A 68,812-nucleotide genomic window follows, 5' to 3' on the forward strand; every position below is an offset into this window, starting at 1 on the left:
TGTGAGGCAGTGTGAGTGGGACAGTGTGAGTGGGGCAGTGTGAGTGGGGCAGTGTGAGTGGGGCAGTGTGAGTAGGGCAGTGTGAGTGGGGCAGTGTGAGTGGGACAGTGTGAGTGGGGCAGTGTGAGTGGGGCAGTGTGAGGTGGGGCAGTGTGAGTGGGGCAGTGTGAGTGGGGCAGTGTGAGTGGGGCAGTGTGAGGTGGGGCAGTGTGAGTGGGGCAGTGTGAGTGGGGCAGTGTGGAGTGGGGCAGTGTGAGTGGGGCAGTGTGAGTGGGGCAGTGTGAGTGGGGCAGTGTGAGGTGGGGCAGTGTGAGTGGGGCAGTGTGAGTGGGGCAGTGTGAGTGGGGCAGTGTGAGTGGGGCAGTGTGAGTGGGGCAGTGTGAGTGGGGCAGTGTGAGTGGGGCAGTGTGAGGTGGAGGGGCAGTGTGAGTAGGGCAGTGTGAGTGGGGCAGTGTGAGTGGGACAGTGTGAGTGGGGCAGTGTGAGTGGGGCAGTGTGAGTGGGGCAGTGTGAGTGGGGCAGTGTGAGGCAGTGTTAGTGGGGCAGTGTGAGTAGGGCAGTGTGAGTGGGGCAGTGTGAGTGGGACAGTGTGAGTAGGGCAGTGTGAGTGGGGCAGTGTGAGTAGGGCAGTGTGAGTGGGGCAGTGTGAGTAGGGCAGTGTGAGTGGGGCAGTGTGAGTGGGGCAGTGTGAGTGGGGCAGTGTGAGTGGGACAGTGTGAGTGGGGCAGTGTGAGTAGGGCAGTGTGAGTGGGGCAGTGTGAGTGGGGCAGTGTGAGTGGGGCAGTGTGGGCAGTGTGGTGGGGCAGCGTGAGTGGGGCAGCGTGAGTGGGGCAGTGTGAGTGGGGCAGTGTGAGTGGGACAGTGTGAGTGGGACAGTGTGAGTGGGACAGTGTGAGTGGGGCAGTGTGAGTGGGGCAGTGTGAGTATGGCAGTGTGAGTATGGCAGTGTGAGTGGGGCAGTGTGAGTGGGGCAGTGTGAGAGCAGTGTCTGTGGGGCAGTGTGAGGGTGTGAGTGGGGCAGTGTGAGTGGGACAGTGTGAGTAGGGCAATGTGAGTGAGGCAGTGTGAGTGGGGCAGTGTGACTGGGGCAGTGTGAGTAGGGCAGTGTGAGTGGGGCAGTGTGAGGGCAGTGTGGGGCAGTGTGAGTGGGGCAGTGTGAGTGGGGCAGTGTGAGTGGGGCAGTGTGAGTGGGGCAGTGTGAGTGGGGCAGTGTGAGAAGGGCAGTGTGAGTGGGGCAGTGTGAGTGGGACAGTGTGAGGTAGTGTGAGCGGGGCAGTGTGAGTGGGGCAGTGTGAGTAGGGCAGTGTGAGGTGGGGCAGTGTGAGTGGGGCAGTGTGAGTGGGGCAGTGTGAGTGGGGCAGTGTGAGTGGGGCAGTGTGAGGCGGTGGGGGTGGGGCAGTGTGAGTAGGGCAGTGTGAGTGGGGCAGTGTGAGTGGGACAGTGTGAGTGGGGCAGTGTGAGTAGGGCAGTGTGAGTGGGGCAGTGTGAGTAGGGCAGTGTGAGTGGGACAGTGTGAGTGGGGCAGTGTGAGTAGGGCAGTGTGAGTGGGGCAGTGTGAGTAGGGCAGTGTGAGTGGGACAGTGTGAGTGGGACAGTGTGAGTGGGGCAGTGTGAGTGGGGCACTGTGAGTAGGGCAGTGTGAGTGGGGCAGTGTGAGTGGGGCAGTGTGAGTGGGGCAGTGTGAGTGGGACAGTGTGAGTGGGGCAGTGTGGCAGTGTGGGGCAGTGTGAGTGGGGCAGTGTGAGTGGGGCAGTGTGAGTAGGGCAGTGTGAGTGGGGCAGTGTGAGGCAGTGTGAGTGGGACAGTGTGAGTGGGACAGTGTGAGTGGGGCAGTGTGAGTGGGGCAGTGTGAGTGGGACAGTGTGAGTGGGGCAGTGTGAGTGGGACAGTGTGAGTGGGACAGTGTGAGTGGGGCAGTGTGAGGCAGTGTTAGTGGGGCAGTGTGAGTGGGGCAGTGTGAGTGGGGCAGTGTGAGTGGGGCAGTGTGAGTGGGGCAGTGTGAGTGGGGCAGTGTGAGTGGGGCAGTGTGAGTGGGGCAGTGTGAGGCAGTGTGAGTGGGGCAGTGTGAGTAGGGCAGTGTGAGTGGGGCAGTGTGAGTGGGACAGTGTGAGTGGGGCAGTGTGAGTAGGGCAGTGTGAGTGGGGCAGTGTGAGTAGGGCAGTGTGAGTGGGACAGTGTGAGTGGGGCAGTGTGAGTGGGGCAGTGTGAGTGGGGCAGTGTGAGTGGGACAGTGTGAGTGGGGCAGTGTGAGGCAGTGTGAGTGGGGCAGTGTGAGTGGGGCAGTGTGAGTGGGGCAGTGTGAGTGGGGCAGTGTGAGTGGGGCAGTGTGAGTGGGGCAGTGTGAGTGGGGCAGTGTGAGTGGGGCAGTGTGAGTGGGGCAGTGTGAGTGGGGCAGTGTGAGTGGGGCAGTGTGAGTGGGGCAGTGTGAGTGGGGCAGTGTGAGTGGGGCAGTGTGACTGGGGCAGTGTGAGTAGGGCAGTGTGAGTGGGGCAGTGTGGTGGGGCAGTGTGAGGGGCAGTGTGAGTGGGGCAGTGTGAGTGGGGCAGTGTGGGTGGGGCAGTGTGAGTGGGGCAGTGTGAGTGGGGCAGTGTGAGTGGGACAGTGTGAGTGGGGCAGTGTGAGTGGGACAGTGTGAGTAGGGCAGTGTGAGTAGGGCAGTGTGAGTGGGACAGTGTGAGTGGGACAGTGTGAGTGGGGCAGTGTGAGTGGGACAGTGTGAGTGGGACAGTGTGAGTGGGGCAGTGTGAGTATGGCAGTGTGAGTGGGGCAGTGTGAGTGGGGCAGTGTGAGACAGTGTCTGTGGGGCAGTGTGAGTAGGGCAGTGTGAGTGGGGCAGTGTGAGTGGGACAGTGTGAGTGGGGCAGTGTGAGTGGGGCAGTGTGAGTGGGGCAGTGTGAGTAGGGCAGTGTGACTGGGGCAGTGTGAGTAGGGCAGTGTGAGTGGGGCAGTGTGAGTAGGGCAGTGTGAGTAGGGCAGTGTGAGTGGGGCAGTGTGAGGTGGGGCAGTGTGAGTGGGGCAGTGTGAGGTGGGGCAGTGTGAGTGGGGCAGTGTGAGTGGGGCAGTGTGAGTGGGGCAGTGTGAGTGGGGCAGTGTGAGTGGGGCAGTGTGAGTGGGGCAGTGTGAGGTGGGGCAGTGTGAGTGGGGCAGTGTGAGTGGGGCAGTGTGAGTGGGGCAGTGTGAGTGGGGCAGTGTGGAGTGGGGCAGTGTGAGTCGGGCAGTGTGAGTGAGGCAGTGTGAGTAGGGCAGTGTGACTGGGGCAGTGTGAGTGGGGCAGTGTGAGTGGGGCAGTGTGAGTGGGGCAGTGTGAGTAGGCCAGTGTGAGTGGGGCAGTGTGAGTGGGGCAGTGTGAGTGGGGCAGTGTGAGTGGGGCAGTGTGAGTATGGCAGTGTGAGTGGGGCAGTGTGAGTGGGGCAGTGTGAGTGGGGCAGTGTGAGTGGGGCAGTGTGAGTGGGACAGTGTGTGAGTGGGGCAGTGTGAGTGGGGCAGTGTGAGTGGGGCAGTGTGGGCAGTGTGGTGGGGCAGTGTGAGTGGGGCAGTGTGAGGTGGGGCAGTGTGAGTGGGGCAGTGTGGAGTGGGGCAGTGTGAGTGGGGCAGTGTGAGTGGGGCAGTGTGAGTGGGACAGTGTGAGGGAGTGTGAGTGGGGCAGTGTGAGTGGGGCAGTGTGAGTGGGGCAGTGTGAGTAGGGCAGTGTGAGTGGGGCAGTGTGAGGCAGTGTGAGTGGGACAGTGTGAGTGGGACAGTGTGAGTGGGGCAGTGTGAGTGGGACAGTGTGAGTGGGGCAGTGTGAGTGGGGCAGTGTGAGTGGGGCAGTGTGAGTAGGGCAGTGTGAGTAGGGCAGTGTGAGTGGGACAGTGTGAGTGGGGCAGTGTGAGTAGGGCAGTGTGAGTGGGGCAGTGTGAGTAGGGCAGTGTGAGTGGGACAGTGTGAGTGGGGCAGTGTGAGTGGGGCAGTGTGAGTAGGGCAGTGTGAGTGGGACAGTGTGAGTGGGGCAGTGTGAGGTGGGGCAGTGTGAGGTGGGGCAGTGTGAGTGGGGCAGTGTGAGTGGGGCAGTGTGAGTGTGGCAGTGTGAGTGGGGCAGTGTGAGTGAGGCAGTGTGAATGGGGCAGTGTGAGTAGGGCAGTGTGAGTGGGGCAGTGTGAGTGGGGCAGTGTGAGTGGGACAGTGTGAGTGGGGCAGTGTTAGTAGGGCAGTGTGAGTGGGGCAGTGTGAGTGGGGCAGTGTGAGTGGGACAGTGTGAGTATGGCTGTGTGAGTGGGGCAGTGTGAGTATGGCAGTGTGAGTGGGGCAGTGTGAGGCAGTGTGAGTGGGACAGTGTGAGGCAGTGTGAGTGGGGCAGTGTGAGTGGGGCAGTGTGAGTATGGCAGTGTGAGTGGGGCAGTGTGAGTGGGGCAGTGTGAGTGAGGCAGTGTGAGTGGGACAGTGTGAGGCAGTGTGAGTGAGGCAGTGTGAGTGGGGCAGTGTGAGTATGGCAGTGTGAGTGGGGCAGTGTGAGTATGGCAGTGTGAGTGGGGCAGTGTGAGTAGGGCAGTGTGAGTGGGGCAGTGTGAGTGGGACAGTGTGAGTGGGGCAGTGTGAGTGGGGCAGTGTGAGTGGGGCAGTGTGAGTGGGGCAGTGTGAGTGGGGCAGTGTGAGTGGGGCAGTGTGAGTGGGGCAGTGTGAGTGGGACAGTGTGAGTGGGCAGTGTGAGTGGGGCAGTGTGAGTGGGGCAGTGTGAGTGGGGCAGTGTGAGTGGGGCAGTGTGGGTGGGGCAGTGTGAGTGGGGCAGTGTGAGTGGGGCAGTGTGAGTGGGGCAGTGTGAGGTGGGGCAGTGTGAGTGGGGCAGTGTGAGTGGGGCAGTGTGAGTGGGACAGTGTGAGTGGGGCAGTGTGAGTGGGGCAGTGTGAGTGGGGCAGTGTGAGTGGGGCAGTATGAGTGGGGCAGTGTGAGTGGGGCAGTGTGAGTGGGGCAGTGTGAGTGGGGCAGTGTGAGTAGGGCAGTGTGAGTGGTGCAGTGTGAGACAGTGTGAGTGGGACAGTGTGAGTGGGGCAGTGTGAGTATGGCAGTGTGAGGGGGGCAGTGTGAGTGGGGCAGTGTGAGTGGGGCAGTGTGAGTGGGCAGTGTGAGTGGGGCAGTGTGAGTGGGGCAGTGTGAGTGGGGCAGTATGAGTGGGGCAGTGTGAGTGGGGCAGTGTGAGTAGGGCAGTGTGAGTGGGGCAGTCTCAGGAGGTCAGAGGGAGGGTATGACCTTGTCTCTTCACTGGTTTGCTCAGCAGATAGCCTTCAACACTTACTAGTGTGGGAGTAGAGCAGTACCTGGAGAGGGCTGTATCAATGGGACAAACACAGAATAAAGAACACGCTTTATCATATACACTACACGTCAACAGTTTTAGAACACCTACCCATTCAAGGGTTTTTCTTTATTTTTACTATTTTCTACATTGTAGAATAATAGTGAAGACATCAAAACTATGAAATAACACATATGGAATCATGTAGTAACCAAAAAAGTGTTAAACAAATCAAAATATATTTTATATTTCAGATTGTTCAAATAGCCACCCTTTGCCTTGATGACAGCTTTGCACACTCTTGGCATTCTCTCAACCAGCTTCACCTGGAATGCTTTTCCAACAGTCTTGAAGGAGTTCCCATATATGCTGATATCTTGTTGGCTGCTTTTCCTTCACTCTGCGGTCCAACTCATCCCAAACCATCTCAATTTGGTTGAGGTTGGGTGATTGTGGAGGCCAGGTCATCTGATGCAGCACTCCATCACTCTCCTTCTTGGTCAAATAGCACTTACATAGCCTGTAGGTGTGTATGGTCATTGTCCTGTTGAAAAACAATTGATAGTCCCACTAAGCGCAAACCAGATGGGATGGGGTATCTCTGCAGAATGCTGTGTTAGCCATGCTGGTTAATTGTGCCTTGAAATCTAAATAAATCACAGACAGTGTCACCAGCAAAGCACCCCCACACCATAACACCTCCTCCTCCATGCTTCATGGTGGGAAATACACATGCAGAGATCATCTGTTCACCCACAATGCGTCTCACAAAGACACAGCGGTTGGAACCAAAAATCTCACATTTTGACTCCAGACCAAAGGACAAATATCCATGCTAATGTCCATTGCTCATGTTTATTGGCCCAAGCAAGTCTTTTCTTATTATTGGTGTCCTTTAGTAGGGGTTTATTTGCAGTAATTCAACCATGAAGGCCTGATTCACTGAACAGTTGATGTTGAGATGTGTCTGTTACTTGAACTCTGTGAAGTATTTATTGGGCTGCAACTTCTGAGGCTGGTAACTCTAATGAACTTATCCTCTGCAGCAGAGATAACTCTGGGTCTTCCATTCCTGTGGCGGTCCTCACGAGAGCCAGTTTCATCATAGTGCTTGATGGTTTTTGTGACTGCACTTGAAAAAACGTTCAAAGTTCTTGACATTTTCCGGATTGACTGACCTCCATGTCTTAAAGTAATGATGGACTGTCATTTCTCTTTGCTTATTTGAGCTGTTCTTGCCATAATATTGACTTGGTCTTTTACCAAATAGGACTAGCTTCTGTATACCACCCCTACGTTGTCACAACACAACTGATTGACTCAAACACATTAGGGAAAGAAATTCCACAAATTAACTTTTAAAAAGGCACACCTGTTAATTGAAATGCATTCCAGGTGACTACCTCATGAAGCTGGTTGAGAGAATGCCAAGAGTGTGCAAAGCTGTCATCAAGGCAAAGGGTGGCTAATTGAAGACTAAAACTTTTGACCAGTAGTGTATATGTTATATATATATATTTATTTATTTTTTCAAATGTTGAAGCACCTCTGCGAGTATCAGAAGCCAGGTTAAAATGTTCAGGTTACGTAGAATTTGAGATGTCCGAAGAACTAGGCTATATGAATGGGTGAATGTTGAATATTTTTCTAGCGATTTATTGACTAAACCATACATCTAATTTTCACGTTTGGTTAATTCTACCATATGCTTTTTTAATTCATGCATAAAAAAACTGAAGAAAAATGTATAGACTTAATGCCAATCTACTTCTATGTGCTGAATATAGTGAGTACGAGACCAGACAGGCAGATGTTATGGTGCTTTCTCTTCAATTCTATATTATTCTTCCCATGACATTTTGTTGAATCTAAAAAGCTAAACACAAACAAACAAACACAGCAACAGTTCAGTAAGTGGGATCAATCCATGCATTGCAATAATTCAGTAGTATTAGCTTCTGCTAAATGACGTAAATGTAAATGTAATTAATAACTTGGCAGAGGTTTTCTTCTGTTAATAATACAGAGGTGCTAGAAGTACTGTTTATTTGTATCGATGGAAAGCTGATTAAATACATTGTTTTAATTTCACAAACTTGGTTAAACATTCAATTTGTCAAATACATTCAAACCATTTAGTTTTGACATTACACAAGAAAGCAGCAACAAAATAATGTTTTGGTAACGCTTTATCTGTTGTCATGAGGCTCTGAGAGGAAGGACCCCTGTGTTTTGCTCCCCTTGTGTGAGATTTTACACATGAATGGAACTAGAGGTGAGCTGGCCTGACCGCAGGTCACAAAGCAAGACAATTCCAAGCATTGCTTTTATGGTGGGGAACACTCCTGTGGCCCCACGGTGGGAGGAGTTTCAGCAACTGCCATTTTAAAATAGACTTGGTGGCATTGCTACTTCAGGGATTCCATTATTAGCCTTCACACTGAGATGATATGGACTGAAACATTAACTCTATTGTTGAACACAAATGCAAACAATTAGTTAACCAAATGTTTAAATCAGCTAGGGGGAATTCTGAATAATGGGACACTTCTTGTATTTCCGTCTTCCGTAACCTCTTTTGACACCTATCCAACATATTAGACCAACACATGACATATTTCTGAAATCCTTAAGATGTTTCCTCATCACACACAAAAAAAAACGAATGTTGATATGATATTGACAAAAGTCATTAAACACCCATTTGTGTACACTGAGCAAAGGAGAGCAAAGGTGTCCCGTGTGGCTCAGTTGGTAGAGCATGGTGTTTGCAATGCCAGGGATGTGGGTTTGATTCCCACGGGGGACCATTCTGGAGAAAGAAATGTATGCATTCACTACTGTAAGTCAGTCTGGATAAGAGTGTCTGCTAAATGACTAAAATATAAAATGCAGTAGTAATAACAGTACTACAAGAACAAACAAACAGGATTTAGTACTACAAGAACCAGAGCCTTTAGACTGAAGGGAGGGCACAGAGCCACCAGAAGGGAGGACCAAGCTGCCAAAGATAAACTGCAGTAGGTAGTGTTATGTGGTGGTCTGGAATCACTTGCAGCTCAATGCAGTCATTAATATCACCCTGTAGCACTCACTTCTGTCATCATGAAGTGCTTTGAGAGACTAGTTAATAATATATACTCTTTGGGCTAGATGTGCTGCTAGTGACCCACCTTGACAACATCTGATGAAATTGCAGAGTGCAAAATACAAAAATTGTAATATTAAACATTCATGAAAATACAAGTGTCTTACATTGTTTAAAAGCTAAACTTCTTGTTAATCCAGCCGCTTTGTCAGATTTCAAAAAGGCTTTACGGCAAAAGCATACCATGCGATTATCTGAGGATAGCGCCCCGCATACAAAAACGTTAAAAACATTTTCCAAACCAGCAGAGGTGTCACAAAAGTCAGAAATAGCGATAAAATAAATCACTTACCTTTGAAGATCTTTCTCTGTTTGCAATCCCAAGGGTCCCAGCTACATAACAAATGGTCGTTTTGTTCGATAAAGTCCTTCTTTATATCCCACAAAAGTCAGTTTAGTTGGCACGCTTGATTCAGTAATCCACCTGTTCCCCTCGTTCAAAATGCATACAAAGGAATCCCAAAAGTTACCAATAAACTTCGTCCAAACAAGTTAAACAATGTTTCTAATCAATCCTCAGGTACCCTAATATGTAAATAAACGATCAAATTTAAGACGGAGAATAGTGTGTTCAATACCGGAGATAAATAAGGAAGTGCGCGCCCTCATCCACGCGCGCCACAAGACTACAGTCAAAATAAGAGCCACCTAGAAAAACAAAAAGGTCTAAGTCATTTTTCAAAAAACAAGCCTGATACACTTTCTAAACACTGTTGACATATAGTGGAAGCAATAGGAACTGCAATCTGGGAGGATTCCCTTTGATTTTCCCATAGACAGCCATTTCAATGGGTGGTCACCTCAACAACAACAAAAAATTCCGGATGGATTCTCCTCGGGTTTTTGCCAGCCATATCAGTTCTGTTATACTCACAAACATTATTTTAACAGTTTTAGAAACTTCAGAGTGTTTTCTATCCAATACTATCCAATCCAATAATTATATGCAGGCAGTTTACTTTGGGCACCTCAGTCATCCGAACTTCCGAATACTGCCACCTATCCCTAAGAAGTTGGGTCATATCACCTCTACCTTAGCTGACACCTTAGACCCACTTCAATTTGCATACAGCCCCAATAGATCCACAGGCGAAGCAATCGCCATCGCACTGCACACTGTCCGATCCCATCTGGACAAGAGGAATACCTATGTCAGAATACTGTTCACTGACTATATCTCAGCCTTCAACACCATTGTACCCTCCAAGCTCGTCATTAAGCTCGGGGCCCTGGGTCTGAACCCCACACTGTGCAACTTAGTCATTGACTTCCTGACGGGCTACCCCCAGCTGGTGAAGGTAGGAAACAACACCTCCACTTCGCTGATCCTCAACACAGGGTCCTCACAAGGGTGCATTTTTTAAATGTTTTTTATTTCACATTTATTTAACCACGTAGGCTAGTTGAGAACAAGTTCTCATTTACAACTGCGACTTGGCCAAGATAAGCAAAGCAGCGCAACACAAACAACAACACAGAGTTACACATGGAATAAACAAGCTTACAGTCAATAACACAATAGAGAAAAAATAAAGTCTATATACAGTGTGTGCAAGTGGCATGAGGAGGTAAGGCAATAAATAGGCCATAGTAGCAAATAATTACAATTTAGCAAAATTAACACTGGAGTGATACATGTGCAGATGATGATGTGCAAGTAGAAATACTGGTGTGCAAAAGAGCAGGAAGTAAATAAAAACAATATGGGGATGAGGTAGGTAGATTGGATGGGCTATTTACAGATGGGCTATGTACAGCTGCAGCGATCGGTTAGCTGCTCGGATAGCTGATGTTTAAAGTTAGTGAGGGAAATATAAGTCTCCAGCTTCTGCAATTTTTGCAATTCATTTCAGTCATTGGCAGCAGAGAACTGGAAGGAAAGGCGGCTAAAGGAGGTGTTGCCTTTGGGGATGACCAGTGAGATATACCTGCTGGAGCACATGCTACGGGAGGGTGTTGTTATCGTGACCAGTGAGCTGAGATAAGGCGGAGCTTTACCTAGAAAAGACTTATAGATGACATGGAGCCAATGGGTTTGGCGACAAATATGTAGCGAGGGCCAGCCGATTAGAGCATACAGGTGGCAGTGGTGGGTGGTATATGGGGCTTTGGTGACAAAACGGATGGCACTGTGATAGACTGCATTCAGTTTGCTGAGTAGAGTGTTGGAGGCTATTTTGTAAATGACATTGCTGAAGTCGAGGATCGGTAGGATAGTCAGTTTTACTAGGGTGTGTTTGGCGGCGTGAGTGAAGGATGCTTTGTTGTGGAATAGAAAGCCGATTCTAGATTTATTTTTGGATTGGAGATGTTTAATATGAGTCTGGAAGGAGAGTTTACAGTCTAGCCAGACACCAAGGTATTTGTAGTTGTCCAAATATTCTAAGTCAGAACCGTCCAGAGTAGTGATGCTAGTCGGGCGGGCGGGTGCGGGCAGCGAACAGTTGAAAAGCATGCATTTAGTTTTATTAGTGTTTAAGAGCAGTTGGAGGCCAGGGAAGGAGTGTTGTATGGCATTGAATCTCGTTTGGAGGTGTGTTAACACAGTGTCCAAAGAAGGGCCAGATGTATACAGAATGGTGTCGTCTGCGTAGAGGTGGATCAGCGAGTCACGCGCAGCAAGAGCGACATCGTTGATATATACAGAGAAAAGAGTCGGCCCGAGAATTAGAGACTCCATAGAGACTGCCAGAGGTCCGGACAACAGGCCCTCCGATTTGAGACACTGAATTCTGTCTGAGAAGTAGTTGGTGAACCGGGCGAGGCAGTCATTTGAGAAACCAAGGCTGTTGAGTCTGCCGATAAGAATACGGTGATTGACAGAGTTGAAAGCCTTGGCCAGGTCAATGAAGATGGCTGCACAGTACAATCTTTTATTGATGGCGGTTATGATATCGTTTAGTACCTTGAGCGTGGCTGAGGTGCACCTGTGACCAGCTCGGAAACCAGATTGCACAGCAGAGAAGGTACGATGGGATTCAAAATGGTCAGTGATCTGTTTATTAACTTGGCTTTCGAAGACTTTAGAAAGGCAGGGCAGGATGGATATAGGTCTATAACAGTTCGGGTCTAGAGTGTCACCCCCTTTGAAGAGGGGGATGACCGCAGCAGCTTTCCAATTTTTCGGGATCTCGGACGATACGAAAGAGAGGTTGAACAGACTGGTAATAGGGGTTGCAACAATGGCAGCGGATAATTTTAGAAAGAGAGGGTCCAGATTGTCTAGCCCAGCTGATTTGTACGGGTCCAGGTTTTGCAGCTCTTTCAGAACATCTGCTATCTGGATTTGGGTGAAGGAGAAGCTGGGGAGGCTCTGGCAAGTAGCTGCGTGGGGTGCGGAGCTGTTTGCCGGGGTTGGGGTAGCCAGGAGGAAAGCATGGCCAGCCGTAGAGAAATGCTTAATGAAATTCTCGATTATCGTGGATTTATCGGTGGTGACAGTGTTACCTAGCCTCAGTGCAGTGGGCAGCTGGGAGGAGGTGCTCTTGTGCTCTTGTTCTCCATGGACTTTACAGTGTCCCAAAACTTTTTGGAGTTAGAGCTACAGGATGCAAATTTCTGTTTGAAAAAGCTAGCCTTTACTTTCCTGACTGACTGCGTGTATTGGTTCCTGACTTCCCTGAACAGTTGCATATCGCGGGGACTATTCGATGCCATTGCAGTCCGCCACAGGATGTTTTTGTGCTGGTTGAGGGTAGTCAGGTCTGGAGTGAACCAAGGGCCAAGGACATTTTTTGAAAGGGGCATGCTTATTTAAGATGGTGAGGAAATTACTTTTAAAGAACAACCAGGCATCCTCGACTGACGGGATGAGGTCAATATCCTTCCAGGATACCCGGGCCAGGTCGTGTTTTAGGGAGCGTTTGACAGTGATGAGGGGTGGTCGTTTGACCGCGGACCCATAGCGGATGCAGGCAATGAGGCAGTGATCGCTGAGATCCTGATTGAAAACAGCAGAGGTGTATTTGTTCAGCTCATGCTCATGCTCAGCCCCTCCTGTACTCCCTGTTCACCCATGACTGCATGGCCACGCACACCTCCAACTCAATCATCAAGTTTGCAGACAACACAGCAGTAGTAGGCCTGATTAACAACAATGACAAGACAGCCTACAGGAAGGAGGTTAGTGCCCTGGCGGAGTGGTGCCAGGAATTAACCTCTCCCTCAACGTCAACAAAACGAAGGAGCTGATCATGGACTTCAGGAAACAGCAGAGGGAGCACGCCCCTATCCACATTGACGGGACCGCAGTGGAGAAGTTGGAAAGCTTCAGTACCTCTGCGTACACATCGGCGTACACATCACTGACAATCGGAAATGGTCCACCCACACAAACAGTGTGGTGTAGAAGGAGCAACAGCGCCTCTTCAACCTCAGGAGGCTGAAGAAATTTGGCTTGGCCACTAAGACCCTCAGTAACTTTTACAGATGCACAATTGAGAGTATCCTGTCTGGCTGTATTTTAATTTAATTTTAATTTTAATTTCATTTCACTTTTATTTAACTAGGCAAGTCAGTTAAGAACAAATTCTTATTTACAATGACGGCCTACCAAATGGCAAAAGGCCTCCTGCGGGGACGGGGGCTGAAATAAAAAATTATCAATACAATCAATAAAATACAAATATAGAACAAAACACACATCACGACAAGAGAGACACCACAACACTACATAAAGAGAGACCTAAGACAATAACATGGCATGGCAGCAACACATGACAACACAGCATGGTAGAAACACAACATGACAACAACATGGTCTCAACACAACATGGTAGCAGCTCCACCTTTTACAGCAACTGCACCGCCTGCAACCGCAGGGCTCTCCAGAGGGTGGTACGGTCTGCCCAAAGCATCAACGTGGGCACACTGCCTGCCCTCCAGGACACCTACAGCATCCGATGTCACAAGACGGCCAAAAAGATCATCAAGGACAACAACCACCCAAGCCACTGCCTGTTCACACTGCTATCATCCAGAAGGCGAGGTCAGTACAGATGCATCAGAGAGAGACTGAAAAACAACTTCTATCTCAAGGCCATCAGACTGTTAAATAGCCTTCACTAGCCAGCTACCACCCGGCTACTCAACTGCTGCCCTATATACATAGACATGTATACATGCCACTTTAATAATGGAACACTAGTCACTTTAATAATGTTTACATATTGCTTTACTCATCCCATATGTATATACTGTATTATATTCTACTGTATTTTAGTCAATGCCACTCCAACATTGTTTGTCCTAAAATTTATATTTTTCGTCATTTCAATATTTTACTTTTAGATGTGTGTATTGTTGTGAATTGTTAGATACTACTGCACTGTTGGAGCTAGGAACACAAGCATTTCGCTACACCCACAATAACATCTGTTAAATATGTTCTATGTGACCAATACATTTTTATTTGATTTGATTTGTAAGTGCTTCCCTTCACTAGTCAGTGTAATGTGTGCAACAGCATGAAGCCAGCCATCTCTGTTTTTGTTGGAAACATTATCCATCATCCATGTCAGTAATTGATATACTGGAGTACTTTCAACTACACTGGCACCTTTGTAAATTTCTGTAAGGATGAAGCAACATGTCACACAGACTACAATCTGCATGTTCACCCATATTGATCATATTTAAGACACTATAGCTTACTAAGTTATTCATATTGTTGTTCTCTCCTAATCAATGGCTGGAACGAATTGCAAAAAATCACTGAAGCTGGAGGAGATATCTCCCTCCCCTTATATCTCCCTCTCTAACTTTAAGCATCAGCTGTCAGAACAGCTTACCAATCATTGTACCTGTACACAGCCCATCTGTAGATAGCCCACCCAACTAACTCATCCCCGTATTGTTATTTATTTATTTTGCTCTTTTGCACCCCTGTATCTCTTCTTGCATATCATCATCTGCACATCTATCACTCCAGTGTTAATGCTAAATTGTAATTATTTGGCCTCTATGCCCTATTTATTGCCTTTCCTCCCTAATCTTACTACATTTGCACACACTGTATATAGACTTTTTTCTATTGTGCTATTGACTGTACGTTTGTTTATCCCATGTGTACAATGTGTTGTTGCTTTATCTTGGCCAGGTCGCAGTTATAAATGAGAACTTGTTCTTAACTGGCCTACCTGGTTAAATAAAGGTGAAATAAAAAAAAATGAATGTAAAAAATAATCATTGCATTTGCATGACACACTATAACTGAACAGTCCACGTAGTTTCAGTGAATGTGCTAAGGATATAATGGGAGTTATTATAGTTGAGACTTGGGGTTTAGTACAGGCATATTTGAATTTTAAACAGCCTAGTGACAGTGGGTTAACTGCCTTGTTCTGCGCTGACAGATTTTTACCTTGTCAGCTCGGGGATTCGATCTTGCAACACTTTCGGTTACTCGTCCAACGCTCTGACCACTAGGCTACCTGCCGCCCATATAGGCTAATCACAGTGGGAAATAAAGTTTATAAATATGGAGTGCCAAAATGCCTGTAGTTAAATTGACTTTCAAATATAACTAGTCCTAATGATTGTTAATTATTATTTCCCCCCGAACACAGATTAAGCCTATGAACTAAAAAATCTGTTCAATGGAGACTACATTAATGTTTTAGGTAAACCTTTATTTGAGAGCCTCCAGGTATAATGCATTATGATGATGTTATAAAGCATTGCAAGACTTTTATCATGTTAGCCTATCGTCTAATAACGGTCCTTACTAAATAACAGCGTTTTGAGTCTGTTGCAAATGTCCTTCATAGGCATAACATACAGTATAAACCTCATTTTTTAATTTTATTTTATTTCACCTTTATTTAACCAGGTAGGCAAGTTGAGAACAAGTTCTCATTTACAATTGCGACCTGGCCAAGATAAAGCAAAGCAGTTCGACAACATACAAAAACACAGAGTTACACATGGAGTAAAACAACATACAATCAATGATACAGTAGACAAAAATAAGACTATATACAATGTGAGCAAATGATGTGAGATAAGGGAGGTAAAGGCAAAAAGGCCATGGTGGCTAAGTAAATAAAGTATAGCAAGTAAAACACTGGAATGGTAGATTTGTAATTTGAAGAAAGTTCAAAGTTAAAATATAAATAATATGATGCAAAGGAGCAAAATAATAAATAAAATAAATAAATACAGTAGGGGAAGAGGTAGTAGTTTGGGCTACATTATAGATGGGCTATGTACAGGTGCAGTGATCTGTGAGCTGCTCTGACAGCTGGTGCTTAAAGCTAGTGAGGGAGATAAGTGTTTCCAGTTTCAGAGATTTTTGTAGTTCGTTCCAGTCATTGGCAGCAGAGAACTGGAAGGAGAGACGACCGATAAATGATCTTGTTTATAACAAGTAATAAAGCATTATACTTGCAGTGTTACCAAAGTGTTATCATGATTTCCCTCCATATTTAGTTTTGCAACTTAAAAAAAAAAAGTAATGTAAATCTCACGTATTTAGAATACATTAAACTAATTATCCCTATTATAATGAATTCTAATTGCATAACCTATCTAACCTAAAAACAGAAAATAGTTCAGACTGATGCTGAAGAACTTTGGTATTTTATTATTTTATCTCACTAGCCTGCAATCTATTCATCATAAGAGACATAGGCTAGGTCTATTTTTTGATATATTCGTAGCCAATCTAAGATACACGATGGTCCAAGAGAAGAGGAGTCGTGTCCAACATGTCCATTGTTGTAACTCGTGTGTCTGATTGGCGGAGGGTCAAGATCGGAAGTGGTTGATTTATGCTAATGAAGGAGTCGGGGTTGTAGATATTTACGTTGGACGGCGGGAGCCGCCCTTCATTCACCACATGGTTAAAACCACGGTATGTTCGCGCCACTTTCGCAATTTTACTACGATTCAGAAACTCATGCCGAATCAAAATAGCAGCAAATGCGGATGCGATGTTTGTTAGCTACTGTGCAATTGACAAGTTTGTGGTTTACTTTCGTAGATATGCCTGGAGCAGTGACAGTAAAGGGTAAGTCTGCACAAGTGAGTGAAGATGGTGGATTTCAGAGGCGACTGTCTTAGTTCGCGCATGGTATTGACAAGAAACCTGTTGTTAGCCTTTTCCTGGGATGCAACTTTCCAAGTTAAACCGTGCTTATTCGCGCAGTTTGTTGCCACAGATTTACCTAAATGATACCGGGAATTATATTCTTTTAAAACGACTTTTTAAAAGCGATGTAAGAGGCGCATGGCCACTCTCCTCCATAGTTATTAGAATGAGAGATGTTTGAAAAGCGTGGGCTGTTGCCTCCTGATGCAGTGTGGCTAGCTGAAGTGAGCGTTACTTCTGGTAATGCTGGATTTCGTCCATTTTTAATGATATTTGCCTAGACGGGAAATAAAGTGAAATGATTTGGTATACTCTGTCTTCAGTGGTGTGCGTTTTTTTTGTTGAAGTGTCTCCAGAACAATGCAGTAACACATGGGGAAGTAGCAGGCCGCACGCCTCCGCTGGATTTCAACGCTACGCTAGCTAACGATAACTACAGAGTACTTATCTACATATATTACTTGGCCAGTTATTTCAACTAGTTATCAGCGGGTGGCTAGTGAAAGAAAATTGTGTTAACGCCGGCCAAAATGTTTCACGCGTGTGTGTAAAGTGTCCAGAACATGCAGTCGATGACATATCAACAGTGTTGAATAGTATGCGCGGATTGTGAAGGCCGGGGGGCTAGCTTGCTAACGGTCATGGCTAGCGGTTAGGATCTTTGCGTACGTTCTTGCTTGATAAATGAGTGTTACCCACATTTTGTTAAATTCTCAATGTATGATTTACGACCAACACTAGTTTGCCAAAATTAGAGGCAAGTTGCTCTCTCGGCAATAAACTTATTGTGGCATGGGCTAGCCAGCTAACCGTGAGCCAGCTACCACATGCTTTGTATGCAGCGTTTTGCCGTGTGCGATTCCTACGGATTTTGTGTTATATCGTGTGCGTGGTGCGCTTGGCCAACTACCAACGCATATTTCATACACCCCCAACATACGCAGTGTATTGAGTCTATTATGGGCTATATTTGTTTGTTTATTACAGCTAACACTGATTATGGTTGGTAATGTTGGTAATGCGGACTCAGCGGCGCCATGGCAGTGGGGGAGGGGGATTGGTGAATTGTTAGAGAACGCATGTGCAGCTCCCACGACGCGGCGGCCGCAAGCTGCGCATTTCATACAACGTTTAAACTTGCCTTGATGTCTTCCAAGGATCTCCACTATTGGTTGAATTGTCAACATGTTTCTAGATTGCGCGTTTGATCCTGCCGCCTGTACAAATTGTTTTGTGTGATGTATTGCTCTGCGTGTAACTAGGTGCACACTTGCAAGCGAAATTGATCTAACTAATATTATGGTGGCTTTTCAATATGTCGCAAAACATGTAAAACGAGGTCTTCCTAGCTAAAAAAATATTTTTTACATGATGCTACAGTGAATGCAGTGTAGCTATGGTTACTTTCTCAACTCACATGGTAAAGTTGTCAACCATAGGCCCATCGAACTTGCTAAAATAGTCTGGTAGTCTGTCTTTTACAATTAATTGTTTCTCTTCTCTCCTTTTACAGGCACCCATTGGGATGTACACTTGGAATCCAGCGCCCTGTTCAAGTGATTGACCCAGAAACATTCCGTCGTTGGTTTTGGATATGTGCATGGATGCTTCACTGGCCTAAGTCACTGTAGTGTCAAAGTGCTTACAGTGCAGGTAGTCATCTAATATCTACTGCAGTGAAGGCACTTTAAGCACTATAGTGGCACGATGACTGGCTTCATTGCACACTGATTGTGTGAACCTTAACTGGTGCTTATGCTAAGGTGCATCTAGTGCAGATAGTGAAGTAGACCAGCACCTACTGCCCTACGTGCTCCTTCTGGCATAAGGGCCGGGACTCGTCTGGTCTATGAAAAGTGTATGATTTATCCTTGCAGACCTCTGCTAGTTTTGCATAGTTGCACTACAAGAGAAATGGAGTTGTGCAAATCTATGCAAAACTGACGGTGGCCTGTGTGTCCATCTGTCCGGGTGACTTTTTCAAATGTATAATCAGTTGAGCAGCATGGAGGGCTCTTGGGCATCCTACACCCTTTTCCACCCACAGCAACGTTAATGTGTGCAAACGGGTTTCAGCAGTATTAAAGTGCTTATAGTGCAGGTAGTTCTATGGCCATCTACTGCAGTGTGAGCACTTGATGTACTTCTAAATGCATGCATCGCCACAGGGTACAGCAGGCGCCGCCGAGGGATGGAGCCACTGGTCTCTGGTTCGTTTTGCTGGTTTGCTTTCAGCTTTTCAATGTACCGCTGTGCAAATCCATGCAAAACTGATCATAGCAGTGATTCATTTAATCCTTCGTCAGAATAACAATCCCTTTCTGTGCAGGTTGGGATAGGCAGCAATGCTTTTTACTTGTATGGTATTGCACTTGTCCCGGCCTGTTGAGGACTTGGGGAATTGTCCTGCTGCAGAATACTTGGAGTTGAAAATTAGACCGATGACCACAATACATCCATGTATATTTGAATGTTTCCAATAGATTTTAAGTAATGTCATTAATTTTGAGTGCAATAATTATGAATTAAGAATTATTATTACATCAGCTAACCGATCGCTGCAGCTGTACATTGCCCACCCAATCTACCTACCTCATCCCCATACTGTTTTTATTTACTTTTCTGCTCTTTTGCACACAAGTATCTCTACATGCACATCTTCATATGCTCATTTATCACTCCAGTGTTAATCTTCTGAATTGTAATTATTTGCTCCTATTGCCTACCTCATGCCATTTGCACACACTGTATATAGACTTTCTTTTTTTTCTACTGTATCATTGACTTGTTTATTGTGTTATTGGCTTGTTTATTCCATGTGTAACTCTGTTGTATGTGTCACACTGCTTTGCTTTATCTTGGCCAGGTCGCAGTTGTAAATGAGAACTTGTTCTCAACTTGCCTACCTGGTTAAATAAAGGTGAAATTATTATTTTTTTACCTCATCTCACTTCCACTTTTGATATATAGTATCTTTCGTTGTAGTCGCTGTCCTTCCAGCTGAATAGTGAATTGTTATGTCAAAGAAAAATGTGAGTAGCATTCTGTGGGTTGAAAGCAAACATGTAGTCAAGGTCTACCTCTGTTTATAAAGCTAGTTGGATATCAGAGGGCACATGTCAGGACACCTACTTCTCAATACTGCAATTGGACATCCTTGGGCTTTTGATTCATATGTAGTTTGGTGAATTTTGCTAATGAAATGTTTAATTTCAGGACACTGGGATGCCTTTAATATCTGTGAAATTTTAAATGGGTGTTCTCCCATAATGTGAATCTACTGTTAAAATGAATATTGTTCTGCTGTGGTTCCTTAATCTGACTCATGAGCGAGTAAAAGGAATGTATGTGGATGTAAGCCATAATGTTTAACCCCTGTAAATGTCAAGGCTTTTGTAGGTTGTGCAAATTCTTAATAGTGCTATGCTCATGCTCTGAATATTAAATCCGGCCTATCTAAATTGCATGACCACCGTGGTGAGCTAATGCTCTAGCTATGGACCATGGGTCTGTCAGTGTCCATCCACAAATGGCTACTGGGCTATTCATGGTGCCAGGTTGATTGGCTTAAGCATACAACATAAATCCTATTAAGTACATGTAGAGTGAGTTGATTATCCTGTTGACCAGCAGCACCCTCCTTGCCAGCAAGATGATCCATCTGACCTAACGCAGACAATTATTTACATTTAAGTCATTTAGCAGACGCTCTTATCCAGAGCGACTTACAATAGCATGTCGGAAATTTCAGTTTCCTAGTTCTGATTAGCCCATGAACACTGTAGGCCTGTTTATTTTTTAGTTAATAGATTTCGCTGCAGTTCACAGCATTGTCATGTTTAAATTGTACATGAGCCAGGGGTTGTGTTCAGTTGAACTCTTGATATTGACTCACTATTGCGTAAGCTGTAGTGTTTATGTCGAGGCAAAATTGGCTCTGAATGGGATGCAAATAGTTAAGGGTAGCATACGCTGAGTGTACAGAACATCTGCTCTTTCCATGGGATGCAGTGCCTTTATAAAGTATTTACACCCCGTTTTCCATCACAGCCTGAATTTATAATTGATTAAATTGAGGGAAATGTCGCTGCATACAAGTCTTAATGTCAAAGTGGATTTCCGTTTTGGGAAATTTAACATTGCAGATGATCTTGAAACAAATATTCAACCCCTTTATGGCAAGAGTAAATGTATTAAAATGTATAAAGGCAATGATTTCAATGAAGGGATTAAATTAATATCCCTTTGAGCAGGGCGAAGTCAATTACACTTTGGATGGTGTATCAATACACCCAGTCACTACAAAGATACAGGTGTCCTTCCTAACTAGGTTGCTGGAGAGGAAGGAAACTACTCAGCCATTTCACCATGAGACCAATGGTGACTTTAAAATAGTTTAAAGGCTGTGGTAAACTGAGGATGGATCAACATTGTAGTTACTCTACAACATAACTGACGGCGTGAAAAGGAAGTCTGCACAATAAATATACTCCAAAACATGCATCCTGTTTGCAACAAGACACTGAAGTAATACTGTAAAAGAAATGTGGCAAAGCAATTAACTTTTGTCCTGAATACAAAGTCTTATGTTTGGGGCAAATCCAATACACCCCACTACTGCCTACCACTCCAAATGTTCAAGCATAGTGGTGGCTGCATCATGTTATGGGTATGCTTTGTAATTGATAAGGACTGGGGAGCAGTGGCAGTTCTACACCATTTCAACTGGGGGGGGGGGCTAGTTACATTAGACGTTATTGTTGTCATATCCTTTTCTTCACTGCATTGCAGGCAAAAGACCATGTTCATAATACAGATGCATGTGGTACGATACTGTTGTGTTCCGCCTAAAGCCGTCCCTCTAGAAAATGTGTGGGTTAAATTAGTGTTCCCCCCCCCAGAACCGCTAGTGCATGTACCTCACCCTAATAATTTGGTCCCTTTCCCCCTCTTAACTTAGCCTACTGTTCTGACTTGGTGGTGCACATGTAGCCTATAGCCTGTTTTAGAGAAATGTAATCATCAAATATTATAAGAGCTCTCATTGTCTGCTTATATGCACCCTTTATTTATAATACTGTTCTGACTTGGTGTACAGGGAGAATACTGTAAGAACGGCCCATGTTCTGAATTCTATTGCTGTACATTTCAAAAGTGCTTTACAAATAGTTATATTGACTAGCTCGCTCATTAATGTCTTATTCAAAATTACAGATTGCCTCTTATCCGCTCATCCTCCCCTTATGCCATAGTCTGTACATTTCAATTGTCAGTAGAAACCACATTTGTTTAAGCAAGTCAGCTATATCAGCTATGTTTTTTTAAAAGGCAGTACATGAGGCTGATTGAACTGTTTCGCTGCCAGACAAGGCTCCGCTCATAGCCAGGTGTAGCAGTAGTAAGGATTCCCTCCATGGTGCTGAAAAGAAATCTCTGCTGCTGGGACAGCTTTATGTAGGCCCTAACAGTTTTGGGGCACCATTTGTCACTGTTATAAGTGCAATTAATGTCATGATTAGTGTCGTGTAGTGGATTTTCTGGCATGAATCCCCAAAAAATGTGGGGGGAGTTTGCCCCACCAACATTTACATGCTAAAATCGGCACTGGTATCAAGAACTGCAACACATCTGGGTTTTTCACGCTCAACAGTTTCCTGTGTGGACATCCAGCCAACTTGACACAATTGTGGGAAGCAATGGAGTTAACTGGCCCATGTTGTGTAGATACAGGTTAACAGATCACATACTCATGTTGCAGTTATGGTTGTATCCAGCAGAGGGAACCACATGCATTAACATTTCCCCTCAGGTTCAAGAGGTGTCGCTGATGGACAATAATGGTAACAATTGAGATCAGGTGTGCGAGGGTGATTTAAGTGCTGTTGATGGTTAAAAGAGAGATTAGCTGACAAGAATCTGGTGGCCATTGATGGTTGCAATAAGCCCTATAGGTTTATGTAATAAATACAATTATGAATCAGTGAGTGTACCAGTGGAGTCTGCTGAGGGGAGAACGGCTCATAAAAATGTCCGGAACGAAGCAAATGGAATGCAATCGAACACCTGGAAACCATGTGTTTGATGTATTTGAAACCATTCCGCTCCAGTCATTACCACGAACCCGTTCTCCCCAATTAAGATGCCACCAACCTCCTGTAGAGTGTACTGCAACTTCAGAATAGAAAGGTCTATTGTAGGTGTGTGTATGAGAACGTGTGTATGTGCAATGCAATATCCGTCTATCACACAGAGTGAGTCCATGCAACTTATTGTGACTTCTTTTACTCCTTAACAAAAATATAAAAACACATGTAAAGTGTTGGTCCCATGTTTCATGAGCTGAAATAATAGATTCCAGAAATGTTTCTCCTTTGCCAAGATAATCCATCCTCCTGACAGGTGTGGCACATCAAGAAGTTGATTAAACAACATGATCATTACACAGGTGCACCTTCTGCTGGGGATAATAAAAGGCCACTCTAAAATGTGCAGTTTTGTCACAACAATGCCACAGATGTCTCAAGTTTTGAGGGAGCGTGCAATTGGCATGCTGACTGCAGGAATGTCCAACAGAGCTGTAGCCAGAGAATTGAATGTTAATTCCTCTACCATAAGCCGCCTCCAATGTCATTTTAGGGAATTTGGCAGTACGTCTAACCGGCTTCACAACTACAGACCACATGCAACCACGCCAGCCTAGGACCTCCACATCCGGCTTCTTCACCTGCAGGATCGTCTGAGGGGATGCTGAGTAAAGCACTTTTGTGGGCAAAAACGCACTCTGATTGGCTGGGTCTGGCTCCCCAGTGGGTGGGGCTATGCCCATTCCATGCCCACCCATGGCTGTGCCCTTGCCCAGTTATGTGAAATCCATAGATCAGGTCCTACTGAATCTATTTCAATTGAATAATAATTGGAACTCTGTAACTTAGTAAAATCTTTGAAATTGTTGCATGTTGCGTTTATATTGTTGTTCAGTTTACATTGCATACATAATATGTATTCTGTCAAAGATCTGAGCCATCTTATTTTTTGCAGAGCATAAAAAAATGGCTCTGATTTAGTTCTAGTGTGTGTACGCAATTCATTATCAGCCTGCCTTATTATCAGCCTGCCTTACTCATTGTCAGCCTGTCTTACTCATTGTCAGCCTGCCTTATTAATTTGTCAGCCTGCCTTATTCATTATCAGCCTGCCTTACTCATTGTCAGCCTGCCTTACTCATTGTCAGCCTGCCTTACTCATTGTCAGCCTGCCTTACTCATTGTCAGCCTGCCTTATTCATTGTCAGCCTGCCTTACTCATTGTCAGCCTGTCTAACTCATTGTCAGCCTGCCTTATTAATTTGTCAGCCTGCCTTATTCATTATCAGCCTGCCTTACTCATTGTCAGCCTGCCTTACTCATTGTCAGCCTGCCTTACTCATTGTCAGCCTGCCTTACTCATTGTCAGCCTGCCTTACTCATTGTCAGCCTGCCTTATTCATTTGTCAGCCTGCCTTATTCATTGTCAGCCTGCCTTATTCATTTGTCAGCCTGCCTTACTCATTGTCAGCCTGCCTTACTCATTGTCAGCCTGCCTTACTCATTGTCAGCCTGCCTTACTCATTGTCAGCCTGCCTTATTCATTTGTCAGCCTGCCTTATTCATTGTCAGCCTGCCTTATTCATTTGTCAGCCTGCCTTACTCATTGTCAGCCTGCCTTACTCATTGTCAGCCTGCCTTACTCATTGTCAGCCTGCCTTATTCTACATATATGTCAGTTGTGGGTTTGAACCACCATAATATATATTTTCAACAGAGCACACAAAGTCTGAGTGTATTTGTCTATTGGTGTGTATCCTACAGCAAGGAGTTGCTGTTGTCCAGGCCCAGCCCAGCCATATCATCTATCAAGGTGAGGATGGGTGGCGGCGCTTGGCGTCTAAGTGGTATGCCATGTTGACATACCTGCCATAACCTTTGTAGGGTTGATTTTTGTCACGAATCATGTCTACTACCAAGCACAATGAAGGCAGAGGAACACGACAGTCGAGGTTAGGCATCATTTATTCCAAAATAGAAAAGCTCTAGGGCAAACAGACAGAGAAAAGTCAACAGTAGATTTTAAAAAACCAAAAAAAAACACAGCAGAGATGTGAGAGAGAGTGCAGCAGAGAACCACCTGACCCCGAGCCAGAAACACTCAGTGGGGATCTAAATCTCATGTCAGTTTTTCTGAATGACAGAAAATAGAAGCATAAGATTGGAAATATACAGTACATTGGTGCAGGTTTTCCCAACAATAAAAGGCCCTGAACTTTATGCAATAATATTAGAATAGAAGATGGAGCATTTGGAAAACATTCTTAAAAAGCTATCCCTAGATCAGCCACAGTACTCCAGTCCTTCTCAAACTGAGGACCGATGTGCTGCCTGAGGTCAGAGGATCCCAACTGCTCTCTGCCTCTAATGCAATATGTATATGTACATAAATAAAAGATTAAATGCATGCAACATAGCCATGTTTTTTTTAGACTGTGATTGCATTTGTGCTGTATCTCTGTGTTGTGGATCTGTATGCCTAAGTACCATAATAACTATTTCAGTTCATTGTGACCGTTGCAATAAGCATAGTATACTGAATTGTGCACTTGAAAGAGGGACATCGAACGGAACTATTATAAATGATTAAAAAAAAATGTTTTTTTTTTAAAACATGACACACTGGCAAAACTGGACTTGTTTGCAGAAAATGAGGGTACTGCAAATCAAGTATATGTTTCTGAATTTCTATCCCAACTGCAATTGTCAATGTAACATATTACTATGCCGTAGCTACGTCACTCTACTGTAGTTTAGCTTCCGTTGACTAATTTCCCTATAGGCATATACACTGCCCTATGTATTTATTTGGACAGTGACACTAAAATGTTTAATTTGGCTCTATCCTCCAGCATTTTGGGATTTGAGATCAAATGTTTATATGAGGTGACAGTACAGAAAGTCACCTTTTTTATTTGAGGGTATTTTCATACATATCTGTTTTACAGTTTAGAAATGAATGCACTTTATGTATCTACAGACGCACTAAGATCATGCTCCCAAAACATGCTAACTTCTCACCATTAGCAGTAACAGGTGGTTAGCATTTTTGGGTGGGATATGACATTTATGCCCTTAACTTTCCTCACTCATTTTTATTATTCACGATTAATTCATGATTATCCGTAATCATGGTAGCATCCACATTAACATAGCAGTGTGTATTTACAAAAAAAGTGACTCCAAAATGACAATACACTATTCACCTTTCATTTCTCTAGGTAGCCTAGTGGTCAGAGCATTGGACTAATAACCGAAAGGTTGCAAGATCGAATCCCCGAGCTGACAAGGTAAAAATCTGTCGTTCTGCCCCTGAACAAGGCAGTTAACCCACCGTTCCTAGGCTGTTATTGAAAATAAGAATTTGTTCTTAACTGACTTGCCTAGTTAAATAAAGGTAAAAAAAATGTAATTAAAATTAATTTCTATTGGGCACAATATAATCTGAAACACAAACAAAACAAACTGCAAATGCATCCAACAAGTTTCTAGAGTCACAAGAGTGATGTAATCATTGTGTGCAAGGAATATGGGACCAAATACCACAACATTTTTACAAACTGTTTGTCCAAATAGTTATTCAAATGGAGGGGACTAGATACATAAAGTGCATCAATTTCTGAACTGTAAAGGTCCCGTGTGGCTCAGTTGGTAGAACATGGTGTTTGCAACGCCAGGGTTGTGTGTTCGATTCCCACGGTGGACCAGTACGAAAAGAAAAAAAAAAATGTATGAAATGTACGCATTCACTACTGTAAGTTGCTCTGGATAAGAGCGTCTACTAAATGACTAAAATGTAAAAAAATGTAAAACAAATACGTATGAAAATTCCCTGAAATAAAAAGGTGACTTTCTGTACTGTCTCCTCATAAAACATTTGATCTCAAATCCCAAAATGCTGAAGTGCCAAAGTAAACGTTTTACTGTCCAAACAAAACGTAGGGGAGTGTAGCTTCTACTAGTCAGGCTTTCTGTGCTTTTCACTATAGTTATGTCTTTACAAAAAGAACATACCGGTAACTGCCAAAATAACGGAAACCCCGATTTAATAGGGTGTAGGGCCAGAAGGAGCCGTCAGAACAGCTTCAATGTGCCGTTAAATTGGTTCTACAGGTGTCTGGAACTCTACTGGAGGGATGCACCATTCTTCTATGAGACATTCCATCATTTAGTGTTCTATTGACGTGGTGGAAAACGCTGTTTCAGGCACCGCTCCACAATCTCCCATAAGTGTTCAATTTGGTAGAGATCTGGTAAATGACACACACACACACACACACACACACACACACACACACACACACACACACACACACACACACACACACACACACACACACACACACACACACACACACACACACACACACACACACACACACACACACACACACAATCCCTTCTAGCCATAATAAATCAGCAACTGGGCATTTTTAATACCTGACCCTAAGCATGATGGGATGTTAATGTGTTTATTAGACTCCTGAACCAGACCCTGTGTAGAACGCCCTGGTTTAAATATACTTTGTATCCCTCATTTACTTAAGTGTTTCCATTATTTTGGCAGTTAACTGTAAATAAGGCCTTTTTCGGATCGTGTTAAAAACCATTTGACATAATTTTTTTCTCATTTATCATCAATATTTAGAAAACTTAATTGGACCCTGGAAAACAGGGCCGCTAGCTTCAATAACAAAACGTTTGTACATAAACATTCCAAACAAAACAAGAGAACATCAAACAAACAAAAAACATACTTCTCATGTTTGTATATAAAAATAAGCCTCTTTACTTTACATTTTCCTAATGGGCTCTGCTGGACCTATAGGGTCTGCCTGTAAGCCAGTCCTAATCAGAGTGGGCACATGTAGTCAAACACAGGCATGCAAAGTGAACAAAACCCATTACAGATACAACTTGAAAGTGTTGGCATCCAAAAAGAGATGAAATGAAAAATAAGAAATCATTCAACATTTAGTAACGGAGATTCAGAGTGTGTTATTTAACACTTCATGATTTTTCTTTTGCTGCTTCCGTTCTCGGTCTTTTGGAACACACAATGATATTACACAGAAAATCACTGGCCTACACACACAGACGACGTAGTAAAAAACGCTTTCTGAAATCAAACTCCTCACAAACAAGACACTCCGTTCGTTAAAGGGACATCAGGAGTGATCCCGTATGTCCAGTGGTTGTGCTCTGTGTAAACCGATTGAGAGAGCGTATAATTGCATGTACCCGCATTTGTGTACTTGCGATGCAATACCGGTCTATCTACAGTACGTACATAATCTGAGCCATCCTATTTTTAGCAGAGCATCAAAAATGGCTCTGATTTGGTTCTAGTGTGTGTTGCAATTCATTATCAGCCCGCCTTATTCATTATCAGCCCGCCTTATTCATTATCAGCCCGCCTTATTCATTATCAGCCCGCCTTATTCATTATCAGCCCGCCTACATAATGTGTCAGTTGTGGAAGGTCTTAACCACCACATATGTGTATGTGATTATATATATATATATATATATATATATAACACACACACACATATATATACACACACACACACACACACATACATATTAAAACAAAGCACACAAAGTTTGTTTTTAAGTGTGTATGTGTGTGTGTACAGTACGTCTGTGTCCTACTGCAGCGAGTCGCTGTTGTCCAGGCCCAGCCCAGCCATGTCATCATCATCGTCCTCGTCCCCGCTGTCTCCTGATTCGTCCTCGCTGTGCCCGCCCATCATCACCTGCTGCACGGCTAGCGTGGCGCCGTCTGATGACAGGCTCCGGAGACCCTCCACGCTCATCATCACCGTGGTTCCTGGTGAACAGACGACCAGGAGAGGACACGTCAGTGACATCACACATAGCTCTCATGTTTTTCTCTAGTGTCTTATTCCCACACAAAGGGAGACCCATTGTAAAATAAGTCGCTTTAACAAGGGAGCCTTGAATTTGCCTTGTGACTGAATTCTCCTTGTGGCTATCATTTCCATTACAGTAAGCGCTTGCGCCTAGTTACCTTAAAAACAAGTATAGCCAACAGCTCCAGCAACTCTTGACACATAGCAGTGCTTATCCAATGAGCAGTGTAGCAAGTCAGTACTTACTCGACCTGGCCCGGGAACAAATATACACAGGCAGTTAGGAAAGCTAAGGCTAGCTTTTTCAAGCAGAAATTTGCATCCTGCAGCTCTAACTCCAAAAAGTCCTGGGACACTAAAGTCCTTTGAGAATAAGAGTACCTCCTCCCAGCTGCCCACTGCACTGAAGCTAGGAAACACTGTCACCACCAATAAATCCACGATAATCGAGAATATCAATAAGCATTTCTCTACAGCTGGCCATGCTGTCCACCTGGCTACCCCTACCCCGATCAACAGCTACGGACCCCCCGCAGCAACTCGCCCAAGCCTTCCCCATTTCTCCTTCACCCAAATCCAGATAGCTGATGTTCTGAAAGAGCTGAAAAATCTGGACCCCTACAAATCAGCCGGGCTAGACAATCTGGACACTCTAATTCTAAAAATATCTGCTGAAATTGTTGCAACCCCTATTACTAGCCTGTTCAACCTCTCTTTCATATCGTCTGAGATTCCCATAGATTGGAAAGCTTCCACGGTCATCCCCCTCTTCAAACGGGGAGACACTCTAGACCCAAACTGCTACAGACCTATATCTATCCTACACTGCCTTTCTAAGATCTTCGAAAGCCAAGTTAACAAACAGATTACCGACCATTTCGAATCCCACCGCACCTTCTCCGCTGTGCAATCTGGTTTCAGAGCTGGTCATGGGTGCACCTCAGCCACGCTCAAGGTCCTAAACGATATCATAACCGCCATCGATAAGAGACATTAGTGTGCAGCCGTATTCATCGACCTGGCTAAGGCTATCGACTCTGTCAATCACAACATTCAAACATTCAAATGATTGCCTCGCCTGGTTCACCAACTACCTCTCAGATAGAGTTCAGTGTGTCAAATCGGAGGGCCTGTTGTCCGGACCTCTGGCAGTCTCTATGGAGGTGCCACAGGGTTTAATTCTCGGGCCGACTCTCTTCTCTGTATACATCAATGATGTTGCTCTTGCTGCTGGTGATTCTCTGATCCACCTCTACGCAGACGACACCATTCTGTATACTTCTGGCCCTTCATTGGACACTGTTAACTAACCTCCAGATGAGCTTCAATGCCATACAACTCTCCTTCCGTGGCCTCCAACTGCTCTTAAATGCAAGTAAAACTAAATGCATGCTATTCAACCGTTCGCTGCCCACACCTGCCCGCCCGTCCAGCATCACTACTCTGGATGGTTCTAACTTAGAATATGTGGACAACTACAAATACCTAGGTGTCTGGTTAGACTGTAAACTCTCCTTCCAGACTCACATTAAACATCTCCAATCCAATCCAAAATTAAATCTAGAATCGGCTTCCTATTTCGCAACAAAGCATCCTTCACTCATGCTGCCAAACATACCCTCATAGAACTGACTATCCTACCGATCCTTGACTTCGGCGATGTCATTTACAAAATAGCCTCCAACACTCTACTCAAGAAATTGGATGCAGTCTATCCCAGTGCCATCCGTTTTGCCACCAAAGCCCCAAATACTACCCACCACTGCGACCTGTATGCTCTCGTTGGCTGGCCCTCTTCATATTCATCACCAAACCCACTGGCTTCAGGTCATCTACAAGTCTCTGATAGGTAAAGCCCCGCCTTATCTCAGCTCACTGGTCACCATAGCAGCACCCACCCGTAGCATGTCCTCCAGCAGGTATATCTCTCTGGTCACCCCCAAAGCCTATTCCTCCTTTAGCCGTCTCTCCTTCCAGTTCTCTGCTGCCAATGACTGGAACAAACTGCAAAAATCACTGAAGCTGGAGATTCATATCTCCTTCACTAGCTTTAAGCACCAGCTGTCAGAGCAGCTCACAGATCACTGCACCTGTACATAGCCCATCTGTAAATAGCCCATCCAAGTACCTCATCCCCATACTGTATTTATTTATTTATCTTGCTCCTTTGCACCCCAGTATCTCTACTTGCACATTCATCTTCTGCACATTCTACCATTCCAGTGTTTAATTTCTATATTGTAATTACTTCGCCACCATGGCCTATTTATTGCCTTACCTACCTTATCCTACCTCATTTGCACATGCTGTATATAGACTTTTTCTACTGTATTATTGATTGTATATTTGTTTATTCCATGTGTAACTCTGTGTTGTTGTATGTGTCGAACTGCTTTGCTTTATCTTGGCCAGGTCGCAGTCGCAAATGAGAACTTGTTCTCAACTAGCCTACCTGGTTAAATAAAGGTGAAATAAAAATTGTAAAAAAGTACCATCTGGCATCTGGACCTGTTGTTGGGTCATCCCCGTGGCGATGGAGTCAGGCCAGAAGCGCTGTAGAGGCCTGTTCGGAGGAGGTTTCTTCTTGGTTTTGGGTGTCTCCGAAGAGCTGGCGTCCAGCATGGGCTGCAGGATCCGCCTCCGCGCGTTTATGAACCTGAGAGAGAAGGAGGAAAGGTTGGACCAATCACGAGAGGGGAAACAAGGGGTTTAACCAATCACTAAACTTGACACATTATTGGATTGGTTCAAGCTAGGAGAGGTTGTTCTTTCTGGTATTTTATAGTCTTAGGTGATAGTTCATGGTAGTGTGGCATGGGTTCATGTAACTCACCAGTTGTTGACTTGGAGGAGGCTGAGGTTAGTTTGAGTAGCGATCTGCTTCTTCTCATCCTCCGTGGGGTAGGGGTGCTATAGAAATAAAACAAAAAGTCATGCTCTGCTAAATCCACCCAAAACCACTAATTCCTATCATTTACAGTGTTAAATAACAATATTAAGAACAATATTTTTTTGTGAACAAATGTTCCATTATGCCGTCATAATAAGGTTGGTAGCAACAGGGAAAAATATTTGTGGAAATCTGTTGCAGCTCAAATCCACAATGAAATGCTCTCTCTATGGGCTGGCTAGCTAGCTAGCTAGCTAGCTAGCTACACACAATAATACCAAAGAACATATCAGCATATAACGTTGCTCACAGGGTGGAGTCTGACATTTTCAAAGGCAGAAATACTTTTGAGGAGATGGGAAACGTTGCCCATGCTACGTCAATGGGATGCGTGTGCACTCTGGACCATTCTGGGACAAGGAGCAATCTCCTTCAAAGAGGGAATGGGAGTCTATTGGACGCTGGCTCTAAACCCCAATATTAGCACGAATTTCATCAACAAGAAGTACAACATTACAAATCTTTTCCGAGATAATTAACTTGCTATCTGTAGTATCGTGTAGCTTTGGAATCGTAACATTACGTACTTTCGAGGAAAATAGGCACGTTTTTCGACATACACTGACTGAGAAGGAATTGTGTGACGATTAGCTTGGCAACCGCGTGACGCAGCATGACAACGTGAACGCAATTGGGTGGGGCATTATTCGTTCCTTCATTCATTGGATTACTATCTCTTTTCTATAATATCTCTGGCAACTGCACCATGCAATGCACCCTGGACTGAAGAGGCAGACAAAGGAGAAATGTGCTTAAATTACACATTTCTCGAGGTAGGAGTATTGCAAAAATACGATCATAGGCTCATACGAGAGAAGACACCCTCCCGAGTTATGACATCGGCCAGTATTGAAATCTGACATGTATGATAGACATTTTCACCATCTAAAAGTCGTATTCCAGTGTAGTGAGAGAGACTTTATCACAATACTACGTCATACTGGCTGGGTTTCTGCCCGCTTAAAAACGCCAACAACTCAAGCTACAAATGAAAACATGAAATGACCCAGGGAACAGATAAATCTCTGAGTGATGTTCTACAAAAACAATTTAACATTCAAAATGGGTGAACCTTTCCTTTAAGTAGTTAGTGTTTTTATCTTGCACTGCAATCCAATCAAATCCCAGAATCATTCCAGGTTGTAACCCATAGTTGGCCTGTGTTCTACTCACCCCGATGTGCTGGAAGAGCCAGGAGCGCATGACGTTGGTGGCTTGTTTGGGAAGGACGCCACGCTTGTTCTTGGGTGAGCTGTCGTCGTGGTTGAAGAAACTCAGGTCCTGGTTGAGCTGTAGCTGGAGCTGAAGAGAGTTACAGTTAGGTTTCTATATTCTTTCACATTTACGCAGCGTGGTGGGGGGGCTGTTCAGCGGGGCAGCGTGGTGGGGGGCTGTTCAGCGGGGCAGCGTGGGGGGCTGTTCAGCGGGGCAGCGTGGGGGGGCTGTTCAGCGGGGCAGCGTGGTGGGGGGCTGTTCAGAGGGGCAGCGTGGGGGGGCTGTTCAGCGGGGCAGCGTGGGCAGGGGGCTGTTCAGAGGGGCAGCGTGGGCAGGGGGCTGTTCAGCGGGGCAGCGTGGTGGGGGGCTGTTCAGAGGGGCAGCGTGGTGGGGGGGCTGTTCAGAGGGGCAGCGTGGGGGGTGCTGTTCAGAGGGGCAGCGTGGGCAGGGGGCTGTTCAGCGGGGCAGCGTGGTGGGGGGCTGTTCAGAGGGGCAGCGTGGTGGGGGGGGCTGTTCAGCGGGGCAGCGTGGGGGGGGCTGTTCAGCGGGGCAGCGTGGGGGGGGCTGTTCAGAGGGGCAGCGTGGTGGGGGGGCTGTTCAGCGGGGCAGCGTGGGGGGGGCTGTTCAGCGGGGCAGCGTGGGGGGGGCTGTTCAGCGGGCAGTAAATGTCAGCCTCCAGATGTGTTTGTGTGTCTTACCTGTGTGTTCTGGATGCGTATGGTCTGGGGCGAGAGGGTCTGTGACACCACCTGGCCCTGTGAGTTGACTACTGTGACTGGTTGGTAGACTGTGCCACCTGGAGGAAACACAAGGATCCAACAATGCTTTCAGAGGAGTCCTTATTTATTTTCATAAACTGCTGGTACAGAAACAGACAGCTGTACGCTAAGGGCCGGTTTCCGCCACACAGATTAAGCCTCGCTCGTCCTGGACTCTCCATTGAAATATAATCCAGAACTAAACTTAATCTGTGATCGGGAAACCGCCCCTATGATTCCTATTGAGGTGAGGGCGGTGGGGGTTTGGTGTCTGAGGCTCTACCTGTGGTTGTTGTATGCCAGGGTGACATACCTGCTATAACCTGTGTGGGGTTGACTGTTGTCACGGTTACGTTGCCTTGCTGCAGGGCCGATGCTGGCACCACAATCCCCTGGGGACTGAGGGTTCCTGTGAAAGAGCTGGACGTCTGCACGACACACACACGCACGCACGCACGCACGCACGCACGCACGCACGCACGCACGCACGCACGCACGCACGCACGCACGCACACACGCACACACACACACACACACACACACACACACACACACACACACACACACACACACACACACACACACACACACACACACACACACACAGGTTAAACGGAGTCTTCATGGGTCAATAGTCTGTGTATATAGCATCATGTGTGTATATAATAGGCAAGGTGTGATCTATGTTTTACGGATTCAGTGTGTGTACAGCAGTATACAAGGGTGTGCGTACAGCAGTATACAAGGGTGTGCGTACAGCAGTATACAAGGGTGTGCGTACTGCAGTATACAAGGGTGTGTGTATAGCAGTATACAAGGGTGTGCGTACTGCAGTATACAAGGGTGTGCGTACTGCAGTATACAAGGGTGTGCGTACTGCAGTATACAAGGGTGTGCGTACAGCAGTATACAAGGGTGTGCGTACAGCAGTATACAAGGGTGTGCGTACTGCAGTATACAAGAGTGTGCGTACAGCAGTATACAAGGGTGTGCGTACAGCAGTATACAAGGGTGTGTGTATAGCAGTATACAAGGGTGTGTGTATAGCAGTATACAAGGGTGTGTGTATAGCAGTATACAAGGGTGTGTGTATAGCAGTATACAAGGGTGTGTGTATAGCAGTATACAAGGGTGTGTGTATAGCAGTATACAAGGGTGTGTGTATAGCAGTATACAAGGGTGTGTGTATAGCAGTATATAAGGGTGTGTGTATAGCAGTATACAAGGGTGTGTGTATAGCAGTATACAAGGGTGTGTGTATAGCAGTATATAATGGGTGTGTGTATAGCAGTACACAAGGGTGTGTGTATAGCAGTATATAATGGTGTGGGTATAGCAGTATATAATGGGTGTGTGTATTGCAGTATATAATGGTGTGTGTATAGCAGTATATAATGGTGTGTGTATAGCAGTATATAATGGGTGTGTGTATTGCAGTATATAATGGTGTGTGTATAGCAGTATATAATGGTGTGTGTATAGCAGTATATAATGGTGTGTGTATAGCAGTATATAATGGTGTGTGTATAGCAGTATATAATGGTGTGTGTATAGCAGTATATAATGGTGTGGGTATAGCAGTATATAATGGTGTGTGTATAGCAGTATATAATGGTGTGTGTATAGCAGTATATAATGGTGTGTGTATAGCAGTATATAATGGTGTGGGTATAGCAGTATATAATGGTGTGGGTATAGCAGTATATAATGGGTGTGTATGACGGCAGCAAAATATATCTGTACGGCAGGGTGTGTGTACCTGGATCTTGGTGGGGGAGAAACCCTGTCCAGATGAGTAGGGGCTGCCAGGTTCTCCACTCAGCAGCGTCTCGCTGTTCATCTTGGTCTTGAGGCAGGAGATGTAGCGGCTGCAAAAGTCCTTACACAGGTCGCTGACCTTCTCCAGCTCCAGCAGGTGGATCCGCAGCACCTGGATAGCCTTCACCATCTAGGGGTCAAAGGTCAGGTCAGGGAGAGTAGTTATGAGAGGCCAGGACGTTTGCATTGAAAATGGCATGTGCATAGTAGTCTGTTATAGTAAATACACAATTTATTCCACTGGTAGATACTTTAGTATAAGGCTGTTGTAATGTTTATGTGTGGACAACTGGCTTCATCAAACTATTAAGAGTCAAACAGCGCCAATGAAACAGTAGCTCACTTTCCATGTGTCATTTGCATAAATGTATGAATAGTGTCACTAGAGGTCATTGTGATGGAAAATAATTCAACGAATATTAACAGCAAATGAGGGAGGTCACCAGATTGTCGAGATCAGGGTCCTCACTGAAGAAGGCTTTGCCCTCTTTCTCCTGGCTGCGGACAAAGTTCTCAATGTCCACGTCGAAGCTGGCTGACGTGACACAGTCTGAGCCCTGTGTAGACTGCTCACATTTCTCAAAGAGCAGGGCCAGGAGAGGGAACAAGGGATGCCTGCAACAACACACACAGACACACGAAGAGACATCACTAAATTACCATAATTTACTTTGTTACACGTGGTAGTGTTTACTCCATAATTTCATTAGTAGGGCACATAAGCCCCGACAACATCTAAGACTGACAGCAGCAGCATTTCCTTTTTGAAAGTAATTGAGGTGGGGGTTGACCAAAGCTTTGTCAGGGGGCCAACAGAGTCAGGGGGTGTACCGGTATATGGAAGCCTTATCTACATCCATGGGGGTCTGGGGCTCAGTGGGGGCTGGACTGGAGGCTGCATCCAAACCCTCCTCACCGTCCGCCTGCTCCACCCCCTGCATCTGGAGAGAAACGGGAGCGAGGGAGATCAGATGAAAGCAGAGTGAGGAGCAATAGTAGTGGTTAGGTAACGCTCAGAACCCTGCCTCAACGACTACTAAACAAGCCATGAGAAGATTGGTCTTGTTGGCATTGGTAATAGGTTGGAGGACTGTTTTCTCAGTACACAATGGAAGGAAATAGCCTAGCTAAATGATTCTCAAATGGGTGAATGATACAGAGGTTGTCAGTCTCTCTTTGGACAGGAGTAGAATAGAATGATGAGTCGTGGCATATCATGTTTATTACCGATAGCTACACAAAGCTTGTCTTTGAGCGAATGAATTCAGACACATTCACTGATTGGAAGCCAACGTGCTCCTCCTCTCATGCTTTCACATATTTTCACATTGCCTACCAGCAGTTCTTCCAAGAACATAAATCCCATCTCCAGCCATGTGATTGAACCAACAATGGCTTTGATTGAGAGCAAATGTGCTAAAAAAATAGTTGTTTGCTAGAGCAGGAAAACCTCAAGTTAGTCACATTGATATGTCCTCACCATTTTCTTAAATCAAAATAAAATCTTATTGGTCACGGCAGGGTAGCCTACTGGTTAGAGCGTTGGACTAGCAATCAAAAGGTTGCAAATTCAAATCCCAGAGCTGACCAGGTACAAATCTGTCGTTCTGCCCCTGAACAAGGCAGTTAACCCACTGTTCCTAGGCCGTCATTGAAAATAAGAATTTGTTCTTAACTGACCTGCCTAGTTAAATAAAGATAAAAATAAATAAACATGCGCCGAATACAACAGGTGTAGACTTTACTGTGAAATGGTGAATACAACAGGTACAACCTTATCCTTATAACAATACAACCTTATAGTTAAGAAAATATTTTATAAATAAACTCATGTAAAATAATTTTTAAAATAAAGTAACAATAACGAGGCTATATACAGTGGGTACCGGTACAGAGTCAGTGTGCGGGGGTACAGGTTAGAGGTAATTTGTACATGTACTGTAGGTAGAGGTGAAGTGACTATGCATAGATGATAAACAGCGAGTAGCAGCAGTGTAAAAACAAAGGGGGGGAGGGGTCCAGGTGGCCATTTGATTAATTGTTCAGCAGCCTTATGGCTTTGGGTTGAAGCTGCTCATACGTAGTTTTGGCAATACATTCTAAATACATAGTAATAACTCATTTAAGGAATTACAACACACCCCAAAACATTCTGCAGGTAAAAATGACAGTAGTTCTACTTTTTTTTTTTTTTTTACATTGATGGATAAAAAATATTTCAAAACTTCAAATAAGCAACTCAAGAACATGAAATCTTCCCTTACACCCATGCTCGTGGTTTAAGTAGGCCACAAAGCTGAGCCTCAGACTAAATTTGTCCTTCTGACCCACCTGCTGCTCTCCCTCCGGGTACTTGTCTATGGAATCCGACTGGGCAGCCATCATGTTGGCGGACCTAGAAAGACACATAGGTCCACACACTGTTGAGAATTAAAAAAGGCTATTATAGTATAAATTACTCTTCGTGATAAATGGACATTAGAAAACAGTACAAGTTACAAAAACTGACATTTGTATTTGGTAAACAATATTGACTAATACTGCACTATGGAGAAGGGTTGAGGTAAATTGCTAAACTACAGTGAAAATCTATTGAATTGTTTTTCCCTCTTTGAAAGACCAAGTGCCATAAATATTTGATCCATATTGTAGTCTAAACCATAGAAATAAGAATGTTTTTAACGGCCTAAACACGATTACATTCCACTTTTATACTTGATTAATTTCCATGTCTATGAATAGAGCATGGCAATGCTGGATTGCTCTGACAGAGATTATCTACTCCCTGTAGAGCAATAACATACACGATCATGCAGCTACCTATTTGACTGTAAAGTCTTCGTCCAACGACAATGAAACATGTATGTATATTTACATATTAAAGGCTTAGGAAACAAAGGCTATAAGGGGAACAAAATGTGTGAAGTTTGATACGCTTGCATTCAAAATGTACTGCTTTGTGCACGTCTTGACTTATTAATCGATGAGCATCATACATGTCTTATCATGAAACCAGGTTAATGATCCTAACTGATGGCACACACCCACCACGTTAAACCGACTTGCTTTTATCGCTGCCATTCTCGAGGCAACAAAGCCAACTAGCTTCTTGACGGTTAGCAATAGCAAGCAATTATTGGATTAGCTTTGAATCATATGAAGGAAAGCTGTCGAGTGAGACAATTCAGTAAAGTAAAAATTCAGTTTCAGAGAACTTTAAAACGATATTTATTGCGATGTTTACTTGTTCAGACAAGGTCGCTAAACAAAATAGCTAACGTTAGCTAGTTTATTTACGAAAGCAACTATCTAGCTAGTTAGCTTATTAGCTAATAAATTGCGAATTTTCTTTTGCCCACAAAATTACGCGATAACAGCGTCAAATGTGTACTAAATGTAATATGCATCAACTCCCTTCATGGCCGCAACACCAGCTGAAGAGTCCTTGTTTTAAACGTTAGTTTGCAATAGTGAAGTTAGCAGAAGCGCCATATTTACAGCGGCGGATTAGCTACCGCTTTCACACTGCGCGAAAACACAGTAAAGTGACATAAAATACTGCTGGATTAAAGTGTAAATAAACGCGTATTTCATCCAATATCCATTGACATTGTATTAAAGTATTATTACTATTCGTAAATTAATTTATAAATATTAGTTTCTAATTTTAGTTCTAAAATCTTGCCCACAACAATCAATCAATCAAGCAAGGAACAGCTGCCTATCCCTCCCCTGTGCCAGTCGCGATTCAACTGGAAGGGGTAAACTGGCTGGGGCCTTGCTTCTAGCTGTCGCCCTTGCTTTTTCAGAATCCTTCTTTCCCACCCTTCCTCGGGTAATTTCCATCTTCCTTGGCTCCGGATATCTATTCACTGCTACATGAACTCCACTGGCCTCCCATTCCCTCCCCCCCCCCCCGAGCTTTTGCCCTAGGCATTATTCTGTGCGGCCCAGATTGTTTGATTGATAGGGAACGGAAAAAGAAGAATTTGAGTGACAGCTTACCTGAGTGCCAATCTTCGTCACACTGACAAGTGGCTGCAGCAATCGGGATCCGCAGTTGTCGTGCTGCGTCATCGCGCATGGTCACGCAGGATATTTGTCTCATGAATATTTATACGGGGGGGGGAGATGTGACGTCTGGTGTGCCTTGTTCTCGCCCCAAATCTAGGCATATTTTTGTTTTATTTAACTAGGCAAGTCAGTTAACAAATTCTTATTTACAATGACTGCCTACCCCCCCCATATCTTGCTGGCGGAATGCCTGGCAAAATCTAAACCACTGCTACTCTTTAATCTAGGTCAATGCAAAATGAAAAGCCTGTTATAACAATGAAATTAATGTAATTAACTTGACATTGTGACTTTTACAAGGAGCCTTATCCTCCTCCCACATTAGTGGGTAATGTATTATTACAGACAAAGAAGATCCTTTCTCAGATGTGCAGTGTTGTGATTGTACTGCTGTGATAATTAGGTCAACAGGATGTGTACTGAACGATCAGACACAGAGTCAAAGTCGGGAGTCATTAAAATAGAACGTAGATACAAAATATTTGCATATACAGCACTATTCAAATGACCCGAGGCAGAACCTGGCAAAGAATCAATGTTAGATATTTTCCCCTTATTATAAAAACAAGAGAAAAACCTCAACGCCTCAGATCCCTTTTGTGTAGTTTAATATAATAGATTTCTTATAAACAGAATTACAAGCACATCTTAGGGATCATAAAGTACAAGGCAAAATCACTATTATTCAACAACAAAAAAAGACATGGGGTGGTCAGCGGTATCAGGGACATGCTGTCTGGAGACATGGGGCCTGGGTTCCTGGCTGTCTCAGTGCCTGGGGGAGGGTCTACCGGAGGAGGGCTGGGGCAGACGGTACTTGGCCATCTCCAGGTCCAGGTCTGCGAAGGTGTAATGGTTGTAGTTGTGGTGCTGGAGGTTCTTGTAAGTGCTGTTGTCGAAAGGCTCGGGGGCTGGCTCTGGAGGTGCAGCTGCCGCCTCTGAAGGGGGTAGAACACAGAGACGGGTATAAGACACAGCACAGGCATAAGGGTATTGGGTACCCTGATTGACTTGGAGTTTGGTTAAATAAAACCAGAACCCAAAAGGTAGAAATAGGCGGTTTGCGAATTGGCGAGTTCCATTTGGTTTTAGAGTGCTATTCGGAACCCCGTCAAATAGAAAATGTTTTAAAAGTATAAATCACTAGCCACAAAAAGTGATGCCCATACATGACACAGCATTTACTTATTTAAAAAAATGTCTTTTAAAAAAAGGTACACATTTAAATATTCATGGTCGTGGCTCAGTTGGTAGAGCATGGTGTTTGCAATGCCAGCATGGTGTGTGTGCAACGCCAGGGTTGTGGGTTCGATTCCCACGGGGGGCCAGTACAAAAAAAATGCATGAAATGAAATGTATGCATTCACGACTGTACGTCGCTCTGGATAAGAGCGTCTGCTAAATGACTAAAATGTAAATGTATTCACCCATTTGACAAAAGTAATTTATGGTGGGGCATTTCCTACAGCATTAAGGATATACCCCAACTATAGAGCCTGGAGACAGGCTGATGTGAATGGCCTTAGCATCTATTGTCTACAGCACAACCTTCTGGGAAGGAAGGGGAGAATGAGGATAGCAAAAGGGCACTAACAGCCAATTAGAAAATTAACTTTGGCAGAAGCTTGAATGAGACATTGTCAATTGGGCAGCATGTAAAAATAGATGTATTATCCTTGAAGTACGATTATTCTTGACCATATCAAATAAGGTTTTATACACTGGTTGTCATGTTTTGTTGTTCAAAATACCAAATTGGACAATACCCAGACCATTATTCAAATACTACTGCAATATTGTAAGCTGACCTGTTTGGGGGCAACTCGCCTATTTGAAATGGCAGGCTTAAAAAGAGGGTTAACAGGTCCAAATCCAATCACACTGAAATAAGTTAGGTGACGGTCATACGCAAAATGACACCTTCCACCTCATGTGCATATACAGACATTTTCATGAATTGATAGCGTGCATATCCACACAAGTCCAGAGTAAGAGAGAAAGTGGGAGAAAGAAGTGAAAGGAGACCAATGAGTGATCACTCCCAGCTTCGGTTCTTCAAGATGGAGTCATGGGTGGGAGGCTGGTTCACTGTAACGTTACCATTAGCATGTACAGTACACCTTAGCATGTACTGTACACCTTAGCATGTACTGTACACCTTAGCATTAGCATGTACAGTACACCTTAGAGTGTACTGTACACCTTAGCATTTAGCATGTACAGTACACCTTAGCATGTACTGTACACCTTGGCATACAACCCAGAAACCGAATACACACGTGTCAATGGACATTAGAGAATATTATATACCAAATACAGTAAATAAAAACAACACCCTGGGAGTAGAGATGGATAAAGAAAGAAAGAAAGAAAGAAAGAAAGAAAGAAAGAAAGAAAGAAAGAAAGAAAGAAAGAAAGAAAGAAAGAAAGAAAGAAAGAAAGAAAGAAAGAAAGGTGAGACATATGGACAGAGAGCAGGAGTGCTCCATCTTGGCGTCATAAGAGTGCGTCATAAGAGTGAGGGGAGGAAACAGGGCAGGATTAGTTTAGGTTTTTGTTTTGTGTGAAGATTCCAACATGAGCCAGTCAAATACCATGCATCGCAGTGACCTCCAAACATTCACAGTATGAACCTCTCGAGGCACAGTGCAGGCAAGGTATTAAAAAGGCAAAGCTTTTGTAAATAAAATAAAATATGCAAATACAGACCCAAAGTCCCAACTAGGAACCCTCAGTATAACAAGAGAGTTAAATTGCAAGGCAAGCAGACAGGGCTAAGGTGAAAAAGCATACAATTCAAACATGCGTCTCGCACTTGGCTGAAGTAGCTAAAGTATCACGGTGTGTGAAATGAGTATACTTTCACTTAAGAATTTTGCATTATGAACGGCAATAAAGCTAGCTACAGCCAATTAAATGCGCTTTACAATGTATTAACATTTAACCCTACGTGTTATGAAGGACATTGTAAATAAATATGGCCATCTGTGGTTGGAAAAGTCCACAGAGGAGAGAAAGAGTAGGATTTAGACGAGGTGTTGTGTATACCCTCTGATGTCTCATTCGGTTCTGCCTCAGCCAGGGCCTCTGCAATCAGCTCCTCTCCTGCGACTACAGCCACTACAGAAGCGTTGTCTATCAGCTCCTCTCCTGCAGCTTCAGCCACTACAGGGGCGATGTCTACCAGCACCTCTGCTGCGGCTTCAGCTGGGGCAGCTTTAGCAACAGCCGGTGCATCTTCCGCTGTAGGTTCAACAGGGGTTTCAGCAGCAATTTCTACAGGGGCAGCTTCAGATGCTTCTTCTGCCGCTTCCGGTACAACTTTTGGAGTGACTTCTAGTGTAGCTGTGACTTCTGGAGGCGTCACTTCAACCTCTGGAGCAGCTTCTGCAAAAATCTCTTTGGGTACACTAGCGATCTCAGGGGCAGAGTCTACTAGCTCCTCAAAACTTGGAGCAGGGGCACTTTCAGGGCCAACCTCCAGGGTAGCTTTTGCAGTGGCTGCTTCCAGGACAGAGGTGGGGTCAACCAGCTCAGCACTTGCAGCTTCTGGAGCGGCCGCTTGAACTTCTTTGGTGACTTCTGGTGCGGCGTCGGCTACAACTTCTGGTGCGGCGTCGGCTACAACTTCTGGTGCGGCGTCGGCTACAACTTCTGGTGCGGCGTCGGCTACAACTTCTGGTGCGGCGTCGGCTACAACTTCTGGTGCTTCTTCCTTGACAGTTTCAGGAACGGCGTTCAGAGTCGCTGCAGGTGTAGCTTCTTGCACAGCTTTAGCAGTGGCCACAAGGATGGCATCAGACGGCACTGCCACCTCAGCGTCGCTGGCCAAAGCCACTACTTCCTTTTCTGCGTTTTTCTTTTTTTCTGCTAGGATTCCTGGTTTTGCCTTTGATTTCAATTCGGGCATCTCATCATCAGAGTCGGTGTCAGAGTCGGAGGAGTCAGAATCACTAGATGAGGATTCAACGGCTGGGGCTCCAGGTTCAGTGGAGGCTGCAGCATCAACAACAGGTGGATCGGCAGAGGCTGAAACTGGAATGTCTTCTGGCGCGGGAGCTTCATCACTTGCAGCAACGACAGAATCAGCAACTGGGGGAGCGGCATCCGTGACTTCAGTGGCGGCGTCGATTACAGGTTGAGCAGAATCGACGATGGGAGCAGCAATGTCAGCGACTGGAGCAGGTTCGGCGACAGCCTCCGCAACTGAAGGAGCCTCTGCCGCGACTGCTTCAACTGGGGCGGCTTCACTGGCAACAGCCTCAGCAACTGGAGCAGCCTCTGCAACAGCGTCAGCGACTACTGCGGCCTTGGCAACTGGTGTAGTGGATTCTACAACTGGTGTTTCTGGTGCTGCAGCCTCCTCTGTGACAAGGGATGTGATCTCTGCAACACTCTCAGAAGCAGGGGCAGACTTAGCCACCTCTATGACTGGAGCGGCCACATCTACAGCAGGACTAGCGGTTTCTTCAGCCACAGCAGTTTCAGCAGGCATAGTGTCAGCATGGCTTGCAGAAGTGGAAAAGGTAGCTGGTTCTGCAGCTGCGGCTACTATTGTTTCAGCAGTGACGGGGCTAGCCACTGATTCAATTTCACCTAGAGCCTGTGCTGGGGAAAGTCCTGAGGATGAAAGCTTAACGGGGAAGGCAACCGTGGTGTTGTAGGCTTGTGGTGCAGCCCTCTCTTCTGAGGCCTCTAGGGATGAGGAAATGGTAAATGGAACAGGTTACACAAAACAAATGTAATAGTATATAGCCTAATCAGCATGTTCCTCATAACCAGGAGGCTTGTCACCAAATAAAACCACCTATGCCAAACAACACAGAAAACTCCTGACACCAAAGCTACTGTGGAACTAATATTTAACCGTTGTAATTTTACCTTCTCTAGATTCTTATGATAAATCCCTGTTAGGGATTTTAGGGATGTTAACAGTTCAAAAAAATTATTATAATAATAATTAATGAAAAAATGCATTTAAATAAATAAAAAAATTGGTTAGCTGCTAAAAAATACATTTTGACCGGTTAATGCTTATCGGTCTATAGGTTAATTTTCATAATTTGGTGGGATGAAATTGGTGCGCATGTATTTTCCTTAGTCGTCACTCATTTTATTTAGTTTGAGGAGCATAATAGCCTACCAGACAGCATAATAGCCTGTCAGACAGCACCAGAGTAGCTCCTCACTGGAGTGAAACATGCTTTTGTAAGCCCAATCATTGCGCAACAAATAACATTTCTAAATGCAATCGCGTGTTAAAAACTTTGATGGACACGATTTTTTTTTTTTAAAGGCTGTATTTTTATTTGTCAATCTCAACTCGTAACTAAAGTGCGCGTCCCATTTGCCATTAGAGTGCATAGGCTATAGTCAACGGTAGGCATGCTATCTGCGTATCACCCACCACTTTGCAATGTGAGCTTGAGGCAGGAATTGTCTGAAAGCTTTACTTCAAATAATGAGTTATGTCTTACCTTGGAAAAGTAGCCTTGAGAAAATCCATCCATAGAAACTATTTTATAAAGACTTCCTGATGCCATTAACCAGCATTTCTCTCCCGATCTGGTTTTCATATGCACTTTCTTCAGTTGTCCAGAAGCCGAAAGGCACAATCCTAATCATATTAGCAACCCATCCTAGTTGTTGTTATAGATTCCCCCTCTTTCTAAGTTTCTAACGGAGAAGTTAATCTCTGTCACAACTACTCGCATTAGGTTTAGAATGGAGTTTTCCAGCAAATTGTATTTTGGCAAATGTTTGAAAATGACTTTTCATTAGCTGCTTCATTACAGGAGCTGCATGTTCAATACTAGGCTATAGCTTTTTGACTGTTAGGCTTGCTATTGTTGCATGTTTCCAATTAAGCTCTTAACGAAAAATGTCTGGTCCTTGTATGCATACATAGTATCAGAGAAGAGACAATGCGAGAGCTTTAACTCTAGCCCAAAACAAGCCCAATGCGTTTCTATGTCACCTGCCTTCCAGCCTCGGGACGACTACCATTGTTAGGGCGGAGAAATATGCATCTGGTCATTATATAGAGATATCTTATAGTATTTTCTGTTGGTCACATTTTACTGTTTGGGAAAAAATGTGACTTTTTGTTAACCAGTTAATTCATCCTTAATCCCAGTTCCAGTGCAATCAAGCAAATGTTTAAAAAGAGAAGTACAATTGGCTTTAGGAAATGGTTATGGTTTATCTGTAAGATTCCGGGATGTGGTTGTATTGGCACATCAGGGAGATACTCCAAGTGTGGGCTATACCTGAGAGAGAAATGGCGTTACTGTTACCTAGGGGAGAATAAAAAGGACCTAGAATAAAACATATTAACGTAAATGAAGAGGGAAAAAAAGTATAAATAGCTGCACTCTTACTTGTAGCCGTTGCCTTTTTAACATCTTTCTTTGGCTCCCCAGCCTTGGTGCAGAATGCCGCGGCAGAGGAGCTCCTCAAAAGGCCCCAGCTCTCTTTCTGGAGAACCTAAACAGAAATAAATACATACCATTGTTTTATATTGTAAATTCAGCATTCATTAGCTTAGCCCTGTGTTCCAGTCTGTTTATGCCCTCTTGCCAGCTCCTTCTGGAATTGTCTGCCAAACGTTTCAAGTTTGACAATGGGACCAGGCGAAGCACATTTTGACTTAACGTAAGTTATTCAATGTGTTAGGTAGGTACTTACGTAACCTAAATATCTAGCTTAATTCTGATTAATGAGCACGTATTTTTACTATCCATTATGAATGTCATCAGCACAATTTGTGACTAAATAAAACGGCAGAGATGAAGCATAGTCTTAAAACATGAGATGTGGAGGCTGGTAAATACAGCTAGCAGTGTTGCTCCTCCGGTCAGAAGGACGCTAGCTAATATTAAAAGGAAACGGTTACGATACGTTGACTACTGTACAAACCAATCATCTAACGAAGATATTATTTGTAAAATAATCGAAATGACAACTGAACAAAAACATGTTTAGACAATAAACAACGAATAGTACCTTGAGAGACCCCAGTCGTCCTAGCCGAAGTAAGGAGGCCGCCATTTTGGTGCTCCGTCTTGTATTTTCCGTGGGGAAACACAATAATTATATTGCTCCGTGACCTTCTCCCCAGGTACGCGCATTTGGGCGGAAGTGTCTGGGAACGACATTATTTCCTCTTTGACAGGGTGATTAAAAAGAGCATTTACCACTTCAGTGGATTTTACAAGGTCATAAAAAGAGCTTTTATCACCTCAGTGGATTTTAAAAATAGTTTAATTTGTTCTATAGTAAAAAGTATATACTCCATATGTTTATTCTCATAATAGAAAGGTAGTTAACAATTTAGAATTCTGATATCTTTTTTTTGAGAACAAGTTCTCATTTACAACTGCGACCTGGCCAAGATAAAGCAAAGCAGTGCGACACAACAACAACACAGAGTTACACATGGAATAAACAAGCGTACAGGCAATAACATAATAGAACAAAAAAAAATATATATATACAGTGTGTGCAAATGAAGTAAGATTAGGGAGTAAGGCAATAAATAGGCCATAGTGGCGAAGTAATTACAATTTATCAATTAAACACTGGAGTGATAGATGTGCAGAAGATGAATGTGCAAGTAGAGATACTGGGGTGCAAAGGAGCAAGTTAAATAAATAAATACAGTATGGGGATGAGGTAGATTTGATGGTCTATTTACAGATGAGCTATGTACAGGTGCAGTGATCTGTGAGCTGCTCTGACAGCTGGTGCTTAAAGCTAGTGAGGGAGGTAAGAGCTTCAGAGATTTTTGCAGTTCGAGTCATTGGCAGCAGAGAACTGGAAGGAGAGGTGGCCAAAGGAAAAATTGGCTTTGGGGGTGACCAGTGAGATATACCTGCTGGAGCGCGTGCTACGGGTGGGTGCTGCTATGGTGACCAGTGAGCTGAGATAAGGCGGGGCTTTACCTAGCAGAGACTTGTAGATGACCTGGAGCCAGTGGGTTTGGCTGACGAGTATGAAGCGAGGGCCAGCCAACGAGAGCATACAGGTCGCAGTGGTGGGTAGTATATGGGGCTTTGGTGACAAAACGGATGGCACTGTGATAGACTGCATCCAATTTGTTGAGTAGAGTGTTGGAGGCTATTTTGTAAATGACATCGCCGAAGTCGAGGATCGGTAGGATGGTCAGTTTTACAAGGGTATGTTTGGCAGCATAAGTGAAGGATGCTTTGTTGTTAATTTAGGATTAAATGTGAGTCTGGAAGGAGAGTTTACAGTCTAACCAGACACCTAGGTATTTGTAGTTGTCCACATATTCTAGGTCAGAACCGTCCAGAGTAGTGATGCTGGACGGGCGGGCAGGTGTGGGCAGCGAACGGTTGAATAGCATGCATTTAGTTTTACTTGCATTTAAGAGCAGTTGGAGGCCACGGAAGGAGAGTTGTATGGTATTGATGCTCGTCTGGAGGTTAGTTAACAGAGTGTCCAAAGAAGGGTCAGAAGTATACAGAATGGTGTCGTCTGCGTAGAGGTGGATCAGAGAATCACCAGCAGCAATATCCTTACCATGTAGTCATTTTAATCAATATTTTATTAAACACATACATAGTGTAAATATCAATAGTGTAAATACCGATACTGTAAATGCCGATACTGTAAATACCTATACCTCAGTTGGCAACTCCTTCATGAAAATGTCATGGAGTTGCATAAAGCATCTAATGATTTCACTCAGTCTTCAATTTTATGTACACATTCTCTTGGGTGCATCAAGATAAATTAGGTGTAAAATAGCTCCAGTGTCTGTTGCTGTGTCTGGTAATTCCACTTTAACATACCTGCCTGCACATGACCTTCGAAGTTTTACTGGAAAGTCAGGACCCTAAATATGGTGAAAATAGAATATGAAATTTAGTGTGTTCAACTTCAGTGGTCACTGAAAGTGCAGTTATTTGTCAAGGCTTTCGGAAGGATCGGACCAATACGCAGCGTGATCGTAGTTCCACATCTTTTATTCAGTCGTGAAACTAATGCAATAAACCATAAACTTGAAATACAAAAACGAGGAAGCCGTGACACAGAGCAGGCATACACTACTCACAAAATAATCACCCACAAAACACCAGTGGGACAAACATCAACTTAAATATGGCCTCCAATTAGAGACAATGACAACCGGCTGCCTCTAATTGGAGGTCATGCCAAACAAAAACTAACCTAGAAATACAAAACTAGAAACTAAACATAGAAATACAAAAACAGAACAAACACCCCCTGTCACGCCCTTACCTACTCTACCATAGAAAATAACAACTTACTATGGTCAGGACGTGACAGTACCCCCCCCAAAGTTGCGGACTCCGACCGCACCTACAAAACAAAACTAAACAACAACCCCCCCCAAAAAAAAACACAACACAAAGGGAGGGTAGGGTGGGTGACTAATGTCTATGGCGGCGGCTCTGGTTCCGGGCGTAGTACCCCCACCGCCTGCTGAATCCCCCGCTTCTGTATGTCCAGAGGAACCAGACCATGGATCATCGTCGGAGGCTTCGGACCGCCAACCGCCGCTGAAGGCCCTGGGCTGCAGACCGCCGCTGGAGGCTCCGGACTGGGGAGCGTCGCTGGAGGCTCCGGGCTGGGGAGCGTCGCTGGAGGCTCCGGGCTGAGGAGCGTCGCTGGAATAGTAACACGCACCTCAGGGCAAGTGCGGGGAGCAGGAACAGGACACCCCGGACTGGGCAGGCGCACTGAAGGCCTGATGTGTGGGACTGGCATAGGAGGCGCCAGACTAGTAACATGCACCTCAGGGCTAGTGCGGGGAGCAGGGACAGGACACCCTGGACTGGGCAGGTGCACTGAAGGCCTGATGCGTGGGACTGGCATAGGAGGCGCCAGACTAGTAACATGCACCTCAGGGCTAGTGCGGGGAGCAGGAACAGGACACCCCGGACTGGGCAGGTGCACTGGAGGCCTGATGCATGGGACTGGCATTGGAGGCGCCAAATTAGTAACACGCACCTCAGGGCTAGTGCGGGGAGCAGGGACAGGACACCCTGGACTGGGCAGGCGCACTGAAGACCTGATGCGTGGAGTTGGCATAGGAGGCGCCAGACTAGTAACACGCACCTCAGGGCGAGGGCGAGGAGGAGGCACAGGACGTACTGGGCTCCGGAGGCGCACCGGAGGTCTGGAGCTTAGAGCTGGCACACCCCGTCCTGGCTGAATGGTGATTTGCGCCAAGCAAGGGCGGAGTGCCGGCACAGGACAAACTGGGCTGTGCTGGTGAAAGGGGGTACCGTGCGTAGAGCAGGCACAGGATAACCTGGATTCAACAGCTCAGACACAAGACGTATGTGGCAGGGTCTACAGGAAATCACAGACTACAAAAAGGAAAACCAGTCCAGACACGGACACCGACGTCTCGCTTCCAGACAAACTAAACACCTTCTTTGCCTGCTTTGAGGATAATACAGTGCCACCGTCACGGCCCGCTAACAAGGACTGCGACCGTCCCCCCCCCCTCCGTGGCCGACATGAGTAAGACATTTAAACGTGTTAACCCTTGCAAGGCTGCCGGCCCAGACGGCATCCCTACCTGCGTCCTCAGATCATGGGTGGCAGGTAGCCTAGTGGTTAGAGCATTGGACCAGTAACCGAAAGGTTGTAAGATTGCATCCCCGAGCTGACAAGGTACAAATCTATCGTTCTGCCCCTTGAACAAGGCAGTTAACCCACTGTTTCTAGGCCGTCATTGAAAATAAGAATTTGTTCTTAACTGACTTGCCTAGTTAAATAAAGGTAAAATTTAAAAACATTAAAAATAAGAATGCTGTTCATTGACTACAGCTCAGCATTTAACACCATAGTACCCTCCAAGCGTATCATTAAGCTAGAGGCCCTGGATCTCAACCCCGCCCTGTGCAATTGGATCCTGGACTTTCTGACAGGCCGCCCCCAGGTGGAGAAGGTAGGAAACAACATCTCCACTTCGATGATCCTCAACACTGGGGCCCCACAAGGGTGCGTGTTCAGCCCCTCCCGTACTCCCTGTTCACCCATGACTGCGTGGCCATGCACACCTCCAACTCAATCATCAAGTTTGCAGACGACAACAGTAGTGGGCTTGATTATCAACAACGACGAGACGGCCTACAGGGAGGAGGTGAGGGCACTCGGAGTGTGGTGTCAGGAAAACAACCTCCCACTCAATGTCAACAAAACAAAGGAGATGGTCGTGTACTTCAGGAAACAGCAGAGGGAGCACCCCCCTATCCACATTGAAGGAACAGTAGTGGAGAAGGTGGAAAGTTTTAAGGTCCTCGGCGTACACATCACAGGCAAACTGAAATGGTCCATCCACACAGACAGTGTGGTGAAGAAGGCGCAACAGCGCCTCTTCAATCTCAGGAGGCTGAAGAAATTTGGCTTGTCACCATAAACCCTGACAAACTTTTACAGATGCACAAACAAGAGCATCCTGTCAGGTTGTATCACTGCCCGGGACGGCAACAGAAACTGCCCTAAACCACAAGGCTCTCCAGAGGGTGGTGCGGTCTGCACAACGCATCAACGGGGGCAAACTACCTGCAAACTACCTGCCCTACAAGACACATACAGCACCCGATGTCGCATGAAGGCCAAAACGATCATCAAGGACAACAACCACCCGAGCCACTGCCTGTTCACCCTGCTACCATCCAGAAAGCGAGGTCAGTACAGGTGCATCAAAGCTGGGACCAAGAGACTGAAAAACAGCTCCTATCTCAAGGTCATCAGACTGCTAAACAGCAGTCACTAACTCAGAGAGGCTGCTGCCTACATAGAGACTCATTTCACTGGCCACTTTAATAAATGGATCACTAGTCACTTTAAACAATGCCACTTTAATAATGTTAACATATCTTACATTACTAATTTCATATGTATATACTGTACCTGTATCTATTGCACCTTGCCTATGCCGCTCGGCCATCGCTCATCCATATATTTATATGTACATATTCTTATTCCATCCCTTTACATTTGTGTGTATAAGGTAGTTGTTGGGGAATTGTTAGATTACTTGTTAGATATTACTGCACTGTCGGAACTAGAAGCACAAGCATTTCGGTACACTCGCATTAACATCGGCTAACCATGTGTATGTGACAATCAGATATGATTTGATTTAAACAGAGTCCAGTCGCTGGAAGGAGGCTGTATGCATATACAACTAGTCACCATAATCAATTACAAAGAGGAAAGTGTCCAGAACAAGCTTATTTCATGCCATAAGCGGGAAGCAAGCCTTATTACAAAAATAAAAAACGAATTTTAATTTAAGCTTGCTCACAAGATTATCCATATGAACTTTAGGACAACTTGTCATCCAACCATATACCTAGGTATTTGTAGGATGACACTTTTTCAATGGGTAAGCCACCAGATGTGACAATGCTAACCTTCTCTGACTGAGTGCGAGCTCTAGTAAAGGTCATGCATTTTGTTTTTTGTACATTCAGGACCAGTTTGAGACCATAAAGGGAGGTCTGCAGAGACTGAATAGCAGTCTGGAGCTCTTCAACAGCCTGAAACAGAGAAAGAGCACATGAATATATGACTGTATCATCTGTGTATAGAGGTTAACTTTGCTGGTTGCATCCCATTTCCCAAATCATTAATAGAAATTGAGAACAACACAGGAGCTAAAATGGAACCCTGGGGGACACCTATATTAATCTCTAGTAAGCTAGACTTGTGACTGTCAGCATATACACATTGTGTTCTGTCAGAAAGATAGTTCCTAAACCAATTTACTGCCCCTTCACTGAGACCAATGTTACTGAGTCTAGCTAGCAACAATTCATGGTCAACTGAATCAAATGCCTTTGATAAATCAACAAACACAGCAGCACAATGTTGCTTTTTTTTGATGATGTAATTTTGCAGTTGTGGTGCTGTGCCCCGATCTAAAGCCAGACTGAACCCAGCATAGTATGCTCTTTTAAATTAAAACGTTTTTTGACTGTGAATTCACTAGGGATTCATAAATGTTGGCCAGGATAGGGAGTTTTGGAGATAATAAGATGCTAATAACTATCGTCTTATGTGAGCTTTACTCAGAAACACTTGAATTAATTAGTGTAAGCCTGCTATTTATAAATTTTTATTTAATACTTTTATAGCCTACTGGACACATATAAACCTACTCTCTCAAGTTATCTTGATGGGGTAGGTGACTCTTTGAACTTACAATGGCTAGCCCCAAATCGTTTATTATTTTTATTGTGCTTTATGCTATTTGCCTCATGACTCCTGCATGCTTTGTTGACTACGAACTTGCTTGTTTACCCAACCGTGGAACAGACTGTTTGTTCCCACACTTGGGACTCTGACTCTCTATTGGTTACACAGACTCTTGGCCTCCCTTCCTATTCTACCTCTCGCCGGCTTTGTATTCATGTTACCTAAAGAAATTGCTGTACAGTATGATCTTGTTGCCATCTGATGCACATTCAAATGTCATAAAAAATCTGTACTGCAGAGCTCTCCCTGTCCTCTGCCGTGCCCTGATTGTATTACTGCTGATGATATCTGGAAATGTGCATGTACACCCTGGCCCATCTACTGTTGCTAGCCACATATCTGTTTCACTGATTTCTGCTCTCATAAAAGCCTGGCTTTCAGCACGTTAACACTAGAATTTTATTAACAAAAATTGATCAATTGAAAGTGTGGGTTCACATCTCTAATCCAGATGTCTTGGTCATTACTGAGTTAGGAAAGAGTGTTTTGAACACTAATGTTAACCTTTCTGGTTATAACCTTTTTCGGGCAAGAGAGATCTTCCAAAGGTGGTGGAGTGGCATTCTTTACCAAGGAACACCTTCAGTGCTCGGTTGTCTCCACCAAGTCTGTCCCTAAACAATTAGTGTAAGGGGTCAGGAGAGAGTTTAGGGCAGGTAGGGTACAGGCCGGTGCTGAAGGTTGACGATAACACCCAGCAACAGTCAACAAAGAGTTATTTGAAAGTGTAATGCTTAAAACCAGCAAATCAAAGTCTGAATTTGTCCTGCTAGATGACCTAAACTGGGACATGCTTAAACCACCTGACCAAGTCCTAAAGCAATGGAACTTCCTAAATCTTTCTCAGATTATTACCAATCCCACAAGGTATGACTTCAAACACCCAGAAAACGCTACTCTCCTTGATGTTATCCTTACAAATAATCCTGATAGGTATCAGTCTGGTGTCTTCTGGAATGACCTTAGTGATCACTGTTTTAAGCCTGTGTTTGTAATGGCTGCTCAGTGAAACGACCTGTCCTGATTTGTCATAGATGCTTGCTAAAAAACTTTGAGCAAGCCTTCCTTCATGACCTGGCCTCTGCAAATTGGTATAGAATCAGCTTGATCCCCCCTCTGTCAAAGATATTTAGACCTTCTTTTTTTATATTTTCAGTGGTATTGTTAAGAAACAAGCCCCCATAAAGAAAATGAAAAACAGGTTCAGCCCCTGGTTCGACCGTGATCTGGCAGTGTTACTCCACCTCAAGAATTCAATTTGGCGAAAGGCTCGGCACACGTTATTCTCAGGCTGACTGGCTCTCGTTCAGGCAAATGAGAAATAAGTGCACTCAGGCTATCCGGAAGGCCAATGTTAGTTACTTTAAGGAGCAGTTTTCTCTCTGTGGGTCTAACCCCAAGAAGTTCTGGGAAACGGTTAAAGACCTGGAGGATAAACCCTTGTCCTCACAGCTTCCCAGGTCCCTTAATTTTGATGAGGTGGTTGTTACTGACAAGGAGCACATGGCTGAGCTCTTTAATTACCACTTCATTGAGTCAGGATTCCTATTTGACTCAGCCATGTCTCCTTGCCCGTCCAACATTTCCTCATCTCCCACCCCTTCTAATGCGACTAGCCCTGATGCTCCTCACTCTTTTTCTCTGTCCCGCTAAAATGTTTCTCCCTGCAGGCAGTCACTGAATCTGAGGTGCTAAAGGAGTTCCTTCAACAGGGGCATTCTTATCACAAATGGACACAAATTTCATATAAAAATAGTCCCAGGCAGTGTCAACATCTGTCTATTGGTACAGATAATGTAAGAACTGTCTAATTGCCTTTTGAAAGGCTTTGGTCATTTTTGTGTTTCTAACACAAGCAATTGCACAGCGATCACTGACATCATTACATAATATACCAGGCGATACTCGCGAGGGGTATTCGTTAGAAGAATGTCCGATAGCGTTGATTTGTTAGGTGCTCTTGGATTCGATCTTAACAAGGCGCATTAATTAATTGCGTGAGATTCAGTGTCACGCAGTTCTTTAAAAGAGTCCAATACAGATGTAAACATGTCCCAGTTTAAATCTCCTAAAATAATTAATTCAGAGTCATTTAGCTTGTGCAGGACATCAGAAAGAGAGTTACGTGCGTTTCCCGACGATATGGGAGTCCTTATGTACGTTTTGGACAGTGTGTTAACAAACCTCCAAACGAGCTTCAATGCCATACAACACTCCTTCCGTGGTCTCCAACTGTTCTTAAATGCTAGTAAAACTAAATGCATGCTCTTCAACCGATTGCTGCCCGCACCTGCCCGCCCGACTAGCATCACTACTCTGGACGGTTCTGACTTAGAATATGTGGACAACTACAAATACCTAGGTGTCTGGTTAGACTGTAAACTGTCCTTCCTGACTCACATTAAGCATCTCCAATCCAAAAATTAAATCTAGAATCGGCCTCCTATTTCGCAACAAAGCTTCCTTCACTCATGCTGCCAAACATACCCTCGTAAAACTGACTATCCTACCGATCCTTGACTTTGGCGATATCATTTACAAAAGAGCCTCCAACACTCTACTCAGCAAATTGGATGTAGTCCATCTCAGTGCCATCCGTTTTGTCACCAAAGCCCCATATACTACCCACCACTGCGACCTGTGTGCTCTCGTTGGCTGGCCCTCGCTACATATTCGTCGCCAAACCCACTGGCTTCAGGTCATCTACAAGTCTCTGCTAGGTAAAGCCCCGCCTTATCTCAGCTCACTGGTCACCATAGCAACACCCACCCGTAGCACACGCTCCAGCAGGTATATTTCACTGGTCACCCCCAAAGCCAGCACCTCATTTGGCTGCCTTTCCCTCCAGTTCTCTGCTGCCAATGACTGGAATATACTGCAAAAATCACTGAAGCTAGAGGAGATATCTCCCTCCCCTTATATCTCCCTCTCTAACTTTAAGCATCAGCTATCAGAGCAGCTTACCGATCACTGTACCTGTACACAGCCCAACCAACTACCTCATCCCCCTATTGTTATTTTTTTGTTGTTGATCTTTAGCACCCCAGTATCTCTACTTGAACATCATCATCTGCCCATCTATCACTCCAGTGTTAATGCTAAACTGTAATTATTTCACCACTATGGACTATTTATTGCCTTACCTCCCTAATCTTAATACATTTGCACACACTGCACATAGATTTTTATTTTGTGTTATTGACTGTACGTTTGTTTATCCCATGTGTTACTCTTGTGTTGTTGTTTTTGTCACACTGCTTTGCTTTATCTTGGCCAGGTCGCAGTTGTAAATGAGAACTTGTTCTCAACTGGTCTACATGGTTAAATAAAGGTGAAATAAAATAAATAAAATAACCACAAGCAATTCCAAATGTTCGGCTTTGGTAATCGAGAATTTCAGGTGTTAAACTTGGATTTCACATAAATTGCATCCCCTCCTTTACTCATCCGATCCGTTCTAAAAACCATTTACACATCGATAGAAATAGAGTTATTTGACACAGATTTTGCCAAGTTTATGGTACAACAAATGCAGACGTAATGGTTTTATTGGCCAATATTCTAATCATGTCTATTTTTGGAAATAGACTTCTGACATTAACATGCTGACAACACGCTTGCATCGTGTGCGCGAGCGTTGCAAAATAAATGTACACATACATGTTATTCAATCATTGCGCCAACGAGCCTCTACATTGCAGAGCGCTAAAATAGTCCGTTGTATTTGTGATGCTGAACGCGTTGCTGCCGCTCCCATCTCTTCATTAGTTTATAGAAGCAGATACCCACATGCCATCTCCTCATTGGTTACACCCAGGTGGGGGATTGAAATATGAATTGAGGTCGGTCGGTCTGTCGTGGGAAATACTATGAAAGTTAGATGCCAATCGCCATATAAAGTCCAAAGAAGAAAAAGCCTAGGAGGAGCGATGACTAGAAATGATTCAGTTGACTGTTTTATGTGTGGATTAATAGTCGAGTAGAGGACCTTGTGCATTTCAGGTAAAATAACAACTCAACGTTTATATCCCTGGACAAATTAGCTAGCAACAACAAGCTAGCTAAATAGGACAAATTAGCCAGCAACTGCAAGCTAGCTAGCTAAATTGCCATAAATGTTTAATGCTTTTCGACCTGTCCCAAATTAATGTAATTGGTTCAGTTTGTTTTGATATTTCAACCTGCATGTCGTGATCGCGTTTGGCATGGGGGGGTAAAAATCTATTTGCGCGTCCGGTCTGGGGATAGGGTACATGCAAGAGGCCAAAACCTGCTGTTTTTTTTTATTTGGGAGTCGGTAGAGATCGCATGGTATCTACCGGTCCAGGGGTTGGTCCCACATTCCCAGAGATCACCAATAACATAAAATAAAAAGCCTTCAGTGTGCATCTGCGCTTGCGTAGCAGACCTTGCACGCAGGCAGACGCTGCTGCTTCGGCGCGCTCCAACCCCAAAAAGGTGTAGGCTAGTTTACAAGCCGCCCAAGGCAGAAAAAAATACATTTTCAGAAATCTTTGTACAAGCAAATTTAGTAAGAGGCTGAGATCTTAAAATAAAAAAGTAAAATAGAGCAACCACCTTCACATCAAACGTTTTTGCTTCTGTAGACAGGATCATTAAAACTCAGATCTCAAGGATCAGACGGACAGTGATTGGCTGCCATCTTGGATTTATATAATTATGCTTTTATAGTGTTAACTTTGGTTTTGTGATGGGCATGAATGGTAAGCCAAGTCTTATAAAGTTGAAGTCTACATACACTTAGGTTGGAGTGATTAAAACTCGTTTTTCAACCACTCCACAAATTTCTTGTTAACAAACTATAGTTTTGGCAAGTCGGTTAGGACATCTACTTTGTGCATGACAAGTAATTTTTCCAACAATTGTTTACAGACAGATTATTTCACTTACAATTCACTGTATCACAATTCCAGTGGGTCAGTTTACATACACTAATTTGACTGTGCCTTTAAACAGCTTGGAAAATTCCAGAAAATGATGTCATGGCTTTAGAACGTTCTGATAGGCTAACTGAAATCATTTGAGTCAATTGGAGGTATACCTGTGGATGTATTTCAAGGCCTACCTTCAAACTCAGTGCCTCTTTGCTTGACATCATGGGAAAATCAAAAGAAATCAACCAAGACCTCAGAAAAACAATTGTAGACCTCCACAAGTCTGGTTCATTCTTGGGAGCAATTTCCACAAGCCTGAAGGTACCATGTTCATCTGTACAAACAATAGTACGCAAGTATAAACACTATGGGACCACCCAACCGTCATACCGCTCAGGAAGGAGACGCGTTCTGTCTCCTAGAGATGAACGTACTTTGGTGTGAAAAGTGCAAATCAATCCCAGAACAGCAAGTATGACCTTGTGAAGATGCTGGAGGAAACAGGTGCAAAAGTATCTATATCCACAGTAAAACGAGTCCTATATCGACATAACCTGAAAGGCCACTCAGCAAGGAAGAAGCCAATGCTCCAAAACCGCCATAAAAAGCCAGACTACGGTTTGCAACTGCACATGGGGACAAAGATCGTACTTTTTGGAGAAATGTCCTCTGGTCTGATGAAACAAAAATTGAACTGTTTGGCTATAATGACCATTGTTATGTTTGGAGGAGAATGGGGCTTGCAAGCCGAAGACCACCATCCCAACCGTGAAGCACGGGGGTGGAAGCATCATGTTGTCGGGGTGCTTTGCTGCAGGAGGGACTGGTGCACTTCACAAAACAGATGGCATGAAGAAGGAAAATTGTGGATATATTGAAGCAACATTTCAAGACATCAGTCAGGAAGTTAAAGCTTGGTCGCAAATGGGTCTTCCAAATGGACAATGAGGACAACTTAAGGACAACAAAGTCAAGGTATTGGAGTGACCATCACAAGCCGACCTCAATCCTATAGAAAATTTGTGGGCAGAACTGAACAGGCGTGTGCGAGCAAGGAGGCCTACAAACCTGACTGTTACACCAGCTCTGTCAGGAGGAATGGGCCAAAATTCACCCAACTTATTGTGGAAGGCTACCCGAAATGTTTGACCCAAGTTAAGTTAAAGGCAATGCCACCAAATACTAATTGAGTGTATGTGAACTTCTGACCCACTGGGAATGTGATGAAAGAAATAAAAGCTGAAATAAGTCTCTCTACTATTCATTTACATTATTAAAATAAAGTTGTGATCCTAACTGACCAAAGACAGGGACTTTTTTACTAGGATTAATTGACAAATTGTGAAAAACTGAGTTTAAATGTATTTGGCTAAGGTGTATGTAAACTTCCGACTTCAACTGTATGAACACAAATTTTCTGTAACTGCGGTTTCAAGGCAAATCTGCATTCAGTAACTTATGTGCAGTTATACAATACAAACATGGGTAGTCTTTATTTAAGCATTGCATGTGATTTACAATGATGACATTGATCAACTTGGAAAGAAAGACTGCAAGAAAAGTAGAATATGGATCAGTTTATTTACCCCCCATCCAACATTCCTGGATCATCCTATGCAAATGCATATATATTTCACAGCTCAGCCTACGCTTGACCGCCAACATGTGCATCTAAAACAGACTTTAAGTCAGAATTTATATTTATATGGAATCAGCTCTATCCCCCCACATAGAAAATGTAAAGGATTTTAGCATCAACTTGATACAGTTATCTTTAGACTTCCAATATTCATAGAACAGCTGGACAGGAAAAAGCTGCAGAAAAGTAAACTGGTGATGTTTACTTAGGGGCCACTTCCTCCAGCTTGGGCTCTGGACAGAGACGGAGAGAAATGGTGTGCAATGAGAATATTAATGAATTATATTCTTGGTCCTAGAAGAATCTAATAAAGCATTTCAAATGGGCTCATGGCCACCTTTATAAAACTACTAACCTGTGAACTTGAACTCTGGGAAAGCTGTGATGTCTCCACCACCATAAAGCCGCTGGAGTTTAGTCAGCTCCTCTGCCAAGTTCTTCTCATATGCAGGGCCTGCATCTACCAAGCCGCCACTGGCCCTGAGAGAAGAAAATAGGGTTCAAATGTCCGCTTGATGACAAAAAGGGGATGATTGTGAGCAAGACAGAAGAGATGGCCAGAAACAGCGGTGTAACTTACACGCTCTTTGAGGAGTACTCGCGGATCGAATCCAGGAAGAGCTTCTGGATTGGGTCTAGTTGAACTGAGTCTAATGAAAGAACCACAATTATTTTATATTAATTTACAACAATTACCCTTTTTAGTCTGGGTACCAGTCTGTTTAGCTGACATTCCACTCCTGTCATTTGCCAAAGAGACTGGCCTTTCGCCAATAGAACGTTCAATATGCAGCCAGATTTGCAGCGCAAATCCTGATTTGTAGTCTGAAACAAAATGAATATTTCCCATAATAAAGTTATGTAACATGGAGTGTGCGCAAATTTGGCGCAACATAGAATTAGAATTTTAAGTGCCTAGATAGGACTTTAATGAAATAAATAATGATACGGAAATTATTAGCCTACCAGATTCAATAGAGCTACGTTTGCTTCCGTTGCGTCCCATTAATGAGGAAAGAAACAAAACTGGCACCTGACGTCATGAAGTTAAATCCTTTTACTATCAGTCTAATTTGCATAAACATTGTGATTGGATGATAGCTGTGAGGGTTATCGAATCAAGATCAAATCCTATGATCTCCTCGAGCTCATTAATGACGCTATTCATATTTGAAGATTGTGAAATGCTAGCCTCTTTGGCAAATGACAGGAGTGGAATGCAATAGCTGAACGGAGACGGCAAGCAGGCTATGCCCCTTTTGACTTGAACCACATGATGAAAACTAATCACGTCTTTGACCAATACCCTCATGCACAAAAACAGCACTTAGAAGTGGTAGACTCTGTATGGCATCGACAGGGGTAAGAGAGAAAAGATTAAGTTAGAAAGGTCAGGTAACAGGTTATAAGTTGCTGTGAAGGGGGAATGCTGTGCTTCACATCTGTGAAGTTCATTGCATCACTTGGCAAACACAGGGTTCTATATTTGAGATGTCCAATTCAAACTCCCTGCGTATAACCAATTCATGTACATTTAACAGTAACATGTAACAACTTCTTTCCCCACTCATGTTTGATTCCACACCCAGCAACCAAGGTGCAAACTCAGCGCATTGACTACCAAGGGGAAGGAAAGGTGACATTTCCAAAGTCATATGTTACACAGCGCCAAACAAATACAGAAGTGAGGGGATCAATTACAGATTACTGATATGGTGCGACTCAGGGAAAACACGTGTGAGAGAAGTTGAGAGAGGAGGGAAGAGTAGGAAACAGAATCATAACATCAGACCCCATTTCACGTTATCACTCAGTAGCTGCCCAGAGACAGACTAGCCAAAACGCTGATTAGTATGACCTTAACATTACCTTTGACAGTATACAGTAACTTTAGCATTAACCGTACCAAAATATAATGTAACAAAACAATAGTTGAAATTATAAAAACAAATGGTAAAAATTGAGGGAGTTGAGGATCATGTTTCTTGTAACAATATTCAGTGAAGGGAACAGAGAAGGTTATGAAATAAGAACAGAATTCACAATGATCGAGTGACAGAAGGAAAAACAGAGATGTCGAGAAACAAACTAGCAGCAGAAAGAGTGCAGTTCAGAACTAGTGAATGCTGGAAAAACATGGCAAAATAAAGATACTAAACCAAGCAGATCAGTGCAGACCATCACAGATGAACCAGAGAGTAAGTGATGAAGTCGTGCTGAAGAACGCAGAGGAGACGGTCAGCGCAGCATGGTTACAAGTTAATGCGTAGAATCCCAGAAGGAACGGGTTTGGGGGGAAAAAGGATGTGTGGCTTGAGTCTACATGGCTGCAACAATGTAGAAATGTGGTAGTTTTTGAGGGATAAATAGCAAATAAGTTGTGTGGTAAATAAACCCACTGTAAAAGACAAGCCAAAGCAAGAACGAAAAGCGCTTCTGTGATATTGGGTATCTTTACAAGTTATCATTAGAGTTATAGCATCACATGAAAATATGACTGTTGGTAAACAGTAGGGTCCACAGAGAGGAGAGAAGGGGGGGGGGGGGGGGTTGTATACCCTCAGGCGCCTCAATCCGCTCTGCCTCAGCCGGGGGCTCTGCAATCAGCTCCTCTGCTGCAGCTTCAACTTGGGCAGCTTCAGCTACAACCTCTCCTGCAGCTTTAATGAGGGCTTCAGCCGCAGCTTCAATGGGGGCCGCTACAGCCACAACCTCTGCTACAACTTCAACAAGGGCTTCAGCCGCAGCTTCAATGGTTGCAGATTCAACCACAACTTCTGCTATGGCTTCAACCGGGGCAACTTCAGCAACCACTTCTGCAGGGGCAGCAGCATCCGGGACGGCTTCAACATGTGCGTTGGCAGCTGATGAAGCTTCAACGGTGGGAGCCGCTTCGGCTGAAACAGGAGCGGCTTCAGCTACTGATGCAGCGGCTTCAACAACAGGGGCGGCTTCAGCTGCAGCTTCAACAATAGGGGTGGCTTTGGCTACAAGAGCGGCGGATTCAACAATGGCTTCAGTTGCGAGGGCGACTGTGTCGACGACGGGGGTGGCTTCAACTGCAGCGGGGGCTGGAACTGCTTCAGCCGCGGCAACAATTGGCTCTGCGGCAGCGGCTTCAACAGGCTTTGGGGCGGCGACAAGTTCTGCTGCAGCAGCTGGTGTCATTTCTTTCTTTGGAAACTCCACATATTTTCTGTGTGGTACAAGCTTCTCTAAATCAAAATATGTTTTGCCCTGGGACTTTTCTAGGACGGAGGAGGGGGGAGAGAAAAAAAAAACATGTTTTATTCATTTCTATTCATACTCTAAGTAGCCAAAAAGGAATTTAAACCAACATGCCCCCACTTTGCCTTAAATGTGGACAAAACTTACCCAACGCAACATGGCTACACCCAGACATGTTTCAAGAATATCCCTTTGCAAGACACATATGGTGCCTGGACTACAAAGGGCACAAAGTGCCAAATTTCAAGAAGGGGCACAAAAAGTGTAAATGTACTATTAATTGAGGGACATACTAAAAACATGACATTGTAATCAAAGTATAGTTTCATAATTAAGTGCGCATGTGCCAAAACCAACTTCCCAAAACTATCTTTCATTGACAATTGTTGTTATAGAGAACAAGATAAATTTAGTTTGAAAAATATCTGCTTATATTAGTGAAAGCTGTGGGGAAGAAATTATTTACATTTTATTTTGATACCTGGGGAAGGAAAACTTAATTAGCATTTTTCATCACTTTATATAGAAAGAAAAATGGTGGCACTAGCTGAGACATTTACTCAAATTGTGGTACAAGCAGCCTGCAAAAACAAAATCCTTCTAGAGCATTCAGAATTGTAGATTCCCCAGCCTTTTTGGTACAAAGACGGGCATCCAGTATGCTTGAGCTTCCCTTCAGCATGTCTTACCTGTAATCTGACTTTTGTTAGCTTTTTTAATATTAACTGATCATCTTCAGTTCTTCTCCAAAACATCTTAACTTCTGCCCATTACTTTTGCACGTAAGGCTACTGTATACAATATCTTCAGCATCTGAAAGGCTTTTAAAATGTATTCTCGAGGACAACCTTTTCTGGCAGTGCATGTCCATCTTGATTGGCAGTGCAGTGATCTTGATTGGTTATGGAAATGTTTCACACAAAAGTCTCAGTACTAATAGAAATCTTCCGGGACAAATGAGGTGTTCATATCTCTAGTGAAGGTCTTTAATGAGATGAGCCACATTGGGGAGTTTTATCAGTCTTGCCATCAATGCGTCTCTCTTCCTCCTTGATCAATTGATGAATAAAGAACTGGACCCTAGCATTACAGCTAAATCAAATCTGTGGATAGTCCACAGCCAACTCTTTCACTGTTTGTCATTGTACGCCAACTACTTTAAGTCCCTTTGTGAAATATATACAAGAAAATGGTCAGTATAATTTGGATATGATGAGTAATTTTATTTATTAAATGATACTTGTAGCACAATTTCAGCACCCTCACTATTTTTAAGAATTGACATCTGCTAAAATATCATAAACTACAAATAATTGTATGAGGTATTTTTGGTCAAATGAAATGCTGATCCAAACTTACTTCCTGAGCTGCTCTTCTTGGGCTTCTTGGGACCACCAGCTTTTGTGGATAGGGCAGCTGCTGCAGGAGCACTCCACCTCTCCGCCTGTACGCACTGATCAAAGTACACACCAATTAGTGACAATATAAGTGCAACTAGGGCTGTAAAAAAAAAAAAAAAATAGATTGAAATAATGAATTGCATGATTTTCGGTAGTTAATTGTGATTATTGCAATTTCAGAATTAGATCAAATTTGGCCCAAATTAAAGATTTTTCCATTTAAAAAGTAATGAATTGTGTTGCAGGCACACTATGCTTTTGATTTTAAGGGCCAGAAACACAAAATGATCTGTATAAGGGAAAAAAATCCTCCCAATGTTTAAACGCACACGAGTAGAGATGATTTCACCTGGATTCAGTCTGTCATGGAAAGAGCAAGTATTCCTAATGTTTTGTACACTCAGCGTATATTTGGACTTGAACTGCCCGCTTCGTGCCAATGACGTGTCTTTTCCTAAGAAATTACATAGAAATTCTTTAGCCTACATTTCATTTCAGGGCTGGGTTTTATTTTAAATGGTACCACCCATCAGCATGGCATTGTTTATTAATCAGTAACACCTGCAAAGTTCACAAGTCACAACTGAGCTATATAATAGATAATCTTTGGCTACAGCAAATGTATAAATATATATTTTTTTATTTTACCTTTTATTTAACTAGGCAAGTCAGTTAAGAACAAATTCTTATTTACAATGACAGCCTACACTGGCCAAACCCTGACGATGCTGGGCCAATTGTGCACCGCCCTATGGGACTCACAATCATGGCCGGATGTGATACAGCCTGGATTCTAACCAGGGACTGTAGTGACGTCTCTTGCACTGATATGCAATGACTTAGACCGTTGCGCCACTCGGGAGTGAAGATGGTGGATAATTGAAGATCGGAATTTACTAAAATATTTCAAAGGTAAACTGCCTGTCTACTTAATGGGCTGGGTCTCCCATAGATACCAATGCAATAGCAGCTGTCTGGGCTACAGACAGCTTATCAGTCCACTATTACAGGACTAGTAAAGCCCCAGAGCACCACTTTTGTGAGGATTTTTTTTTTTTTAAAGAAATGTTGTTTCATAAAATAAATTTGAAAATGATATTCAGATTTTTCAGAGGGTGCTTCTTCCCACAGCTATACCCAAGGACCTATGGATCTGTACAAAACTGATACACTAAGTCACTTTTTTATTTGAAGGGTTCTTTCTCGCTGATGAAAATGAAAGGGCAATATGTTTCAAAAACCGTATCACAAGCGATGATTATTGACGTTTCTAAACATTAAAACACAGCATTGGGATAGTAGTTCACATGAGCCAGTCGTGGGTGAAGCGAATGGCTGAAAACTGTAGAGATGGAAGACTGTCACCTACAGTTTGAGAGCTAGGTAGCAGTCATCAACTGAAATAAAATAGCAGTGGTGGAAAAAGTACCCAATTTGTCATACTTGAGTAAAGGTATAGATAGTTACTCAAGTGAAAGTCACCCTGTAAAATACTAATTGAATAAAAGTATTTGATTTTATAATATACTTAGGTATCAAAAGTATGAATAATTTAACATGTATTTTACTACGCAAAGCAGACAGCACCATTGTCTTGTTTTAAAAATGTACGGATAGTCAGGGGAACACTCCAACACTCAGACATTATTTACAAAAGATGCATGTGTGTTTAGTGAGGTGTGTTTAGTGAGTCCGGCAGAACATAGGCAGTAGGGATTACCACGTGTTCTCTAGATAAACGGTGAATTTCACACTTTTCCTGTTCTGCTAAGCAGTACTTTGGGTTGTCAGGGTTAAATGTATGGAGTAAAATGTACAATATTTCCTTTAGGAATGTAGTGAAGTAAAAGGTTTCAAAAATATAAATAGTAAAGTACAGATACCCCAAAAAAACTACTTAAGTAGTACTTTAAAAGTATTTTTACACCACTAAAATATTTGCTACGAACACTTTGCTAATTCAAAATAAAAACGGATCATAAATCTTCTAATCGAACGGCTCAAATGATGTATTTGATATGAAAGTAGCTACAGTAGATAACATTTACCATGTTATCAATCAATGTTAGCCATAAGCTAACGTTACAGTTAGCTACTGTAGCCAACTAGCTAGCCATGTCGCTGAAATACAAATACAAACACGCTCACGGTTCATGTTTTTCTCAGCACAAATGAAACATTACGTTGCAATTAGTTAAAGGGGTCTCTCCGAAAACTACAGCATGTTAGAACTTCAAATAATACTGTGATTAGCTATGTGCATGACATTTCATTACCTTGGTAGAGCCAAGTCGCCCTATCCTCAGCAATGAAGCCGCCATCTTTGCGCTGTTAAAATCCTTCCGGTGGAAACACTGCTAAATGATCTCAGTCCCACAGTCTGCCTGAGTGCCTCTGAAAAGTAATACACACACACACATATATATTCCATCACTTTAGAACAGAACACATGTGATCAATGTTAGGAAAGTATTGGATAGTTAATTTTGCGACACAACTAGTAACACATATCAAACGTGTGCGTTGAAGCAGTGCACAACAACAATCATTACACGTCTGCAACATGGAACATGATAGTAACAGTTGATGCGCAGCGACTGTCTGTTTTTAGTCTCATTCTTTACGAATGTGAACTCCCAGGGTCAAGATGACATTTCCATTAGTTCAGTGAAAGTTTTACCACCGTTGTCAAATCAAGTTCAGTGGTTCCAATAGTCAGGAAGAATCCACAAATGTTCGACCGATGGTGGATGTTTTCTATATTTCTATATCTATGAAGTTAGAATGAAAATAGTTCCAGACTTATTGGTAGATATCTCTATGGGTAAATCTTGAAGCTCCTGTCGTCAGGTGGTTACAGTTTCAGAGCGGTTTATGTAACAGATTCTCAACAGTGACAGTACACGCTCCCTCCTCCAGTCTGGGACTCTTCAGTGCAGTGAAAGTACGTATGGCATCGATAACAGTATGGAACAGTTTGTCTTGAACCTTCAACAAAATCTGAACATTCGTAATGCACAGTTGTTGGACGATATATCAAATAAAGTAGTTTTGTTTTCATACTGCTTCTGTATTTATGTTCAGCTGCATAACACATCAAACTTGACATTAGTTATGTAAATGTGTATTCAGGCATTCGTTTTCTCCCTTACCTCTTGATGATGACCCTTTTTTTTTTTTTTTAACTGCCTAAAATGTCATACCCAAATCTAATTGTAGCTCAGGACCTGAAGCAAGTATATGCATATTCTTGAAACCATTTGGAAGGAAACACTTTGAAGTTTCTGTAAATGTGAAATTAATGTAGGATAATACAACACATTTGATATGGTAAAAGATAATACAAAGGAAAAAAACGTGTTTCTTTGTTTTTTGTTCCATCATCTTTGAAACGCAAGAAAGGACATAACCCTCTCTTTCTACAATTATCAGCCGAAATTGTTGCAACCCCTATTACTAGCCTGTTCAACCTCGCTTTCGGATCGTCTGAGATCCCCAAAGATTGGAAAGTTGCCGGGTTCATCCCCCTCTTCAAAGGGGGAGACACTCTAGACCCAAACTGCTACAGACTGCTATATCTATCCTACCCCCTGTCTTCGAAGGCCAAGCTAACAAAAAGATCACCGACCATTTTGAATCCCACCGCACCTTCTCCGCTATGCAATCTGGTTTCAGAGCTGGTCATGGGTGCACCTCAGCCACGCTCAAGGTCCTAAACGACATCATAACTGACATCAAAAAGAGACAGTACTGTGCAGCTGTATTCATCGACCTGGCCAAGGCTTTTGACTCTGTCAATCACCACATTCTTATCGGCAGACTCAACAGCCTTGGTTTCTCAAATGACTGCCTCGCCTGGTTCACCAACTCCTTCTCAGACAGAGTTCGGTGTCAAATTGGAGGGCCTGTGTAACCGATGTGAAATGGCTAGTTAGTTAGCGGTGGTGCGCGCTAATAGCGTTTCAATCAGTGACGTCACTCGCTCTGCGACCTTAAGTAGTTGTTCCCCTTTCGTTGCAAGGGCCGCAGCTTTTGTGGCGCGATGGGTAACGATGCTTCGTGGGTGTCAGTTGTTGATGTGTGCAAGGGTCCCTGGTTCGAGCCCAGGTTGGGGCGAAGAGAGGGACGGAACCTACACTGTTACACTAGCTAGTTAGCGGGGTGCGTGCTAATAGCGTTTCAAACGTCACTCGCTCTGAGACCTTGAAGTAGTTGTTCCCCTTGCTCTGCAAGGGCCGTGGCTTTTGTGGCGCGATGGGTAACGATGCTTTGTGGGAGGCAGTTGTTGATGTGTGCAGAGGGTCCCTGGTTCGAGCCCAGGTAGGGGAGAGGGACGGAAGCAATACTGTTACACCTGTTGTCCGAACCTCTGGCAGTCTCTATGGAGGTGCCACAGGGTTCAATTCTCAGGCCGACTCTTTTCTCTGTATACATCAATGATGTCGCTCTTGCTGCTGGTGATTCTCTGCTCCACCTCTACGCAGACAACACCATTCTGTATACTTCTGGCCCTTCTTTGGACACTGTGCTAACTAACCTCCAGACGAGCTTCAATGCCATACAACTCTCCTTCTGTGGACTCCAACTGCTCCAAATGCAAGTAAAACTAAATGCATGCTTTTCAACCGATTGCTGCCTGCACCTGCCTGCCCGCCCAGCATCACTACTCTGGACGGTTCTGACTTGGGGGGGTGTTGAACCAAATAAAATCACTTTATTTCACACAAATGGTGCATCATGCAAAATCAAATGCTAGTTACCACAACCACAAAGTCAAAATGGGTTATATAATAATTAAAAAAAGGACATTAAAATGTGATATTTGCTCTTAATTTAAGGCATACTGTTAGCAGTGTGGTTAGGGTTATGTTAAAAATCACATTTTAAGTAGATAAATTGTTGAAATAGGTGGGGTTTATGACTTTGTGGCTGTGGTAACTAGTGACGACTAAGCCAAAGGAAGGAGTGTCCCAGAGAGGAAGAGGAAACTGACCAAAAATGAAGGAAAGCTTCATTTATGTACAGACTCGGTGAGCACAGCTTTTCTATTGAGAAAGGCCGCTGTAGGCAGACCTGACTCTCAAGAGAAGACAGGCAATATGCA

At 44.1% G+C, this 68,812-nt stretch overlaps 3 protein-coding genes and 1 long non-coding RNA gene across 9 annotated transcripts; 1 reads left to right on the forward strand and 3 right to left on the reverse strand.

Annotated features, from left to right (window-relative positions):
* The first annotated feature begins 16,168 nt into the window (after positions 1–16,168).
* LOC123730547 (uncharacterized) lies at positions 16,169–21,007 on the forward strand. The gene is made up of 2 exons (XR_006762015.1): positions 16,169–16,425; positions 18,020–21,007. It is a non-coding gene; the product is annotated as an uncharacterized lncRNA (long non-coding RNA).
* Positions 21,008–24,536: 3,529 nt separating this feature from the next.
* On the reverse strand, positions 24,537–39,288 carry pknox1.1 (pbx/knotted 1 homeobox 1.1). 5 transcript variants are annotated; one of them, XM_014174564.2, is made up of 11 exons: positions 39,212–39,288; positions 37,538–37,601; positions 36,038–36,147; positions 35,650–35,821; positions 35,148–35,336; positions 33,672–33,816; positions 33,329–33,426; positions 32,589–32,717; positions 31,299–31,375; positions 30,958–31,121; positions 24,537–28,422 (listed from the first exon to the last, which is right to left on the reverse strand). In XM_014174564.2, exons 2-11 carry the CDS (start codon positions 37,589–37,591, stop codon positions 28,241–28,243), a joined length of 1,320 nt encoding a protein of 439 aa, XP_014030039.1. In that variant the 5' UTR covers positions 37,592–37,601; positions 39,212–39,288; the 3' UTR covers positions 24,537–28,240. The 5 variants fall into 5 exon arrangements, with proteins under 5 accessions (XP_014030039.1, XP_014030038.1, XP_045563332.1 ...); XM_014174563.2 differs by having other exon boundaries at positions 37,538–37,626; positions 39,212–39,285; XM_045707376.1 differs by lacking the exon at positions 39,212–39,288 and adding an exon at positions 28,624–28,716 and having other exon boundaries at positions 37,538–39,113.
* Positions 39,289–39,871: 583 nt separating this feature from the next.
* LOC106586849 (calphotin) lies at positions 39,872–46,419 on the reverse strand. The gene is made up of 4 exons (XM_014174568.2): positions 46,286–46,419; positions 45,661–45,766; positions 42,329–43,975; positions 39,872–40,218 (listed from the first exon to the last, which is right to left on the reverse strand). Exons 1-4 carry the CDS (start codon positions 46,328–46,330, stop codon positions 40,049–40,051), a joined length of 1,968 nt encoding a protein of 655 aa, XP_014030043.1. The 5' UTR covers positions 46,331–46,419; the 3' UTR covers positions 39,872–40,048.
* Positions 46,420–59,003: 12,584 nt separating this feature from the next.
* LOC106586850 (ice-structuring glycoprotein) lies at positions 59,004–66,690 on the reverse strand. Of its 2 annotated transcripts, none has more exons than XM_014174569.2 (7): positions 66,389–66,690; positions 65,985–66,102; positions 63,668–63,761; positions 61,639–62,328; positions 59,661–59,730; positions 59,436–59,560; positions 59,004–59,313 (listed from the first exon to the last, which is right to left on the reverse strand). In XM_014174569.2, the coding sequence occupies exons 2-7, from the start codon at positions 66,027–66,029 to the stop codon at positions 59,282–59,284; spliced, it is 1,056 nt and encodes a 351-aa protein (XP_014030044.1). In that variant the 5' UTR covers positions 66,030–66,102; positions 66,389–66,690; the 3' UTR covers positions 59,004–59,281. The 2 variants fall into 2 exon arrangements, with proteins under 2 accessions (XP_014030044.1, XP_014030045.1); XM_014174570.2 differs by having other exon boundaries at positions 66,392–66,630.
* Positions 66,691–68,812: the final 2,122 nt, after the last annotated feature.

The sequence above is a fragment of the Salmo salar genome, chromosome ssa25 (assembly GCF_905237065.1).
Source record: "Salmo salar chromosome ssa25, Ssal_v3.1, whole genome shotgun sequence".
NCBI lineage: Eukaryota > Metazoa > Chordata > Actinopteri > Salmoniformes > Salmonidae > Salmo > Salmo salar.

Coding starts and splice junctions, on each gene's coding strand:
- pknox1.1 (XM_014174563.2), bottom strand. CDS start 37,615: ATGTGTCTTTCTAGGTCCGCCAACATGATGGCTGCCCAGTCGGATTCC. Junction 33,817..35,147: donor TCTCCCCCACCAAGATCCAG/GTACACACACCC, acceptor TGTGTCGTGCAG/ACGTCCAGCTCTTTCACAGG. Junction 28,423..30,957: donor ACAGGTCCAGATGCCAGATG/GTACTTTTTTAC, acceptor TCTGTTCACCAG/GAACCACGGTGATGATGAGC.
- LOC106586849 (XM_014174568.2), bottom strand. CDS start 46,330: ATGGCGGCCTCCTTACTTCGGCTAGGACGACTGGGGTCTCTCAAG. Junction 43,976..45,660: donor TAAAAAGGCAACGGCTACAA/GTAAGAGTGCAG, acceptor CCTCATCCCTAG/AGGCCTCAGAAGAGAGGGCT. Junction 40,219..42,328: donor ACCGAATGAGACATCAGAGG/GTATACACAACA, acceptor TACCCCCTTCAG/AGGCGGCAGCTGCACCTCCA.
- LOC106586850 (XM_014174569.2), bottom strand. CDS start 66,029: ATGGCGGCTTCATTGCTGAGGATAGGGCGACTTGGCTCTACCAAG. Junction 59,731..61,638: donor GCGGATTGAGGCGCCTGAGG/GTATACAACCCC, acceptor TTCTTTCATTAG/ACTCAGTTCAACTAGACCCA. Junction 59,314..59,435: donor CCCAGAGTTCAAGTTCACAG/GTTAGTAGTTTT, acceptor GTCTCTGTCCAG/AGCCCAAGCTGGAGGAAGTG.